General features: G+C 38.5%; 3 protein-coding genes and 1 long non-coding RNA gene across 4 annotated transcripts; 1 reads left to right on the forward strand and 3 right to left on the reverse strand.

The window, feature by feature from the left end:
* Positions 1-7,715: 7,715 nt before the first annotated feature.
* On the reverse strand, positions 7,716-9,982 carry LOC121961710 (fish-egg lectin-like). The gene is made up of 5 exons (XM_042511770.2): positions 9,791-9,982; positions 9,336-9,569; positions 8,856-9,076; positions 8,623-8,750; positions 7,716-8,485 (listed from the first exon to the last, which is right to left on the reverse strand). The coding sequence occupies exons 1-5, from the start codon at positions 9,843-9,845 to the stop codon at positions 8,341-8,343; spliced, it is 783 nt and encodes a 260-aa protein (XP_042367704.2). The 5' UTR covers positions 9,846-9,982; the 3' UTR covers positions 7,716-8,340.
* A 3,215-nt stretch (positions 9,983-13,197) lies between these two features.
* LOC148185917 (fish-egg lectin-like) lies at positions 13,198-15,952 on the reverse strand. The gene is made up of 5 exons (XM_088072775.1): positions 15,767-15,952; positions 15,245-15,478; positions 14,696-14,913; positions 14,426-14,553; positions 13,198-13,848 (listed from the first exon to the last, which is right to left on the reverse strand). The coding sequence occupies exons 1-5, from the start codon at positions 15,819-15,821 to the stop codon at positions 13,704-13,706; spliced, it is 780 nt and encodes a 259-aa protein (XP_087928901.1). The 5' UTR covers positions 15,822-15,952; the 3' UTR covers positions 13,198-13,703.
* An 11,546-nt stretch (positions 15,953-27,498) lies between these two features.
* LOC148185918 (uncharacterized) lies at positions 27,499-55,721 on the reverse strand. Its single transcript, XR_015775551.1, has 3 exons — positions 55,573-55,721; positions 52,492-52,588; positions 27,499-28,265 (listed from the first exon to the last, which is right to left on the reverse strand). It is a non-coding gene; the product is annotated as an uncharacterized LOC148185918 (long non-coding RNA).
* On the forward strand, positions 44,945-60,598 carry e2f7 (E2F transcription factor 7). The gene is made up of 13 exons (XM_042511675.2): positions 44,945-45,131; positions 45,659-45,766; positions 47,290-47,598; positions 48,135-48,294; positions 48,640-48,879; positions 49,065-49,229; positions 49,318-49,461; positions 50,392-50,568; positions 50,693-50,774; positions 52,380-52,683; positions 53,729-53,906; positions 55,593-55,990; positions 57,818-60,598. Exons 2-13 carry the CDS (start codon positions 45,668-45,670, stop codon positions 57,971-57,973), a joined length of 2,412 nt encoding a protein of 803 aa, XP_042367609.2. The 5' UTR covers positions 44,945-45,131; positions 45,659-45,667; the 3' UTR covers positions 57,974-60,598.
* The last annotated feature ends 7,304 nt before the right edge of the window (positions 60,599-67,902 follow it).

The following is a 67,902-nucleotide window of genomic DNA, read 5'->3' on the forward strand; positions in this document are numbered from 1 at the left end:
TCATAATTAAAAAAGCAGAAAACAGATTAAAAAAAGGTCAGCTCAAAAGCAAAAAGCCACAGTAAAAGAAAAGATGACAGTAAATTCAGCAGGCAGCTCCAATAGAGTTCAAAGCAAAGACCACAATCTAATGGCTTGAGTCAAATCAAACAGTCAAAGGGTTGAGAAAAAGTCCAGACAGAAACCAGAGCAAATAGTGTTATCACCACAAATGTGGTGGCTTTTAGTATATCGACCTGATACAAAGAGATTGTGTCTTTCCAAATGTTAAAAAAAAAAAAAAGGCAAGGGCTGAAGCCAGACCATAGACCAAAGCAAATTTCACTCAGTCAGTGCTAAAAGAAAATATATAAAAGGTAGAAAGAGTGGATAAAATTTTCAAAAAAAGAGTTCAGTCATCATCTGAAACTAGCAAAAACCAAATCAAGTGCAAACACATCAGCATTTTTGCTGACAGTTGGGAATACTATAAACAGTTTGGAAAAGAGGTGGATATACCCCGTATACCTGCGTATAGACTTCAATACTGCTAAGGATTCTTAATTTGCAGCCCTAAGTTTGTACCGAATAGTCCACAGTATATATAAATTCTACATTCTAAGGTAAAATGAGAAGAGAAAATGTTCAAAAAAAGACTTCAATCATCATCTGAAACTGGCAAAAATCAAATCAAGTCCAAACACATTGGCCCCAGATACTGCAGTCCTGTTCAAAGCACTAGATAAGTCTGACTTGGCAACCACACAGTCTACCTGCTGGTCTTCAGAGCAGCATTCACCAGTTAATGACTTCTCTTGGGCTAATCAAAGTGCTTACTTAGGCAGCTTCACTCACCCTGCCAGACTCTATCTACCCCCAACATGACTACAGAGGACTGGCGTGGCATCATCAAGCCTGCCTTGCTGGGCTGCTGGTGAGCGAGGCTTAGACAAATCTCTCTGGTAAGGTTATTAGTATTCCCTGGGGATGAGATCCTGAGCCCTCTCAATTCTGCAGCCTCTGGTTGAATGAATGAGAGGGTTAACACTATCAGCGGGCTCACAGCCAGCTCTGGTCTCACACTAGTCCTGTGGGACGGGACACCAGATGCCGCAGCATCTCACTTGTTACACAATCAAGGAAATAATTGGTGCGCCTGACTTGGGCGTGTAATTCAATTAGGGGCAATAAAGAAGGTGTTATTATTATCCAGAACAAACACAAAGGATAGAACATGACAAGAGCTACATCTTCTTTGGTAAAATTTAGATCTAATCTATTCCACACAAAATGAAAAATCACTATTAAGTTCCTAAGAGTTTGGCATTGCTATATCCCTGTAGAGATTTTGGGTTTGCTATATTTTTATGCAATCCATTTTAGATTTTACAATATGACTGCTATGGATTTTATGCTTTCATGACATTTGGTTGCACTGGTTTCTTATCAGACGTATCTTTACAGCCTCATACAGGCAAAAATCGATGCTGTGAGCCAGTGAATCTATTCAGCCATCTATTATTAAAAATGTTCCGGGCATTGGTGAGAGCGGGCTGTGAGGGATACTAAATAGATTAGGATGAGCCCTAATCCACATCTGTGTCTCATAAAAATAGACCTCAGACAATGGATTCCCTCCCGAAGGTAATATTTCAATAACAGAAATGGTAAAAACCCTCAGGAGCATCCTCAGCCCGGAGGCATCCTCCAGACGTTATAAAAGGAGCGGAGGGCAGAGTGATGGATAGAGCTGACCATACAGCTTCACATAAAGTTTGTTATTATCAAAGAAGGCGGAGACAAAAACTGGATACCGCCAGGGACGGAGTATACTAGCGGGTAAACTGCACCAGCTTTACTTCTCTGCATTGTAACAGTAAGGGACTATTCTTTATTCATCAGAGAAGGCGAGTGGCTGGGGTGTGACTTAGCTTTTATTTTATCTTATTGTTACCCTCTCCAAAGCTAAGAAATATTTTTTCCTTTAGTAATTTGGGTGAATTGTATGACCCTCCATCCACCCCTGACACATTTTTTATTTGCATTCATCCAGATTTTATGTACTTTTTAATTGGAAGCAAATAAATGTAATAAATAAACTAAATTTTTCGAAGCTGTGTGTCACTTCTAATGTGTTTCAAAGTTCCCACACTTTCATGAACCATTATAAAAACTATTTAAAATATTCTTATTCTACTTGCCTGCCGTTTTTCAAATAAATCAGATTCAAACTCTATTAAAACACAATTTTAGTTAGCGGCGTACATGGCAGAAGAGAAGTAGCGCAGGGAGAAAATGAAGAAACGTATGTGATGGTAAACAACACATCGCACTACCATATTTTGGCAACTTCGCAAAATAAATTTGCTGTTATGTGACATTACATGTAGTTATCCACAGATAGTAACTGTAGCAGTTTAATTTCACACATAAAAATCCAGGACTTTTTTTAGAAAGTCATTTAAAGTTGTATGCCCTTCCCCAAGACAAAATAAAAAATGTAAGTCCCTCCACAGTGCTAAAAAATTTTTTTTTTTTTTTTTTGCACCACCTCTCTCAGAAATAACGAACAGTTCCCAAGTTTTAGCTGTTTCAATGTTGACTTGTTTCAAAACACAGACATTTAAAATTGTATGCCCCTTACCTACGCCAAAATAAAAAACATAAATCTCTCCCCAGTGCTTAATTTTTTTGACACGCCTTCTAATTTTTGCATCACCTCCTATCATAGCAACCAGCAGTCCCTAAGTTTTAGTTTTTTAAATGTTAACTCATTTCAGAGGTAGGCTACGCATCTCAGTGACCAGTTTTAATCAAAGTAATATGAAAATGATTGGTCGGACGCCTTTCACAAACTTTTTAAATTTTTGTAACAGGAGCAAATTGGTTTGATGTCTTTGAAAAAAAAACATGGGGGAAAATGGCAAGAAACGCCTCACAAATCTAAAGAAATCAGTAAAAGGTGACATAAGAATGACCTCAAAATTAGTTGGAAAAAACTGAAAAGGGAGCTACAGTAATATATTTAAGAAAAAGGATGGAAAATGTCTAGAAAAAACTGTATTTAAATTACTACAATTTTATATTTAAAGTACATGTACAAATATATTTTTAAATAATTCTTAGCAGTTTTGGGGTTCATTTTCTTGTTTTTGTTTGTTTAATTTCTTCAATTTTGTTTAATTTTTTTTTTTTTGGGGGGGGGGTGTTGATTTTTGTTTGTTTTTATTTTCTTGGAACTTTTCTACCCTTTTTTTTTTTGGCTAATTTTTGGACCATGTCTTGTTAACTTGCTCATTGCCTTCCCCCCCAAGTCTTTGAAAGGAATCAAACCTAATGGCCCAGTTTCCAAAGGGTTAACTTTCTGCATAAGCTTACAGGTAGGTTATGCATCTCAGTAAGCAGTATTAATCAAAGTAATATCAAAATCATGTCCTGTTATTCGCCATATGACTCTCATCAACTTCCATTTAGTCTGTGTTCACTCACAACTACATCAGTCACTGAGAACAATATGTGAAGATGCGTTCACGCACAGCTCCAGAAATAACCAGCACTTTCCCGAGCATCACTAACACGCCTCGTTGATGTGACAGCACCTTGCAGAAGTGGTTTGTATATTTACACCCAACATCCAGACACACTCATATAGAGCAGGTGCAGTCTCATATGAAACAATCCATGTTGTGCATCATCTTTTGTTCATTCCCACGAGCCTCTCTGAGCGCTTTGTAAAACCACAACAAAACACCAAGTAGCCAAAATCGCACGTTTCTTAAAGCAAATTGATGGTAAATTGTCTTACCTGGTATCTAGCAGCTGAAGAGAGGGGAGGCTCTCTGTGTCTTCACCGCAGCTCTTTATTCACGCATGCAGACCAAGATGGGTTTTGGGGGGAGGCACCGCATCGGAAAAAGCAGTTTTGGATCTCCTTAAAGGTGTTCCCGGAGAGTGGAGGGGGACGGCTGTCAGCGCGGGGATCTGCGGGAGAACAGAGCTCTGTTCAGGCTGGAGAGAAAGCGGCAGCAGCCTGCAGACCTCGGAGCGCCAAGCCCGTCTGAGCGCTCAGCGGGGGGAGTGCAGCAACTCGGCCGGACACCAGGTGGCGGTGTCGGACACCAAATCTTCTCAAAGTGCTCACCTGTGTGGAGGGTGCTCCGTAGAGCGTCTGGGAACCAGCTTGAGACAGTCCCAGAGGTGCCCTGCCCCTGTAGAAGGATTTATGGGATTAAAAGGGGAAAATTACACTGCAGTCCCAATCAGCTCTACAAGACAAAAAATATCACGTTTTGGCTTTCACAGTGAGGTGAATTTAGTGTAAAGAACGTCATTTCAGTTCAAGGAGGCTTTACTGGCATGACTATAATCAAAAAGTGTTGCTAAAGCACATTTTAACAAGTTTTGTTTAAACTGGGAACGGCATAGAGCAAGAACAATGTCAATAGTATTAGCTAATGATAGCTGAACTTACAGCAACTGTGACACCAACAATAAAAAAAAAAACTAGAAAATAACAATAGTAGAAAAAAATGATTTTTTTCTTTGCATTTTATATTTAGGGTACTTGAGGCTATAATAACAAAAATCAAAAATCAAAAAATCGAAAGGTTTTTTTTTATTTATCTATTTTTTTAACAGACCACCACCTCATTGGGTTTTTATTAAATAAAGGCGTCTACCATTCAGTTGAGATGGTCCATTAATGGTTAGAAAGAAAAAAAGAAGAGAGAGAAGATAACAAAACAAAAGAAAACAAAAATAAAAATAAACAATAATAATTACAAATCACAATTTTGTTAAAATGCTTGTAATTTGTTAGTATAAAAACATAAATAAGTGTGTGACTTTGGAATTAGTAGCAGTAAACATCCCAGAAATGGTGGGAAAAAATCATTAATTTCTTTACTCAAATATATAATGGAATAACATTAAATATATGGTATTAACAATAGAAAGTATTCGTCCTTTTTACATTTCATAGAATTTGTAAATGTATTATTTTAGCAACACTGCCTTTACCATAAAAGGCCAAATCAACCATTTGGTCAAGCATGTTTGTCAAAGAATAAATAAAAAAAAGGATTCGTCCCTTATCAGACTTTTATTTTGTATAAAGTTACAATAATCGGTTGGGTAAGACCTCTGAAACTATAACCTGTTGAATAAATGTTTCTAACTTTGAAACCTAACCACACAGAGCCCTCATGTCCATAAACTTTTTATAATGTGTACCTCCTTTATCATTTGCTGTGTTGTTTTTTCTCCTGTTGCTGTCTGTACAGCAAGGTACTGACTTGTCTTTGTAGTGTATTCAATTGAATATAGGTTGAAAAGTATTCGCAAATCATTGTATTCTGTTTTTATTTACATTTTACACAACATCCCAACTTCATTGGAATTGTTTGCAAAACATTAGTGAAACGTGTTTTAAGAGACTTGAGTTGTAATTGTGTTTAAATGTAAAAAAAAAAATAAAACAAACATATGCTGTCTTATGCTTTAACTTTCACAGTATTACTCCAAGACTGCAGTCTTTCCTTGACCTTAACCAAGTACTGTGAGTCCCTAATCATACCCATAATAAAATCAATCTTTCTTTAGATACTTCAAGCAGAAATTGGACTGCAAAAGTGTATATTGTAAATCATCAACACATTGTCAGTGAACAAACTGATCAACAACCAAAGCCACCTTGGTATGTTAAGAAAAACATAAGTGGTTATGACAAAGTGGATGAGAATACAACACAACATATTTTAGCATCAACATTTCCTGGTTAAAATCATAACACCATGGATGGAAATTAGCACCAGCTACCAGCCAGATTTAATATAGAATATGTAAAATATGCAAGTGGCTGCTAGATTTGCATCACTCACCAGACTAAAAAAACTAAAAAACAATTGTTATCTATTGAGTGGCTGGTAGATTTCAGAGTCCAGGAAAAGTGGCAGGTGGAAAGAAAACTTAATTTCCAGCCCTACATAACACAGACAGGTACTGTTCAATTACTGATTTCTGTTATTTAGTCTTCTAAGTATTCTTTGTTCAACTTACACATTCTGATTTCTTTTCCACTTCTTGAATTTTTCTTGGGCATTTTCACCATGCTTTTCAGGGAGTTTAAGTGGGTGTCAACCAAACACTTCCTGCTTTTGTGCCCTTGCTGATGTCATCAGTGATGTCACAGGTCAGACCTGATAAAGGTATTTTGCATTAAGCTGAATATACAAATTAATGATTATAGCATTTATGCATATGCATATTGGTGAAGAATACCCAAAGCAACATCCAAAGCTTCAATGAAAAACCTCCATATAAACTTTGAATGTAAAAATAAAAACAAGTTCAGTACAATCCTACTTTTGATTTACTAGTGTAATGCAGTTGCATTGTGTGATAAATCACATTCTGCAAAATGGTTCAAAATAGTGATTTATTTTGAAAAACTCTTCTTCCTGTCCTCTTCCTTGACCCCCAGCTGTAGGTAACACACCTCAAAATTAAACTAAAATACACTGTTGATCCATGCCATCCAGGGCAATTATGTTTTTACATGACAACCTGCAGATTTTGTTTTCAAATAATCTGTTGATGTTATAATTATTTAGTTTTCGTAATGAATAGTTAGATTTACTCAGGTATAATGCGAGCTAAAAGGCATGAAGTCAATTCAAAGGTCCTGCCTCTTAAGACAGATAGAGCCAGAGCATATGGTGTTTAATTTGACATCAAAATGACAAACAAAATGACTTCAATGTCTAACTGCAGGACTCATGTTGCTGAAAAATGATCATACAATTATGTTTTGCATTTTGAGATATTTTGATAAGGTTTTCTTTTAATAAGATGCTTATCATTAAAAAGACCGTTGCATGTCCATGGGGTAGAACTCATAGTCCAACCTTTAGTCCTTTGTAAAAATGGACAAAGAGACACATGTTGATTCATAGGACAGCTTTATTTTCTTAACTTTGCTTTACTATTCGAAAAAAAAATCAGTTTGGTAAGGCATTCACTAGTATTGTTTGAGTGTGTGGTTTCCACAGAAACCTCCTTGATATATACAAAGATGTCAGATTGTGGATTTTCCCAGATCTACACCTGAGGTCACACACACATTCCACAAACACAAACACCTCCACATACTATCTCCTCTACACCTGCCAACCCGACCTGCTCAAGCCTCTTTCCAATGTTGCCCCAAATAAATCACATGACCAGAGGGAAACAAAATAATTGGTCACTAATGATTTATGCCTCTTCAAACACAGCCAATGGGTCTAACTCGAGGGTGATAATAGGTGTTAAAAGTGTGTGTGTGCATGTTGGGGTAATTAGCACATTACAGTCACCAATCGTGTGTGTGATTACGGTAGATTTTGTAACTGGAAACTTTACTGATTGCCTGGCAACCGTCTCTGTCTTCCCCTTATGTTTACCCATAAAGAAACCAATAACTGCAGTCTTTGCCTTTCTGTCAGCTAGTCAAACGAACTATGCTGAAATACAGCATATTTTTATTGTTTGCACCTTGTGAGTGAGTGTGTGTGTGTGTGTGTGTGTGTGTGTGTGTGTGTGTGTGTGTGTGTGCTATTATGGTAAAATGCTACAGTAGCTGGAACTAGTGCACAGGCTTACATTTTTAACATGTTTGGAATGACTTCACTGTGTTTTCTGGCACACATTTACAACAGTAAACATTTCATATGCAGCACAACACAAGTCAGGTGAAATGTCTTCATTTCTTCATCATTTATTAAAAAAGTGTGACAGGTCAAGTTTATACATTCATATGATTCTTAAAAATGATCAGTTTCCTCCAAGTTATATAACTACTGCATTAGGTTACTCTACAACTGTTTATTTATTGGTTTTGTTTAATATTCATGCATTACAGTCCAGTATGAATAAATCAAAATTATTTTTATTTGCCAAATGTAATTTACACAAGTAAAAGACTTTAATTCATAAAACACATTTTTAAGGTCTGGTTATTGAATTTTGTGTATTGATGCTGCATCATTTACAATATGGTAAAATTGCATCTTATGATCAAGTACTTCTCATTGGTTTTAGTTTTATTTTCACTGTTGCCAAAATTATAAAAATAATAAATAGGAGCCTAGTAGCCTGGGAGATGTATGAATAGTAATGCCATAACTTTTACACTGAGAAAAGATTAATTGCTATTGATTCATTCACATTGTATTGTACACTGAATAATATGGAGAAAGGATATAATTTTATGTGGATGGGAGTGAAAACACCACCTAAAGAGATTCCTGTCCCTGAAAAAAATTAAATCTTCCATGACAAACTGACACGGCTGTGTACTGAGTGTCTGCCATACAGGTAGAATTACCTTTTGCACTTAAGAACAAGGCCAGAATAGGTAACAACCCAAAGTGTGCCCAGGTTGTAGCTCAGGCTGCGAATTTTCATACACATTGGGATGTTGGCCCAACCTCTGCCAGAAGTTGCGCGACCATAGGTGATGCCAGTTCTGTTGAGAAAGAAGCAGCAGATCTTTAAAACCATCATGATTCAGTTTCTTTCAGACACAGCTTCTGTTCACGGATGGCCAGCTCTACCAGATAAGCTACCCAGTTCAGTAAAACTTTTAACTTAGTACAGGCTTACCTTTGGTAGACTCGGCCATCTGTGCCCAGTCCGAAAACAGCTCCATCATTCCCCACTTCAATCATTTTCAGATTTAGGCCTCTCACTTGTCTCCAGCCACTGTTACGACAGTTTGTTGGGTCTACATTCTGTTATAAAAAGCATACATGGAGTATGGTTCAGTTGTCATTAATAACACAGACACCACCAAGAGTTAAAAAATATAAGATTTTGGAAGAATTGCAGTGACTTACTGATGTATGGAAGACACTGAAAGTTGGGCTGATTCCCCAGCATCCATTTTTTTGGCTGCAGCTGATGTACCTCAAAATCCCTCCCAAGGACGTCCAGCTCAGAGAGGATGATCCACTGTAAAGAGAAACTGAGCTACTTGTCAGGCAGTAGGGCCGGGAGGCGGTATCAGCTCCCACAAGTTGACCAGAACCTCCAGCATCCACCTGAAACATAGACAGGCCTGTAGACACAGAGAGGTACAACTAATTTAGTCAACAAACAGTTACTATTGTTTAATCTTTTTAAACACTGTGTGTACTGTAAATGTGAAAAAAATGTCTGTTGCAAACAAGGTGAATCTGTCACTTGACCATGTTTCTATCTAACAGCATTGTACAGCACCATCGCAATTTTACTGTCAACATAACAGTTAGTAATGATGACCAGCTAAACTCATTCAGACTGCATTCATTGACAGAAGTAACAATAATGATAGTTACCAGAGGATTGTTCAAATTTTCCTTGAATGTACTTGTAGACCCTGTTTGAGGTGTCACTTGCCCAAATTCCTGCAGGTCCCACTGAGACATGCCCGAATTGGATTGAGCTCAGAGGGGTCCAAGATGATCCAATCAGGCAATAGGAAATATTTCTTGCAAGGACGACCACTTTCCCCAGCCCAGCATCAATCTGTTGAGCATCATAAAGCTGTGGACCCTCATCGCAGCTCCAGGCTGTGAAGACAAAATCATCATGAGGAATTGGAATAGAGGAGCAATCTGGGGCAGCGACGTCATCTTTAGAAGACAGCACATACATTATCTCTCTTTGTCTGTTACCGGTCAACAGAAAGACAAATGCCCATACAGAGACACTTTTTAGCAATGCAAAGGGGCAATATATTGAAGATAGTTCATGATATCCATCCTTACAAAATAATAAGACAGTGACTTACCATGACTGACAGCAAGATGACACAGCACCAGCAAGAAGGCTGCGATAGCTTTCATGTCGTCTCTGTGTTTGGGAGTCTGTAGTCAGCAATGAGCTTCTGGATGTACGTCTGTATCTGTGTGGTGCTGCAGACCTACAACCCATATGGTTTGCCTGGCCTTTATACGCTCGATTCACAGGTTGGACCTATGTGTCTGATGACGGCAAGAGCTGGTTCTGCAGGATGTTCAAGGAAGCAAGGAGTAAATTTTTCATTTTAACGGTTTACTGGATCCAACATTTCAAATATGAATGCAGTTTGACAGCTTTTGTCACATAGAGCCTCCCATATAGTGCTAGCCAAGAATTTTAAAGGGCGGAGACACCAAAGATCCAGAGCAGATATGAGACAGTAGGATTTGTTTTTGTGTCGATTAGAATCATGTCAGGGAAGTTAGACTGCCAACCCAAGCCAGGAGAATCACCAAAGTAATATCTATTAGTAATTAATACTAACTAATAACTAGCCTAATATCTAGTATGCTCATGTTTTTTTATGTATTCAACAGGCGTTGTTGGAAGAAGCACTGTGCCCCTTTACAAAAGTAAAAATAGCAATGCGTCGATGTAAAAATACTCCGTTACATGTCAACACTTTCATTCACAATCCTACAAATTAAATGAACAAAATGTTCAAGAGGTTCAACATAAAAATGGTCCCTTTGGCTGTTATTTTTTATGCCAATCTACATTTCTAACCTGCTGATTACTTTTACATGGTCAGGTATTTTAGTCAAGATATACCAGATCATATATTTTAAAATTCTACAATCTGATATTTTTATCTAACTGAGGCAACTAGTTTATCTCATTTAATCTGTATTTCCTTTTCATTAATGTTGAGAATAGCTAATGACTTTAAAATGTATGCATAAAAACACAAATTGGCACATAACAATTCATCAGTGCAGTAAATGAAGTGTCTGACACTCAAAAATTCTGCCAGAACAGGATCCAGCTCCTCCCATGTTAGGACTGGCACCTATTTAATTGAATCTGTCACCTCCTGAGTATTTTTTATTTGTGTCTAATATTAAATGTTATATGTGTTACAAACCTGGCTCACTGGTTTGCAACAAAGAGAGAGTCCACACAAAGTTTGCTAGGGAATAAGGAGATGTTTATTTAACTGAACATAATTAAAAGGAAAATAAGGTGCATATCCGTAGATCAGTGTGTGAGGTGGAATGAGGTGTGTGTGTGTGTGTGTGTGTGTGTGTGTGTGTGTGTGTGTGTGTGTGTGTGCGCAACAAACAGAGAACAAACCAAACTAACTAAACCATGTCGGCCATGTGGCGTCAGCTGCTCAACCACCAGAGAGAGAGCAGAGTGACTCCAGCAGCCCTATTATAGAGGTAGGCCCCACCTATAGGTGTGGGCCTACTGTGGGGCTGCAGCAAAGGAAGGAGCTGAGGAGAGAGGCACAGAATAGTGAGGCCGTCACATATGTCTTGTTAAAAAATCCCTTGTTTGGCTATTTTAGATGCATTTTTAATCAGATTTTAAAAGAGAAAAAGAGAGAGGGAACTTTAGGTCACACAGTGCCTGGAGCTTGGGAATTTTGTGCATGTCACATGAGCTGATGTGATTTTAAACTGCGGTTTGAGTTAAGATAGCCTGCCCTCAGCGACAAGGAGGAAACTGGTAAAATGCCAAAAAGACAATCACGTTTGTTAAATTTCCTCAAACCACCTGGCCAGTCAGAAGGCCAAAGTCATTTCGGCAGATAGGAAGGTAGGAAATAATCTTTATTGTTGTTCTCTGTCGTGTTGATTATTGATTTGGAGGGTGGGTATAATATAATTAATGCACTGTCTGCTGTTATGTGGCTAAATATGTTTTTAGTGTCTACATATTATTGGTGTATATTATTGCAAGCCCCACAAGCTAGTAGATATGGTGGTTATATTAAAGGTGGAGTGCTGGTGTGGAGCTGTCCATAGTGCTGAAACAGAATGGAGGTACAGATAGACAAACGTTATTAAACATGCTTGTTCTTTGTGGTTCTAAATAGCAAATTCGGCTCCAATTCCTAATTTTTCCCCATTGTAGAAACCTGGCTGAAGGGACAAGACAAAGAGGTTACAAGAGAAAGCAAGTGCTACAAACTGTTAACAGCTATTCCGTGCGTCTCATGCTGCTGATTTGGAGTGAACAGAATCCTCTGATCTATATAAACATTGCTCTGTTTATGAAGACAGTGTTGTTTAGGTTTGTTTAATTGAAATAGCTAGTGCCCACGCAGTCCAATATGTTGCATACACTGTGGATTTTGATATGCTCCGTGACTTTTTCTATCCAGTATATCCCCTTCTCTGTCACAGCACAGCCGGTAGGTATTGCTTGCATAGGAATCAGTGCCATATTGGCATCAGGTTTCTGTACCCAGCCCTAGTTACTGCAAGAAATACTCACTGAAAATAGTCCCCAATAAATGCATTACCTTCTCCTGTTTGAGTAATGTTTGCTAGAAATTACATTGCCCTTGCTCATCGAGGAAACAACTTAAGTTGTTCTTTAAATGATATTCTATGCTTGAGACTTGTAAGACTTGTGTCTGAACAAATGGGCTGATGGGATGGGCAAGTCAGAAAATGTAAACATGGTGTAACACAATGTTACTTTTTTTTCCTTTTAAGGGATTTGTTGATAGGAAAATATATAATATACTTATCTTAAATGTACCCCCCGCTAATAAGTACATATCAAACATATTTTGAAATGCAGTGATCACATGACCAATAGGCTGATGGGAATAAACACGGAAGCAGTCCTGAGCGGTCTAGTCAGGAGGCAGGTAGGAATGGTGGATTGGATCTTTGGAACTGTGTAAACTTTGGGTCATTTTAAGGTATGTTCTTACCATATCTCTTTTCCCAAACCTTACTATAATAACTTTACCTACAGAAACATAATTAACATTAATTAGGTAACTCAATTTGAAGAACATAATGTCATTCGTGGGGAACTATATGAACTCTCGTGTGTGCATTTCTAATGTGTGCATTTCATGTGTTTGCATTTTCATGGCCCATCATTCGACCCTTTCTATTAGGATACTTTGCTTTAAAATCAAATGTACTGTTGCTGAAAACACTAAACCTAACTCTTCAGTATTATTATTGACATTAAGGCAAAATTGCAAGTCTAGAAAGATGGCCTAGGAACCCATTATCCTCATTCATATGCAGCCAGTAAAAATGGTTCAACTAAATACATACAAATGGGCCCAAAATTGCAGGATTTACAGCAGTCTTACAATTCTTCCATACATTTTTATCATGTTTGGAATGACTTGACCTTGTATTTTCTTACACATATTCACAACAGTAAACATTTTGTATGCAGCACAACACAAATCAGGTGAAATTTCTTTGATTATCATTTATTAAAACAACAGAAAGTATGACAGGTTGAGGTTATACATGCATAAAATTCTTAAAAACAATCAGTTGCCCTCGAGGTATATATTTACTGAATTAGGTTACCTCTACACCGCTCATTTGTTATATTTGTTTAATATTTAACGTGCCACACATAAGACATTTATTCATAAAACACATTTTTGTTTACTGATACTGAATCATTCCAAAAAGGATCAAATCCCATCTAAGAATCAATGATTTCCCCTAGCCTTAATTTCCACAGTTTCCAAAATAAGTACAAGGAGACATGTGAATAGTAATGCCAAAATCTTTACACTGAGAAAGGATTAAATACTGATTTATTCACTCTGTAAAGTAATCTAAAAGGACAGAACTTTATATGCATGAGAGAGAAAACGCCACCTAAAGAGATTTCTGTCCCTGACAAAAAATCATCCTTCATGACAAACAGAGACAGCTGTGTACTGAGTGTCTGTGATAGGGATAGAATTAATGTGTGCACTTCAGGATAAAGCCAGCTTTGGTAACAACCCAAAGTGTGCGCAGGTCGTAGCTCAGGCTACGAATTTTCATGCACATTGGGATGAAGTTCCAACGACTGCCAGAAGATGCTGAACCATAGCTGATTCCAACTCTGTTGATAAAGAAGAAGCCAGAAACATTATCTGAATTCAGTTTCCAACAAATGAAACTCTGCACAACTTTTGTGACACTTTTGCCTATGAGTTTATTTTAGCCTTTGCAGGAAATTGCTTTTGGTTCAGATCATGTAAAACATATACATTTATGAATTCGTATGAACAAAGTGCTGTAAGCAAAGGCAATACTTTTAAACCTACATCTTATATCGTAGGTGGATGATTTGAGTTAGATCATAGAGGCATGATGCATTTTAGCATTGCACTCTAAGCAGTTTAAGCAATATACACTGAGGTGCAATAAGTAAAGGTCAGTATTTACAAATGTATCACAGCATTGCAGCACTGTCATTTTAACATCATATTGACTAATACTTTTCATTCCATGCAAGATATACCACGCTTAAAGACAATTTACGGAGTATTAAAGTATTACTGCTGTTACTGTGTTTGCTGTATGCATTTTACATACAAATATGATGCCTCAGGCTATAACCCTATTGCATGCTTTACCACAGTGGAAAAATAAATCATTCTCCAGATATTATTGCAAGAGTGTGAATAATGTCTTACCTTTGGTAGACTTGACCACGTGTGTTGATTCCAAATACACTTCCATCATCCCCCACTTCAACCATTATCATTTGTTGCCCTGTCACTTGTCTCCAGTTAGAGGCTCGGCAGGTTGTTGGGTTTACACGCTGTCAAAAGAAGCATACATGGAATCGTCATGATAAGTGAGTAAGTATGATTCAGTAGTCTTTATGATCACACCAACACCACCAAAAGTTAAAAAACAAAAAACAAAAAAAATTAGATCTGAGAAGCATTGCAGGGGCAAACCATGAAGTAGACTCGGTGACTTCTGTCGACTCCCCAGCATTCGTTTTTTGGGCTGCAGCTGATGTACCTCAAACTCCTTGACAGGGATCTCCAGGTCAGGGAGGTTGGTGTGCTGTAAAGAGAAGCTGTTCTACTCGTCACGCAGTAGGAGCTGGAGGTGGTACTAATTCCCACAAGTTGACCATCACCTCCAGCATCTACCTGCTGCATAGACAGACCTGTAGATACAGAGAGGTAGAATTTAGTCAACAAACAATTGTAACTGTTTAGTCCTTTTAAACACTGTGTGTACTGTAAATGTGAAAAAAAAAATGTCTGTTACAAACAAGGTGAATCTGTCACTTGACCATGTTTCTACCTAACAGCATTGTACAGCACCATCAATTTTACTGTCAACATAAAAAATGTGAAAAAATTGTGTTGCAAACAAAGTGAATCTACCTGGGAGCACTGTACAGCACCAGCCGTCAGCATAACAGAGTTAACATATACCTTTTCAGATTGCACTTATGGAACTAAAATAATGATAATGATAATAATGATAGTTACCAGTGGATCTTACAAAGTTGCCAGCAATGTACTTGTAGACCTTGTTTGAGCTGTCACATGCCCAAACTCCTGTACGTCCCACTGAGACATGCTTGAATCGGGTTGTGCTCATGTAGGTCCAATATGTTCTCACCAGCAAATAGGTACGATTATGGGCAAGTGCAACCACTTTCCCCAGGCCAGCGTCAATCTGTTGAGCACCAGACAGCTGTGGAGCCTCATCGCATTCCCAGGCTGTAAAGACAAAATCATGACAGGGAATTGAAATCAAGGAGCAACCTGGGGAAGCGCCACCATCTTTGGAGGATCACATTTGTGGTTACATTAACCTTCATTGACTGTTACCAGTTAAAACAAAGACAAATGCCAATATGAACAGACACTCTTGACAGAGGTAAAGGGGCATTATATTAAAGGGAGTTAATGATATTCACCCTTACATATTTGGAGATACAAACTGGTCAAATTACTTTGAAAGCTTGCCACCCATTAATGCCACAAAAAGATAAGACAATGACTTACCATGACTGATGGCCAGATGACACAGCACCAGCAAGAAGGCTGCGATAGCTTTCATGTCGTCTCTGTGTTTGGGAGTCTGTAGTCAGCAATGAGCTTCTGGATGTACGTCTGTATCTGTGTGGTGCTGCAGACCTACAACCCATCTGGTTTGCCTGGCCTTTATACTCTTGATCCATGGGACGGACCCATATGTTTAATTATAGCCAGAGCCAGTTCTGCAGGCTATTCGGGGAAACTAGGAGGAAATTTTCAATTTAAATGTTTTATCTGCAACCATTATTTCTGATTCACACCCAGTTTGACAGCTGTGCCAGGTAGAGCCTCCCATGTTGCACTGGCCAAAAAAAACCTCAAAGGTTCAGAGCAGAGATGAGGTGAGAGGATTTATTTTTGTGTTGGTTAGAACATAAAGTCATCAAAAATGGATCCAGTTTGACAGCGTTTGTCAGGTAGAGCCTCATGTTGCACTGGCCAAGAAAAATTAAACAGTGGTGGCCTCGACAATCCAGAGCAGAGTATTAACATTACCACAAATAATAAGTAATTATCTACACATTATCAAAAAAGTGGGTTTTTAAAAATGCACCCTAGCTTGGTGGCTATGAGGCAATAGCCAGAGTCTCTGGGCATTTACATGAACATGCATTGCTAAGACTGGGTGTAGTTCAGATTACTGTGGTTGGCACAACCAACATAAGGTCCACTCGTAAGAAAGGTCTTTACAGAGACAGTCTTAGGAGTTAGCATCTAGCTTAGTAATGACCAGTTGGTACAACCATCTCCAAGCATATCCCATGTCACTTTACTAAAAACGTCAGCCCTACAGTTAGCAGGGCAAGCAAAAGTATTACTTAAGTTATATCACCTCATTTCCAGTGTAACTATTGTTGATGTGAATGTCTATGATGAAACCTAGATGACACCTACATTTGTCGTAGGTTTACCAGCTACCACTGGCAAGCAAGTTGATCTAAGTTGCTGTGCTAAGATGAATCACCTGTCGTTACACTGAAGTCTGGAGTCTCCATAACAACAGAACAAAGCTTTTCCACTTTTAAAAGTGCTTTTGGAAGTTCATTAGATATACTACACTATCTTTCAAAGGGTACTTGGTTAATTCAGTGTTTCCTTGTGGTATCATTTCTCATTTTGGTCCTATCTCTTTAGCTTTAGGCTACTGTAATTTACTGAGCTTCAAGTTTCCTTTTGAACATTTGAATGCAGGAAACGAACTTGAATAATCCCCAAATCTTCTTCCGTTGAAAGTATCCATTATCATTTAATAGACTGTTACCAAACTGCTACTTTAAGCCTTAAGCTTATCTTTTCTGCTCTCTATGAGATAAGTCACAGCATCACCTTGAGTTGTGCTTTGTAGCACCTATGGAATATGTGCAGGTCACCTGAAAGCACAGTGCTAATGCAAATGGAGCCACAAGAATGTTAAAGGGTTATCTGAAGTATCGAACTCAGAGAGGAATGCAACTATAGCAGATTCTAAAGGGAAAAAAATGACCTTGTATAATTAAAACTCAATACTGATGTTTTTCTTGATTTTGACATTGTTTTGTTTTTTACACAAGTTAAAAGGTTGTTGCTTTCATGTTTTAAACCAAAAGGTGGGATAGGCGATTCTGGGACAAGATAGGTACTGTTGAGTTTCATTCCCAGGTCGTCAAATACAATGCACTGGACTGGTATTCTGACCAAACCACTAGGGTTTGGTACTTCATAACTTACAGGTATGCACTTAAATAACTCCAATGAAATGATAACTGCATTCGATTCTTTTTGCGGTGGGGATCTGATCACAGACCCTCCCATCTCTCCACTGGACTAGCAGACACCCTGTTACAGTTATCTCCAAAGCTGCTATCCTCCTGGCAAATTGTCAGGTCAATGTCTGCTCAGTAAGCGAAAGCTACACAGCTGCAGCAGCTAAAATCCAAAACCATGCCATGAAATGGCCCCAACAAACTCACACTGACACTGACACGACTCAACTGTGTCATTAAACCCCTCCATAGTAGCCATGTGATGCTACCTGTTAGCCCTGTCACTGTGTGTGTCCAGTGACTTTATCTCCTCTGGTCACCAGAATTAAACAAGATATCAATTTCTACCAAAATTTGTGGCCAGCTGGGTTTTTTGAAGAGGATAAAGAGAGGTGTTGTATTGGTACACCTGGTGCTGTAATCCTCAGATGCTGTAAAAGGAGTCTTGCAACGCCCTCTCTTTCTCTCTCTGTTTTAGTCTCTGTAGAGTCAAAGGCAAATTAAGTTTTAAGGTATAAATGCAACATTATAGGTAGCAACTGAAGTACTCTATTGGTTTCGGTATCACTTTAAGGCTTCTGGTATCAGTACTGGTGTTGTAATATTTTTGAAATGATACCCAGCCCTGCAAACAACCAACCCAAACCTGTTATGAATGACTCTGGGATGAGACTCAACAATGTTCAAGTTTCAAAGGTGGCCAAACCAAAAGTAATATGTGTGGCCCATTTTCAAAGTCAGACACATCTGCTTAACAGTACTTAGAACACAACACATTCTTTACTAAAGATGCAATAAACTGGCGACAGGTTGAATTACTTTCTGGCAACAACCTTTGCTAACTGGTGACCTTAAGAGTTGCAGATTATTACTTTCATCTTTAGAAAAAGTCAGTCAGCCAGTCATTTTCTGTAACCGCTTGTCCTCGTAAGGGTCGCGGGGGGGCTGGAGCCTATCCCAGCTGTCATCAGGCAAAAGGCGGGGTCCACCCTGGACAGGTCGCCAGACTATCGCAGGGCTGACACATATAGACAGACACCATACACGCTTCTTTAGAAAAGGTATCTGAGAGAATAAGCATGCACCACTGTGACCTCATTTTGGTTGTTCTTGCAGATGCCCAAGAGCAAGACACCTGTGATGGGCAGTGCCCACTAACAACAACACACCCACGCTGACATTGACAGACTGTCATTGTTCTCATTAATGTTCATGTTTACAGTGTAAAGAATTATTTGGCACTTCTTGACTCCAGCGGCATGTGACTTTACAAGCTGTGTATGGTTGCATATTCAGTGCCAGCAAATTCTTCCAAATGAACATACTTAGAACTAGCATTAGTTGGTGTCACGCAAATATAATTACAGTTTTTCTCGATTGTGAAGACATATTTCTTGAAATTATGCTCTGTTTCCCAAAACTCCCCCAAAAAAAAAAAAAACATAACTGTACACCCATTTTCCCAAAGGTAAAACTTGTCAGAATTAACCTCTCCAAATCAAAATATAATAATCTTGTATCCAAATCAAACTTTGTCTTCAGGCAACATACGCAAGCTATAATTTAAAAAAATCCAGCCTACATAACAGTTTGTTACACACTGGAGGAATCAATTTAAAACACTGATACCAAAATGTTTAGAACAGGTTTTCAGGTGGGAAAAGAAGGAACTTTGTACAACCACAGAACTGACTCTCCAGTCAATGCTTTCAGGAACACCCTGGTGAAAGAAACTCTAAACAATAAGGTAATATACAGTGGAGAAGGTAATGTATGTTACTGACCTCTGCAATGTCACTGACAACACATGTAGATGAACATTGATGCTTCATGTGAGTCTTCTCTCAGCAGCAAAGCAGATCTAGACAGTCAGCACAGTTTTAAGGCAGACACCCAAAATTAGTGTCACCAATTCAGTATCTAATCATCTCCCCCTTTGTTCTTGAGTAATGGCCTGTATGTTTCTTCAGAACATCATGATGCCACAGTTAAGTTGACCTTTGACCTTTTGGACATTAAATGTCAGCGACTCATCATTTTTTGCTGTAAGACATTCATGTTGAATGTTGTCACTTAGTGTATGATTTCTTGTGTTATGGCCAAAAACCTGTTTTGTAATGTCACGGTGACCTTGACTTTTGACCACCAAATTCAAAACTCAAAGTGGAGTGTATCTGTGCCAAATATGACGAAATTACCTCAAGGCCTTCTTGAGATATTGCATTCACGAGAATGAGATGGATGCACGAGAATGAGATGGATGCACGAGAATGAGATGGATACACGAGAATGAGATGGATACACGAGAATGAGATGGTTTCACGAGAATGAGATGGATGCAAGGTCACAGTGACTTAACTCCCAAAATCTAATAAGTTTGTCCTTGAGTCCTAGTAAAGGTTTTTGCCAAATTTTAAGAAATTCCACTGAGGCATTCTTGAGATATCGCATTCACGAGAACAGTATGGACCAACGTGAGACCCTAAAGAGAACCCCCGCAGACACGGGGAGAACATGCAAACTCTGCACAGAATGGCCCGTGCCCACAGACCAAACCCTGTTCCAACCCAGGTTCGAAACAGGGACTGTCTTGCTGTGAGGCAACAGTGCTAACCACAACGCCACCATGCCACCCACACTCATGTACAGTGCTGTTAAATTTGTTAAATAGTGCTATTAAATTCGTCTGTGAAATTTCTTTTTTTCCAAATCTCTGATACTCCATAATAATGTAGTTGAGAAGTTGGCCAAACCAAAAGTAATATGTGTGATCCAGTTTTCAAAGTCAGACACACCCACATAACATTAGTTAGTAAATATGCAATAAACTGGCCATTGGTTGAATTATTTTGTGGTAACAACCCGTGCAAGCTGGTGACACAAAGAGTTGCAGTTTATTACTTTTTAAATGCTATATTTTCTAAAAAGCATCCGAGAAAATGAGCAGGCACCAATGTGATCTCATTATGGTTGTTATTGTCGAGCAAGATACCTGTGAAGGGCAGTGCCCCCGAACCACAACACACCCACGCTAACACTGACAGACTATCATTGTTCCTATCATTTATCAAAAGGGAAGTGTCACTAACTGGTATTGACTCCAGCAGCAGGTGACTCCGTGCATGTTTGCAGTACCAGCAAAGTCTCTTTATCAAGCACTTGTTGCATGTGTTCAAGTTAATGAATAGACAACTGGATGGTTTCCCCTCAAGAAAGGAGATGTATTGTCTCCAACATTGTTTTGTTTGTTTTTTGTTTCTTTGTTTGATTTAGGTTCATGATTTAGCACTTTTAGCACAGATTAAAACCTCTTCCCTTGGAGTTAAAGCTGATGATCAAACTGTACGTATGCTGATGACGTAGTTTTACTTGCTGAATGTGGAAAAGATTTTCAGATTATGTTGCAAATTGTTACAGAATCATGCTGGAAATTGAGACTAGTGGTAAATCAAGATAAAACACAAATAGTATATTTTAGACAAAAATTCCAGGAGAGAAGTTAAAGCTTAATGCTGGACATTAAATTATTAATTGGACATTAAATGTCAGCACATCCTTTTATGCTATTTAATATTTGTGTGAAATGTTGTGAGTTAGGGTATGTTGTCTTAAATTATGGCCAAAAACCTATTTTGATGTCACCATGACCTTGACCTTTGACCACCAAATTGAAACAGTTCCTTCTTGAGTCGTTGACATCCGTGCCAAAACTGAGAAACCACCCTCAAGGTCCTCTTGAGATATTGTTTTCAAAAGAAGGAAACAGATTCAACGTCACACTGACCTTGACCTTTGACCAACAAAATCTTAACAGTTCATCCTTGAGTCTGAGTGAAAGTTTGTGCCATATTTGAAGAAATTCCCTTGAGGTGTTCTTGAGATATCACAATCATGAGAATGGGATGGACCAATAATCCCTGAAGACATAATGACCCCATCGAAAGCTTTTGCCAGTGCGGAGGCATAAAACTCTCAGTTTTCAGAAGCTTTAATTCCAAATGAAGAAAATGTACCGACTACTTAGCATCTGTATTTTCATCACCAAGTTTCAGGTCTGTGTCAGCCCTTAACGTCTCAACAGCCTCACATGTTGCAAGCCAACTCTGGACAGACTCTACAGATGCATCACCACAGGCGTCCACCATCGGTCGAAATACTGATGCTGTCAACTAATTGGAAGACCACCTGGCCTTGTACTATTTGGGTTTGAACCCCACGTGAATGTGCCATATGAAACACAGATGTGGGTAGGTAATTTCTTAATCACAAGGTCCCGAGGTAACACTAGTCCTGAATATAACTCAGAAATGTAGCTCATGCCTATCAGTCATGATTACAAAAAGGCTATTGTTGACAGGTCACTCATGGCTTGTGGTCGAAACTGAGAGCACAAAAAGTAAACCAGAGCAGGCAAGTGTGTGTTGAGTGTGTGTGAGTGTAAGGTGTATTGTTTGTGAATAACTGGTAAAGTGTCTTTCCATATCTCCTCTGGCTCTATTGATTGTGAGGCTGAGCACAAAAAAGAAAAAGGTGAGAGAAGAGGTTGTGAAGACATGAAGCTCAAGATTTAAATAATTGTGTCATGCTTGGGAGGTGGGATGGTGGAGGTTATAGTACAGGAAAGAGATGACGAAAAATACGTGTATGAAGTCAGATGGATGTAGGACCGGGGGAAAATGTAGAGGTCAATGAAAAAGGATGGATTTAAAGTGAAGAGGTCAGCAAAGCAGGGGAGATAAAAGGCTTTGATGTATTCACCACACCTGTTTGGTTTAACCTCACTATTTCAGCCACTCCCTAAATGCCTGAAGAAACTGTTCTCGTAAATCTCAGCCGAAAATATTAAGATTAGATTGCATAACAGTCACACCCTAATGAACTGTGCCAACAGTTCAAACAAAACACTGTTTGTTGCGTGTTTATCTGCCACACATGGTTACGTAATACCCATCGTATTATCATTAAGACAATTCACTCTTTGGATTGGTTCGAGCTTGCTTTTCATGCAACATGTTTCCATGCTGTTCTGCGAGACCCTGCTGCACCCACTTGATTTATAATTTCCAATGCAGATTCTGTAAATTCTCCACTGGGACAGAGGCAGGAAGAAAAAGCAAAAAAACCTAAATACGACCCCAAATCACAAAGATGCCGATTTGCACTTATACTATCACACGACCTTTGAGTTTGGCGAAATGTGGTTGGTCATTTGTGGTGGAACTGACTTGATATATTATATTGGGGAGTGTTAGTTACATGAGGCCTTGCCTAGATACCACCAGGGTATAAAACTATGTCCCAGAAATGAAATACAAGAAAGAAAATAATAAAAAATAAATAAGATAAGTTGTTTGTAAAATTACAGGAGCATTAAGTGAACACTAAATTTTGACAAACTTAAACAATCTACAACCCTGTTACACTGGCATCACTTTTGTCACGTGTTTCAGACCCTTCTATCACATTGTGACCAAGCATTTATTAATGTGTTTTAGTTCCAAAGAAAGTATTAGTAAAAATAAACTAAACAAAAATCATGTCTTACCACTTTCACTATCCTGTCCAATGGGTCACAAGGTCTTTACCACTCTTTTTTTAAGCTGTCTTTCTGCAAGATCCCAACTGAGTAGACATTTAAACGCTCAGGTAATAAACATTACACAAATGTGTAACAATGGATCTTACATCAGTAAACCCAATGAGCTCTATGATGATTTTTTTAGCTGCATTACAGAGCTGGTTTTAATATTCAACCTAAACCATATTTAAAGTATTGAAGTGACCACTTTTTATTTGTACTGTGCACATTGGTTTGATTTATGTTTGCAAAAGTTTGGGGTCCAATGTGCTTTTGGCTATAAAGGTCAAACCCTCATGTTGCATGGAGCTTATCTGAGAGGATAATCTTTTGTGCCTCACAGGCTGCTGAAATTGCTGCTGTCACTCAGCAAAAACGACCTGAACCTGAAATAAATATCAGAACTTCATTTTTTATTTTGTAGGGCACTTCATTTAAATTAAACATTTTAATGCTAAGGGAGTAGCTTCTAATCTGTTTAAGAGAGTCTTTTGATGATTTGGTGAAAAGTTCCGTCTCTGCAGCTGCTTCAACATCATCTGCGGTTAAACGTCTATTTCAATTTACATCAACACCACACAGGAGCTAGGATTAAAGTTCAGCCATGTTCAATAAAATCTGCCTCAGATCTTGTGTAGCATACCTGCAAAACTGATGTAGAGTCAGCACCCTGGTGACTGTCACATGTAGAGCCATGCCAACATGAAAGAGAGAGCCACTCAGTTACACCAGTTATTAACGCCTATTTTCAGTTCTCGACATCAATAGTCAGGTCGACCTTTTTTTCAATTAACCTCAGAGGAATATCTTTCACTGTAGCTGCGGTGCTCATGTACATACATGCACTTCTGCTGTAGCAACAACATGAGATGAAAGCATTAACAGTTTTGCCAGAGGTGAAGGATTGTGGATGAATATTTCTGCTCTGTATGCACAGAAAATATGGTGTTAATTTTAGTGTTTTTCCTGCACACACTAATGGCACTAAATCCACCTTGAATCAAGCTTTAAACGGATATTTTCAACCAGTTTTGAATCAAAAAAATGTACTGGATGAAGTATTTCATGTCACTCTGTTCTTTCAACTACAGCCTTTTGCATTTTCATATTTTCCCCGGCAATTTGCTCTGTACCCATGCCTCCACTGCAGACACAAAGACTATAGATATACAGATGTAGATATGTATTTTTTCAGAAACATATTTAATGCCACATTTAGCTGTAATAGCGAGAAACTGTGATCAGGAAGTGGGCACAACACTGCCTCCTGCACAGTGAAAACAAATGCTGAGAAAAGGGAGATCAAATGGTAAAACTGGGAGGTGTAGATCAATTAAAAACCTTTGCCTTTGCCTTGCCTATTTATCACCTCAAATGTTTTCAGAAATATATTTTAACTAAACATTTCTCTGTAATACCAGATTCGGCCAGTTTCACACGGACCTTTTCACATTACATCACCCACCAGCAGGAGCGTTTATTAGTCTGGTACGGTGCACTGCATTCTGGTAGTTGTAGGTTTTCTACCTCTTGTACGTAAACATCCTCTCTGTTTTCTTTGGTAATGTAGCACCAGTTTCAAAAGTATTTGTGTTTTTCTACTACAGAGATGGCCTAGTTTTATATGAGGACCGTCTTTATATTGCTGAAATACTTCTTTAGAGGAGGTAGAAAAAATGTATTCACATTTTAGACATTTTAGCAACTTAGCTGAAAGGCAACAAGGTACTAAGTCATTTCTGTGTTGTCCGATGATCGGTTACGGCCCTCAGTGCCTTTAGCATCTCTATGATATGCACAGGGCTTCATCTAACTCCATTGTAAGCTCATACATAGCCATATTAGACTCTCAGAGTAACTAATGTGGTATAAAGAGCAAGACAGTCCGTGTAAGATTGAGGAGATCAAGGTGGGTCAAACAAACACATGACATTGACCCACCGGGCTGCTGTTCATGTCCCGTGTGAAACCAAAAGTAAATATTGAGTGTTTTTACCTGCATAGTCACATCATGATACATTAAGTAACATTCGAGTGAAGTTATATACACAAGTTATCAGGGATTATTTTAACCCAAATCATGATCTTTTCTCTAAACCTAACCATGTAGTTTTGTTGCCGAAATCTAAAATAGTTTTGAAAGTTACTTTTCCTGTGAGCAAGGAATTTGTAAAACACGCTATAATATATATGTAATGAGTGGAAACTGACATGGAAACTCAAACGTCCAACACTGATGCTTGAAATGTACCTAAAGTGTCATAGTTTGAAGCATAGGGCCACTGACCAAGTTGCCGTTTTTGACAAGTTAGGGCTGAGAGCATGTTGCCCTGTTGGCATGTACTTTGGCACAGCAGGACTTTGAGCTAAATGCTTACATTAGTATGTTATGCTAACAATGACAACGCTAACATGTTATTTTGGGCTGGTATGTTTAATGGTGCGCCAAACTCAAAATCCAGCTGAGGTGAATAGAAACTGTCATTAGCTTGGCAGGTATTTAGCCAAAAAAAGTACTGGACACAATGGAAGTTTTGACCTGATGCTGGCAGTAGATGAAAAGTCAATGGATGACCAAATACAAGTAGGATTCATCCTCTGGTGACCACGAATGCCTGAACAATATTCCATTGCAGCCCATCTGTTAGTTATAGAGATTTTAGTCTTGACAAGTAATGGAAAGTCTGCTGTTAGCATGGCTTACGAGGTACCTTGACAGACTGAGATGTATTGTCACTCCATGACTTAATATTTCTTAGAAAAAACACATCTGCAGTATAAATGAATAGGAGACCTACATAATATAAAACCACCCGGGTGAGTGAAACCACACCACACCGCAACAGCTGCTGGTATTTGGGATTCAGCTTGGAGACCCTGTTGAGTAAATGTGTTGAGGAATAGGACCCCAGGCTGATGATCCATTTCACTGCAGTGTGAGTCTGGATCCACTGAGCTCAGCCTCCTGCAGCCTCCCAACTCTCCTATTCATCACCCATTCATCACACATGAACCCTAACAAGCTGCCGGCACCACGCCAATTTCCACCAAATTGTTTTCTTCTTGTATCGGTGGTGGAATCAAATCACATCACACTGCGGATGAGAATATGAAGGGATATCATTGCAACTCAAACTTAGGGGGGAATTGATATAGAACATCTCTCAGATATAAACAGGTTTATTTTCCATCCATACTATTTATCTGTAAGGATTCACATTGTGCAGTTTATCATCTTTTAGTAATCTAGCTTGTGCCCTCCTTGTGTTTTCAGTTTTACAATGAAAAATGGGTTTTGAAATGCATCCAATGCCTAGGTGGTAATAACTTCAACATTTGGGGCCTTGTATTGTGGACAAGTTTGTAGACTGTGTGATTCCGTCTATATTAAGCTCACTATAGTATCTTTCAGAAAGTAATATGGCGCAAACTAGGAGTCCACTGTTAAAGGACTGGGCCGCAATTTGCTATCTTCACTGACACAGTGCAATTTGGAGGATTAAGACTTTTAAAGGTTTCAAAATAAATTCACACAAATTTGATCATATTACTAATATCCAACATGTCAATGACTAAAATCAAATAGCATGTGTTAGTGGGCTTTTTTTTTCTTTTTTTTTTTGACAAAGCCAAGCTTCCTGTTGCTGCTTTTTTTCTGCCTCATGTTTTGATGCTAAGCTAGGCTAGCCACATGAAAACTCTCTGTACATAGCACACAGACAATTTTATTAGCTAACTCTTGTCATGCCTTGTGGGGGCCAAAACATGTTGGCTTAATTTAATCTATCCCACCATGAACTAGCCTTGAGAATAAAGCTTTCTATCATAAGAAGAGCGCCTTGGTTTAGCCCCTTTTTCCAAATATCATATTGTATTGAAGAAGACCTGAAACTAGTGATTTAGGTCATAAACACTTACAACAAAAATCCAGTGAAAGTAGTGTAATTTGCATAAATGTATATCAGTGGAGTTGCCCCCTGTTGGCCAATAGAAAGAATGCAGGTTTGACGCATCTCTGCATTGGCTTAACTCTTCAGAGAAACCTCCCTAAGCTGTATGATGCTTTTGGATCAAAATCTAAATTGAAAAAATGATTAACTATGTTAACTATGATTAACTATGAAAAAGGGCAATTGCAGACATGGGAGGATTTGCATATAATCAATTCCAACTGCCATACTTTATGTGTTGTATTGTGTAAAGTGATCACTTTAGTTACCTCAGGATTTTTTAAAATCTTATTCTTATGGGTTACTATGTCCCTACAGGGCCTTACAGTCTTGTTATAACATCTTTATGTAATTTGTCTCTGTTCAGTTTAGTACTGTGTGTAATCACTATGGATTCTTTGGTGAGATTATGCTTTGATAAATCAAAAGTGTCATCTAATATTAAAAGTTTTAAGACATTTATGAGAGCAGCCTGTGTGATATTAAGCACAGTAGCGTGAGTCTCATAAAGACAGACCTTGGACTGTTTTCCCCAAGGTAATATCTTAATATAAACAGTAAAACCTTGGCTCCTCCTGGGCCTACAGGCATCCTTAAGGTTAAAAATAATAACTTGGAGATTATAAAAGGAGCAGAGGGCAGTGTGATGAATGGAGCTGGCAATGCTCAGTGGAAGGAGTGCATGTCTCCTGCAGTTTATGTCATTATCAAGGGATGCAAAAACTTAAAGATCCATCTTACGTATTATAGCAGTGACGCAGTCGTGTGGAGGATAAAATCCCCTTTGGCTCAGTTTGCCAAAATGTCATTTTGCCCTTTTGATAAAAACTGTAATTAAGCCACAACTGATGCTGATATCAATGAAATCAGCCTCACAGCTGGGAACAGTGCTTTGAAGGCTGCACACCCAACAGCTGACATATGATGATGGAGATATATGGATATGAAAGTGCCTGACCTGGTTTGTACAAGCACTTAATTCAGAACAGCAGACCATGGTGGCTTTCAGGAAAGGCTGAGTGTTGGGTACATGCGGGAGAAAAAAGCTCCTCTCAGGTCGAGAGGGAAGAGCAGAACTTGCAGCAGTGAGGTGCAAGTATTCAGCTGGACACCAGGTGGCAGTTTTGCTTCCCCAAATCCCTCATAGTGGAGGCCTTGGGAGAGGATTCTCTGAGATCCTTGAAAGGTGAGTTGCCCTGCAATAAAAAAAAGAAAGAAAAAAGAAAATCAGGTTATAAAACAGCTTGTTTTTTCAAAGGGACATGGTAAAAGTTGTTTTTCTAACCCTGTTATGAAATAAAAATATAACTAGAGACCATCTTGCAGTGCTGCGATACAGTGAACAGCAAGGGGCATAAATGTAGGGACCATACATAGTCTCTTCCCTATGTCCTAACCCCATATTTCAGAGCCCCTTTCTCCTACCACATCCATCTTCAAACTCTGCTTTCATTTGATATCAGCAACACACCTGTAAAGTCTCATGACTCCATCTTGCACAGTTGCAACAGTCTTTCGTTGACAAAAATACCCCAAACCAGTTCTGTGTAGTTCCCGCAATAACAGGTACCACCAGGAACACATTCCACTCTGGTAATACAAACATATGAATGACCTCTTACTGATTTTCCTTTTGAAACACCTGATTACAAAGAAAATAAGAAGCATAGTCACAAGAAAGTAAATAAGTTGCAGAAAGATTTTTAACTTAGCAGTAGTATCAATGTCATACTAAAGGCAATATCTGTAAAATAAAAAGTGTAAATGATCATTTGTGGCTAACTGTGGCCTAAGATGTGTAGTTCGTTTTTTTTTTTTAACCTGTAGGGCTTGTGGCCAATGACTGCAAATGCACAACACAAACGAGAACGAGTAGTTAGTCCTATGTGAAGAACAACAAAAAAGTAATGGTGTAAGTGACTGAAATAGGGGTCAAAAAGTGTTTCTATCCATCCCAAGGAAACTTACTCCAATGTGTTTTATCATGTCACAGACACTCCAGCACAGGTGCACCACCCTACAGATAGCCAAGAAGATCATCCAAGGATATATGGCAAAGCATGCTTTAAAGTGAGAATCTTTGATCAAAATAGTCGTTTATTCTCAGCGTTATCTAAAAATGACAATAGGGTGTGTGTGTGTGTGTGTGTGTGTGTGTGTGTGAGTGTGTGTGTTTGGTGGGGTAGGGTTAAGTCTCATGACTGCACTTTGCACTGCAGCATTCACAGGCTGCCAAAAAATCTGCACACAGACAGACAAAACTGGTTCTGTGGTGGTTCCCGGTACAGGAAGTGAAACTAGGGGCACATTTTGCCAATACACACACACAAACACGCACACACACAATTCACTTTTGAATAAAAACAATGAAAAAATAGTCACAGAAAGGTCAAAGAAGTTGCAGAAAGACGTTTTACCGTTGTATGAAGATATCTTGAATACCTGTAGGATTTATTTGCAGATTACATGCAGAACTATAACTAAAATGGAAATCTATTCATTGTGAGGCTTTAAATAGTAAATGTAACGACTCCTGTCCTCATGTTTAAGGCAGTAAATCAGCCAGTCTGCTCCCAGCCAGGTGGAAATATGTTTTCAAGGTTTTTACCGTCATCTGCATCAGTTAACCCATACAGCAATCAGAATGACTGCACACACTGAACAGATGCCCTCCACTTTGGAGGCTACAGATTGATTTCCAATATGTCTACATTACCAGTAAGACCATTGACTCCAATTAAAGCCATGGTGCTAATTGGTAAGCTCATTAAGCCTGATCTCCACTATCCCTTTACATCTGTGACATTCATTCATGCCAAATACAGAATCTGTGTGCTCCCTCCTTTATATTCTGTATGTAGATACATTTAAATAATATTTACTTTTAGTATGCTTGTTAAATTATGGTTATTGTTAGTGTAGTACTTGTAGTGGCAGTAGTAGCACTTCATTCTCCTACATATAATGAATTAAAAGATTGTGGATCATGTCACTGGTTCCCTAAAAGCTGCTTCATCATGGTGCTTTCAGTGGGTGTTGATTTGTTGTGGGCGACACGTTAGTCTGATCTCCATGATACCTTGTGTGTATTATGGATATGATTACTGGTTGATTCCTTCACTCAACCAGATTCTGCAAGATTTGGCAAATGAGGCAACAGGTGTCTTTACTTAACCTTGAGTCACTGGGAAATAAACAGAGGCGGTACTGAGTCATTGTTTTGCCAGTCAAAACTGTCTAATGTCTTTCCTCTTGAGTCCCAAGTCTAGGCCCAAATCAAGACTGAAAAGTCCCAAGGCCAAAATTTAGAGTCTCAAGTCTTAGAGGAGTCACAATGAACTCTTTTTTATTAAATTTAAATTATTTGTCAAAACAAATTTGTTAAAGGTTTTCACATCTTGTTTATTGTTGATTACTGCATAGTTTTTGTACACAAACAAAATGATCTTATTAGCTCTGTAAAATAACATTAGTTACTCGTGGTTTTCTCCTGTAACCTGACCTGATGCTGTTGGATTGGTTTTAATAAAATATATTTGGGGAATAAAGTGCTGATTCACTGCCAATGAATAGCGTTGATATTCAATTGGATCAGGAAACTAGGGAGAAATGATTGATTTGTGGCATACACTTTTTCTCCGTTGCTATGGGAAACTTAAGTATTTTTTAAAATTTATAAAGGGCTAAGTCCAAGTGAAAGTCTTTTCTGATTTTGTCAAGTCCAAATCACAGGACTTGTGTCCACATCTCTGGAAATAAATGATGTGGAAACCCAACTTGCACACGTTAAATGAGATAATGCAATCATGTCTCTGATACTACTGAGGGAAAGAAAGGTGACATAAAGAAGTGATCTTGGATACTAAGTCATTAACTTGGATTTGTCTTCTTTTGGATGTCAATGAAATTTGCGAAATTGCAGTCAGGGAAAATCTTTCTTCCTTTTCACTTTTTATTTGACATGCTCTTGCCTCACATTTCGTTTAGCTTAATTATTAGTTTAGCCACAAACAGTACAACTTGTCCGTTAACTCCTTAACACAGGAATACTCAGCTTGTTTTTCTTGGGAACCATTTTTGCTAATTGACAGGAGGCCAATCTCAGTAGACATTTTCTGGAATTTCTATGGTTTTAAGAAGGGGGGGGGTCTTCTATTGGCACTTTTATGTTTTTTAAACAATAAAAGATGCTGTTATATGCACTCTAGCGCCTTATGTATAAGTGTGTGTCATTGTGAATCAATTTATTTTTAATGTGAATTACAGAAATGGTTGGGGGGGGCACCCAGTACCCAATCTGGGGCCAAATTTGGACCCCAGGACAGAAGTTGAGTATCACTGCCCTTACATTTTACCTAACGCTTGGATAACTTAATTCCTAATCTAAGGACAGGTCATAAGTATGATCACATTATGTTTCTCTCTACACTTGCACTGTTAAATTAAAGCAACAACGCCAAACATTTTGCTGTTTAACCTTCAGTTAATGACCATCACAGGCACACAGGAATGCTTTCTCACTTTAATCATTCATTTATTTGGTCTATTTTATGATGTTAAATTGGGACTTTTATTTAATATGTTCTGCTGCTGCCTTGCAGTCAGTGTAGATTTTATCCATGTTAGAAGTTATAATGTTACTGCAGTTCTACATTGTTATGTAAAAATTACTTTTTAAAGAAGGTGGTATTTATGAGTGGAACATTTGAAATAGACTAACCAGGCTGAATGTTGTCTTTTTTATATAAGGAAACATGACCAGTTTATCTTCCAGAAATGTAAATTAGGTGCATGTTATGGACCCTGAAACAATGGTAACAGTAACTCTTTTCGTTTTCCACAATGTTCTCCCTGTCTTCAGAATAAATATATCTTCTCCACAAATGCACAGCACAAATGTGCAGAGCTGCCATCAGGCTGACAGGGGTCATATTTACACATTTAACATGTTAAAAACAACAATATAACACAATGACCTTATCCGTCATAGCTGAGCTGCTGCACCATCTGCCAACCATAAAGCATCACAGGAAGGTACTGAAGGTCAGGGTAATGGACTGTAACAAATCCACTATACATAAAATGAATAAAAACAAGCAGGAAGGAAATCACGCACAGAGCACTCACACACAGTTAGTGTGTCACATTCATTTGAAACACAGCCAGGGAAGAAGAGGGAATGAAGAATAATGTGTTTAGATGTTAAATAGTAGATTGATTTGTGACTCAATTTGTTCATTGTGTGGCTGACCTTGATTGCTAATATCACAAACCTATTATTATGCAATATTAACGTGAAAACTATTCTTTATATTGTCACTTTTCGGCACACAGATATTTATCACAAAACAAGTAAACAAGTTAAACCATTGTACACTAAACGGTGATTCGTTTTTTGTGCCGCTCTGTGAGGCATGAGGCTCAGAACCATTCCTTTGTTCAAGATAGTTTTTTAAAGATAGACGAAATCCATTTCCAACTAAAACACATGCCATTTTTAATTACTATAAAGTTGTGAATGTTCAAATCTGTCCTGTCTGTCTTCTGTGTTTCCCTTTTTAAATACAAAACAGACAACCACAGACTGCTAATATGGCAACATGTTCTCATCCCATGACAGCATCTACATATTACGCTATGGTGGAATGACGCTGCACAAGGTTACATTTAGACAACGAAAGCACATGGCAACCAATGCCAAGACGCCAACAAACACACGGTGAAACAGATGGTTAGGATTAGGGGAAGGAGGCACATGGTACAGTGTAGAAAAAAAAAAACATCACAACTGAAAGTCCAGGGTTTGTTGGACCCATCCACTTTCCCTCCCACCCGCCATATAGGCACCCTTGTGCCTCTTATAATATGTCATTGCTGACAGCATTTCAACCTGATGCCATTCTGTGGCGTATCATGAGGACGTGACAGGTTGCATCTGGCCAAGTTCTCAAGTGACGCTGCCCATAATTGTATCATGCCGCCGCGGTTCTGTGTGATTGCTGATGATCAGCGGCGTATCATGTGGACATAAAAGGTGGTTTTTGGCGTCAGGATCGTATGCTAAAAGAACTGATAAAGCTGCAGTATTTTACAACTTCAGAATGAGAACAGGCTCTGATGCTGTGCAACATACGGCCTTCATCACCACCAGTTCTATCATATTTGGTGTGTCTGGACCTTAAAATCCATAGCAACTCCTCTGTGGTTTAGCAAAGGAAAAGGTTTGATTTTCATTTAAGAACAGGAATAGGCATACAGTCGGGGAACAGTCTCCGACACAACACCAGTACTCTAGGTGCTACAAAACACTTGCCGGAGTATCATTAACAGTCAAAAGTGTGGAGATGTTCACGTTGACGTTTATTAATCGCAAACTTGTTCGCTCTGTTCAGCAAAAACGTAAGCAACTTCAATGAATGCGCCCTTCTCACACAATTGTGCACTGCACAAGCCATAGCTTTAGCTTAGGGGGGATCACTAGGAAACAGTTGATGCTTTTAGGGAAGTTTTATGTATATTGTGTCACCTACTGATTTATTACCCTTCCACTTTCTCCCCTCCCCGTCCTTTGTCTCTATAACTGAGTGCTCTGTTTACCTCCTGTCTTTCTACCATGACCCCAAATAGTGAGAGGCTGCGTTACATCCTGTTTATAGCCAAACAGCCTCACTTTTTACAGACTGCTGAGCAGGTATGAGGCATCAGGTGTAAACTCATAAATCCTCTAAGATGTGGCCTGCATTTTAATAAGATCATATGTTATTAGAAAGTTTGCTGGAGCTTCAATGCAGAAGTATACAAGCTTCCCAAACACCTATATCAGCTAAATCTCCCCATGAAGCTAGTAGTTAAATCATACCTCTGTGACAGCCCAGCCCAAGACTGATAGTCGAAGGTCACAAACACCTCCGGCACCATCTAGCTCCAGTGGATGTTACTGTCCTCGGGGACTAGAAGCTGATGGAGGTGCCTACATGACTTGTGGCTCCACAGAGACTTTGGGACCAGCATATACCTGTATATGCACCAGAGGATTTTCAGCTGTAAGCCATGAGACTGATGACTCCACCTGCCCTCTGATGTCAGAGGACATCCATCACAGGAGCAGAGGTCTTTCTGTGCTAAGTACGTAAGTATGCCACACACAAACTCACTGCACTGTGTGGTCCTTATTGCTACAGATTTATCAACTCACTGTATACACACAACTGCACTATATTTTTATGTTAACAGTCAATAAATTAACCATGTGTAATATCAACACCTTCCCATCCCAAGTCGTCACATATCAGTGGTTTGTCGGTGGACATCCGCGTCAACATATCACACTCTAGGTATCCCCTCTGCATCTGCTGTTTACAATCCGGGATGCTGCAACCAGCGGAAGGATGTCAACAGAAGCACATGGTTAGGCTAAGGCAACAAAAGCATGCGGTTAGGTTTGGCAACAGAAACATATGGTTAGGATTATGCAACAGAAACAGGTGGTTCAGTTTAGGAAAAAGCATCATGGCTTGGCTCTACATTCAGATGTGAAGTGAACACTGGGCTCCCAGGTGAAAGTCTGGGGTTTGTTGGACCCATCCAACACCCCTCCCTCCAGCCTGCCTCAAGCTCCTTGCAGCCAGCAGCAATTCAACCTGATGCCTTCCAGCAGTGTATGATATGACTACAACAGGCTCATCAACCACATGAATAACTGACGCTGCCTGTCCACATATCAAAACAGTAGCCTGTTGGCTTTATATTTCGACCTTCTGGACAGCCACCAGCTGTTTATCTGTCCTGAACAACACAGATCACATCTGCCTTCCACAGTTAAATGTATCAATGAATTTTCCTTCATGTTCAAAGTTTCCTTATGTATTAAAATGCAGGAGACAAACTGGAATAATCCTTATAGGGTCCCACATCGACTTCCCCTGATAGTACCTATTATCAGTTAATAGACTGTTCCCAAAACTGCTTCCCCATGCCCTTAGTTTATCTCCTCTGCTTTCTCAGAGATAAATCAGTCACTCTGAGTTCAGCTTTGGAGCACTTTTGGAATACAGACAGGTCACCTAAAAACACAGTCCTATGTAAATGGAGTCTATCAAATATTTGGACGTCACAGGACAAATAGTGCTAAGTCTAAGTCCCGATACAGTTTTAATGCTATTAATAATGTAAACATGACCAGAAATATTATTCTTTGCTATGCGTGATTGCGCTCAAAGATCACACTGTAGGTTCGTAGAGGGGACATTTCCTCCCTCTACTGCTCCTCTCTGCATCTGATTTCATTTTCAGGTTATTTTTCCTCATCTCATCTCTGTGCCACCACCTCCCCACCAGCACACCCACACATCATAGCAGCCCGTTCTTCTCCATTGAAATTCGGAGCATCATTTCATCGCAACCTCTCATCTCACCCGAGTTCTTCATGGCTGTGCTCGACTTTCCGATCAATACAGCCAGAGGAGATGGGATAAGCCCTGCTACCTTTCTTCACTCCGTTCCCCACTCTCCCTATCCCATAAACACACACGCACACACACACACACACACACACACACACACACACACACACACACACACACACACACACAGTAAGAGTTTTTTGCCCTCAGGTTATGAAAGAATGCCATGTGCAACACCAGCCAAAAGCAATGACGTGCACAACAATAGTCAGTGTGGTATGATGATGAGTCATTGGTGTCATTGTCATCTCAATGACACACTAATTTCCTGAAATAATACTGCTGGGAAAACAAACACAAAATCCTGCTATTAATGCTCAAAAGAAAACAAGTGTGGTGACTTCTTGACATCACATCTATGTGGACACCTTTGCAGATGAGACACAACAGTGAAAAGACAGACAAACACGTCCATACAAACAGTCTCACGCACGATCAAGTAGCGTTCCTGGGCCCGTGCATCCATTTCAATTCTGTTCATGCGGAGCAGATTCACACATGCATCTTGAGGCCCGCTGAGGGGTACTCGTAGGAGAATATGTTTTATATTGTAATGTTTTTGTGAAAATGCATGTGTTTGGGAAGTTCTGAATATAAGGCTTAAAAAGAAAGATTTGGATTATTCTGCATGAGTTGCGTGAGCGTTTGTATACAAATGCTCTGATATAGTTTTGCTGTTGATAAATTTGGTCCCCTATGACTTCAGAATGTTCGCCTCTTTTAGGATTCTTCATTTACCTCGGAAGCATTTGAGAAAAACATCCATATACACATGCTATATTATATAAGCACAAGATACAAATGCTTGGAGATGTGTTTTGGGTTTTTTTCATTTGTAGTACTTTGTGCTGTAGCGCAACTTATTATAGATGTACTTTTTGTACTTTGTTTTACACCTTTAAGTGAAAAGCTTAAGCCCTCACTCTGTTGTTAGAAGCTGTGTTACTAAATTGCTAATAAATATCTAAAGTTAATTTCATTTTATGGGGCATGTCATTTAAATGATCTCTTTAAATGGTAAAGGAGTATCTGTCTAATCAGCCAGAGAGTCTTTTGATGATTTGGTGAAAAGTTCCGTCTCTGCAGCTGCTTCAACATCAGCTTTGGTTAAATGTCTGCTTCAATTTACATCAACACCACACAGGAGCTAGGATTAAAGTTCAGCCATCTTTAATTAAATCTGCCTCAGATGTTGTGCATGATGCCTGCAAAGCTGATGTAGAGTCAGCACCCTGGTGACTGTCACACGTAGCCATGCCAACATGAAAGAGAGAGCCACTCAGTTACACCAGTTATTAACGCCTATTTTCAGTTCTCGACATCAAAAGTCAGGTCGGCCTTTTTTTCAATTAACCTCAGAGGAATATCTTTCACTGTAGCTGCGGTGCTCATGTACATACATGCACTTGTACTGTAACAACAACATGAGATGAAAGCATTAAGAGTTTTGCCAGGGGTGAAGGATTCTTGATGAATATTTCTGCTCTGTGTTGCACAGAAAATTATTTTACCTGTCTGTGCTAAATCTGACTTGAACAGAGAGTGCAGAAAAATTATAAAAGACTACATTTTATATTTACACTCTATGTCTGCAGGTAATGGTGTTTTTCAACAACTTTCATGGACAGCAATAACACACTTTTGTTTATGCCCATTTTTACAGTTTCATGGCAAGACTGTTTTTTTGCACACACAGGACTTATTTGTCTGGAAGCCTTGAATGGCCACGCCAAAAGAATAAAAACTGATCAGGTAATAACATGAAAAAGGTATTATATCAAAATGTTTTTCATGTGATATTTTTAAATTATAACAAGAAACTTCTCTTTTTATAACAAGACAATTTCATGTTATAACAAGAAATGTTTGGAACTTATATTACAAACCCAATATTGCTGAAATTTATATTATTTTGAGATTTTATTTTTTTTTTTTTTTTGCAATCCCATAAAAAAATAACAATTGTTGTGGGCAACAATGGCAGAGAAATGGCAAAACTTGGCTGATTTTTAGGTCAGCAGTTTGACTCTGATAATACCACTTTGTTGACAGTCATAAGATATCTGATATTTGGGCCCACTTTCTTTGACCAAGTGATTGTGAATAGGAACCAACAATAAAACCGTTTATTACTGCAAATTCCATTTGGAAACTGTGTTACATAATCAGAATACTCTTTTCACTCTTAATAAAATGTTGTACCCTCATTCAAATTATTTCTAGTTATGTAGCCATTTCACTTAACCAGTTCTCCAACAGACTGCATTACAGTATATGGTTGGTAATATAAACCTCTGTTTTACTGGCTGATATATGAAAATGTCAGTGCCCTTGGAACATTTGAATTCATTTCATAGCATTTCAGTTTTTGTCCGAAATAGATGCATACAATATTTAAAATTCCATAGTGGCACAAAAATAACTAAATATATTTGGATATTTTACTTTTCTGAGGAAGAAAAGGATGAAGATGAGAGAGCTGCTCTGCTTCTGCAAAGATAAGACATCATGAGGTGATATTCACCAAGTATCCATCTTCATGTAATCTAAATAAGAAGACATCAAAACACCATCAGACTTCTAAGTGCTATTGATCTTCTGTCTGCATTATATGAGAAAACGCTTTGGAGAGGAAGAAACAGCAGAGAGAGGGAGGGGGGCAGGAGAGGCTGCTGTTAAGTGTGCTATTAATCAAGTGAAGGAAGTATTCAAAGACTCACTGTTATTGACTCACTTCTCTAACCTCCTGTTGGATGAATACTAATTCCACTGAAATAAAGCAGAGAAATGTAATATTAGGAAAATAAAATAAGCACAACCCCTGAGATAACTGAACAACCTTGGAGCTACAGTCATAACGATGTATTATAATGAGCTTTGCTGCGTAAAAAAAAAAAAAAATTAAAAAATTAAAAATGCAGTTACTTGCCTTCACCTTTGGGGGGCAGTGTTGTGTTTTGTTGTATTCTAAAACAGGAATAATAAAGTCAGCAACAATCGGTGACCTTAAAACACAATTCGTTAACAATGTTTCTGGGAAGTTAAAGTTATTGTTGCATTCATAATAAGCTGTTACGGATGGATGCATAACGTCACATGAAAGGGGTGAATATACAAGGACAAGGACATTTGGAGAGATTGGGGGCTTAGCCCAGACCCAGAGTTTTTTTTTTTTAATTGCACTCTGGCACCTTATTTACCCTAAAGACTGTTGTTGCTTTTGTTTTTTACTTTCTAGATTAATTATGAATTGTGATGACAAAACTTTAAGTAGTTGTAAGTAAACAATACTAGAGGAAAACAGAGGAACTCTCTCATTGAAAAATTATAGACTGGAGTATGAAAAATAGTAAAATAGTATATATGCTAACAGTGGTGGCATGTAACTAAGGACAGTTATTAAACAAATATGAACCAAATGATAAATTGTTAAAACTGTTGTGGGGGGTAGTCGATATAGTTATATCTGGAGCTAACAGTGTAAAAAGATACTATTTCTGTTAACTTTGAAAAGCGATGTAATAACATCATATTATTATCATATCATATTATATCTTAAACCTGTAATAACACATTTTTCTTAAATATTTATGATGATTTGTATCATTAACCACAACCTGCTAAGTATAGCTAAAGTTATCAAATAAATGTAGAGCAATTAAAAGTACAATATATACCTCTGAAATAGAGTAGAAGAAGAAAGTAGCAAAAAAAAGAAAAAAGTAAAATGCTGAAGTAAAGAATAAGTAATTACAATTGTACTTGGATATACTGCTTGAAAAATGTACTACTTATCTGTACTGCTTGTTTTGGTTCGACCAACATGAAAACACAAATATATCAATGTTTGCTGTCAGAAAATGAAGAAAGTCTGCATTTTTTATTCGGTGCATACCTGATTAATCCATCTTGTTATTATTATTATTATTATTGTTGTTGCTGTTGTTGTTGTTGTTGTTGTTGTTGTTGTTGTTGTTGTTGTTGTTGTTAGCAGGACACTCTGTAGGAGACACACTGATTATATTCTCATCAAAACACATTGATACTGTTGATAAGTACCTCTGCCCTGGTTAAGGCTGAATGTTGTTCAAACCAATCTGTCAGACCTCTTGATAGATTGGTATCTTAGGACTCACAAAGCCTTCAGCAGCCAATCACAGCTGAGTATTGTGTTGTGATATGATTCGAAGGTTAGAGACCGGTGAAAGTCAGAGGGAGGGGGGACTTTTGGCTGTTGGGGCCCAAACAGCTTCAGCTAACTCCCTGACAACATGATAAGGGCAAGTCCCGACCTGCCCGGCTCTGAGAACACAGCACAGGCTCAGGAGAGAGACCAACAAATTACTTGGTAAGTCAGTCAACAATAAAAAAAATTGCCACAGTTTTGATGATTTTTTTATGAGCAAACATGGCAAAAATTAATTGGTTTGAGCTTTCCAAATGTGAATATTTGCTGTTTTTTTATTATTATTATTTGAGGTTTCGGCCATTGGGCTCAAGTTCTATATATATTTCATCTATCACATTTTCTCAAAAATAATGAGATTATTCACTAGTTAAAAGAAACATACACACACAGATTTATATACACAAACTGAGAAATTAAAGATTCAAGTTTCCTGCATACACTTTAAAATTCACAAAATCAGTTGTACCACATGCCCCCAACCCCCAATACACACACACACACACACACAAAACACAACTGTCTATAGCAGCTGCAAAAAAAAAAGTCTCAGCTCTAGAAAAAAACATTATTCTAACTACACGCAGATGTATCTATAGATCATATTTAACAGAAAGAATTTTCAAACTCATATCAAGATTCAAATGAAGGAGGTGATAATCAAGTGCTAATGAGTTTCAGTGTGTCTGATGTCGGTGGTACATTTCCATATGTTAACACTTAGTGGTTGATTTTCTTTCCCAATGTTTGTCTCCACTCTAAGATTTCAGTCATATCTGTGTGTTACACTGTCTTTAAAAAGAAATGATGCCTTGATGACTTTGGGAATGCCGCAAATGTCTCATTGTGTGTTGTAAATCAATTGACACATAATGGGTTTGTTATTCAATTCTATTCTATTCTTTGTTATAAAAGTTTTGTAATGCAGTCTGGCACTATTCGTGGTGTCTATTATTAACTCTTTGAAACCTGAGTGAATTGGCTTGATTTCTTTAAAAAACATGATGAAAAGGCATTAAGCAACTTAAGAAGAAATTACCCAAAACTAGAGAAAAAAATACATTTATATATATATATATATATATATATATATATATATATATATATATATATATATATATATAAATGCAAACAAAAAAAGGTTTAAGTAAAAATACCTATAAATTATTAAAATGTTCCCTATCTTTTTAAAAAGTAATTTTCCAAAGCTACTAATCTTGCAATTTGCAGAACAGTTCAAGTTGCTCATTGCTCATTTTGTATTACAAATTCATCAATTATACCTCATTCATGAATTTTGAAGCTTTACATGTCTTGGTCAAGCTGCAGTAACTTGTGCTTTTCCTGCCTAATTCTGTCCACTTGTCTCTCTCTCACTGCCCTTTTCACTTTCTCCTAACTTTTATTACTCTGACATAGATGTAGTTTTTCCTGCTCAGTATTGCACACTAACCTTTTCTCAAACTGCTCCCCTGGCAAATTGTTACGATTCAAACTGAGCTCAGCGCAGACGTTTTACAACATCTGAAATGTCTTGTATCTGACACTGGCATTTACTTGTAGTAAAGGCTTCAGACACAGTCTGAAATCAGCTTCCCTAGTGTGACTCGCCCTCTATCATAGTGCTGCACTTTCCTGTCTTGTTGGAAAGACTCATTTAACGGCTTTTCTGCAGTACAATCCTTTGAAAAGTCACATTAATATATGATATTTTACTTGGTTGGCCCGCTGTGACTTTTACAGTGTTTGCAACAGTTTTAAAAGCTGCTATGGACTTTTAACTGTCTGGTGTTGGCTCAGGCTGGAGAAAGGACGTCTGCAATAAAAGTATATTTTTCATGTCAAAGCAAAAAGACAAAAAATCCAGTGATGAATGCAGGGTAAAATAACTGCATACAGTGAGAAAGCTCACCAAATTTTCTTGTAAGAACTATAAAACCGCTCACTTAGTACCCCATGAACTAAAGGAGGGTGGGATCAACCTCCATCATCATTAACTTTTCCTAACTTATGGTGCCTTCTGGGTTTATCACTGTCCAGATGGTGCCAAAACTTTTATGAGGGGCTTTGTCAAAGTAGAAAAAGTGTGTGCGTGTCTGCTGAGGACCAGGATGAAGACACAAACAACACATCTGTCATCATTATCTAATAAGTAACAAGTAGGGTGGATGGTATGTTGATAGTGAAGAAGAAATTAACCCTGTGAGACATGGAGTAGCAACACTTTTCTTGTGCTGCTTTTAAACACCTTTCACAAGTATTGGTGCAGCTCCTTTCAAAATATGGCAAAAAATGTTTTACAAACTGCAAGAAATGTCTTGATTAAGAATTTAAAAAATAAATTGATAAAATAAAAATATATATATATATATATATATATATATATATATATATATATTTAAACACTTGAAATGTCCAGGAAAAAAAGAAAAAAATACATACTAAATATTTCATATATATTCATTATTATATTTATCATAATTATTTCTTTAAAATTATGTTACAGAATTATTAATTTTTTTAAAGCACCTTTTCCAGGTCTTCATTGCCTTATTTGTTTGCCTGTCTGTTTGTCTGGTTGGTTGGTTTCTGTTTGTTTGTTTGTTTGTTTGTTTGTTTGTTTGTTTGTTTGTTTGTTTGTTTGTTTGTTTTTACTATTCCAGGTAATGTTCTTGTACTACTTATTTCTTGCTGTTTTGGGGGTCATTTCTTCTTTTGTTGCTCTTTGCCTTCTTCCCAAGTTTTTGAAAGAAAACAAGCCTGGTCTCAAAGGGTTAAAGCTGCTCTATGTGCATGACAGTTTTTTTCATATGCCTACAATAGGTGTAGTAGTACATATTTCTAAGGTTTTTAAAGGTTTAATTTAAGAACAGAAAAACATCCGTTAGTTCAATTTCCCCACCGATTCTTTAAGACATACTCCACATTTATGTGAACATATGACACATTTAGATGTCGATCGGATCGACGCAGAAAAACATCCTAAAAAAAACTTGTTCAGCAGAGGAGTCCTGATGAACAAAACTGACCCATCTGATGAGTCTTCATGACAGCCATGTTGGCTAAAAGCCCAGCAGCCTTTCAAAAGAAATAAATCAATTCTAACTGAAGGGGAAGATGCATTAGTGCAACGTTAAATGTTCCTTTTGGGCATTCAGCTAATGTTCTTGGACAGCTCAATTTAGTAAGGACAGAGGTACACTTCCAAGAGGGTCTTGAGTCTTGAGTACCGATCACGTGTATTGGTGCATGGGCATAGTTCCCCTTTAACTTTCAAAACTGGATGTTTGAACTTCATTCAATAATAAAACAACCGAAAAAAAAATAGTTTTCCGCGTCAGATTGTTTCTTTTTTATGACTATACACAGGCACAAAGTGGTGAAAGTAAAGAAAAAGCTACAAAGTTGAGAAATGTCAATAGAAAAATAACTTTTTCTTTTTTTTTCCTTTTTTTTTGCTTATCCCTTTAAACATATTGTGTCCCCTTAAATTTGTCTTGGGACCCTTCGATGGATCCCATCCCCCAGGTTGGAAACCACTGTCATAAGAAAAATAGATATGATTTTTTTATATAACTTGCAGTAGAAAGTAAGGGACCCATTTAAACATTCTTGTAGACTTTTATGTGTAATAATAGTTTTAGACTAAATAATGCATTGTAAAAAGTAGAACATTCACTGTATTTGAAATAATGTTTCCCTCCTTTTCACTGGCCCAGATTTGAATAGCGTTTGGCGGCAGATTTTGTGTATTGAGGTCTATTATTATGTAAGAACTGGGGGGTTGTCCACAGACAGCTTCTTTGCATGCAGGGCGGGACCCTGGCTGCTAAAAAGTGAGCCGTCTCCCTGCGCTAACTTTTCGCGCTGTGTCTCAGGTAATATTAGCGCCACTCGGTTCGTCCCCGGCCTCCCTCCCCTCCTCCCATCTGTCTGTTTCAACCGCACAGCTCATTAGAGCCAACCCAGAGACAAAAGCCGCGGTGATTAGGTTAAAGGTATTAATAGTGGGTTTCTAGGTGCGGGGCTTTAGTACTTAAAGCTGGTGTCACTGTGGGATAAGGAGGAGGGAGGAAGAGGGGGGCCAAGCTGCTCAGCTGGAAGTCAAAGATCGTTTATTAAGACAACGAGCTACTCGTTCGCAAAAAATAAAAATAAAAAATCGATGTGCAAAGAAAAATAAACTTATTAGCTCTATGACCACTGTACGGCAGTCAAAAATGTTTGTTCCCTTTGTTTTTGAATTTTGAGTACATTTCAGTCGTCTAAAATGAAAATGATTAGCAGTCAATAGCAGTTAAACCGAATTAAAATGGCTGAATTAAGGGGCTGTTCATTATTTATGTGAGGGACTAGTGAAAAACCAGGGAGGCACTTTAGATAATTTTTTTAAGCACTGGGAAAGGAGTTATGTTTTTTTAACTTGACTTTGGGGAGGGGCATTCTATTATATTATATTATTAACAATTATTTTATTATGTATGTAGCTATCCTCAGACACCCTAAACCTGCAAGTGGGTTTGAAAGGCATGTCCTCTTTAAAACTCTCCAAAATGACCCTATTAATCATAACTGGCAACTGTGAAATATGGTTATTTAAGGTGAAGGGAGGATCATGCATCTTCCCCGCTTTACTTGAGAGGTACCCGGGCTTTGAAGTCAATTTTGGTAGTTGCCACGTCTCTTAATTCATCATTTTTCTGAGGTTATTAAGGGAAGAAACTCTGTACATGTTGTACTGGAAAGGTAATTAGTAAAGCTTTTAAAAGACAAAATTGCACCAATCTCTATTTCTACCTGATATGGTCATCTATAATGCATACAATATTGTACATTATTCCTCCTGGCATACATTTTAGCGTCTGGTTCTACCAGCTCTCCTTGTTATGTGTCAGTTATACGAAAATTAACTATCTTTAGTGCTGACCCAGCTTTCATCGCCAAGGTTTCTGATGCTGTGCTGGGAAATTGATACAGAGTGAGACCTCTCTTTGTTTTACATTCTTTCAGCCTTGGATAGAGCGCGCCGGTTGCCCCGCCAACACAACTGTGGGAGGCGTGGCCATTATCTATGCCCATTGGTAGAAGCACGGGCGCGTACCCGAGTACGACAACGCCGATTGGCTGAAGATGAGTGACCGAACCCGTTCACCTGAGCGCTGATTGGCTGGAGCCGGCCAGATGCCTGAGAGCGCCAGAAAACAAGCTTTAGCGGGTGATGCTGGAGTCTCCCCGGGACAGTGCAGAGTTTTCCGCTAACCGGACAGAAGGCTAAGCGGACTGGAGGTACAGGACTGCCCGCTTATTCTGAAGAGGGAAACAGGCTGCTATGTTAGTCTGAAGAAACGCACTGACAAGTCTCTTAAAGCGGACACATTGGAGTTACGTTATTTCATTCATTCAGCAGCTGAAAGGTAAGTGACGATTTCCCTCCAGCGGTTTCATGCACTATGGTTATGCTGGTCAGCTGAACTAGTAGCTTACCAGCTAATAAAAGCTAAATTAGCCTTTCCGACTATAAATAAGTCACGGTAACGAAGTAATTCATTTTCACAGGCTCTGCCAAACCTAAATATACGGACCAATTTGAGTGTATTGGCCATTTAGTAAGTTAAATAAGTGTTATGGCGACATGTAGTACTTTTACGTGGATTTAAATAACTTATTAATGTTATTAAGTAATACCTCTAGCTCCAAACTTGCTACATTAGTTGTAGTTTAGTAGGTCACGTTAGCTTTAAAGCAAAGTTAATGTATGGTACTAGTTATGTGATAGCTGTTAGCTTGCTAAGGGCTAATTAGCTGATGTTCTTTGCGCCAAATTCAGCTGACCTCACGTCTGAGTCTTCTGTACCTGCTTAAACTTACTTATCTGAGCTGTAGGACATTTTTCATGCTTCTCTTTTCTTGTTTTATATAGTATACATATTAACTGTTTTAGGACTCCCAGATGGATGTTGAATGTCTAGCACTGAAAGACCTCACAAGTCCCAGGAAAAGTCTCAGGGTGGAGCAGGAGGAGGAGGATGGGGGCCAAAGTGAACAAAAGGTAAGGTGGCCCTAACTTATTGCTTGAGCTCTTAGGTGTGGTCAAAGCAGTGTGGCAGGTTTGATTATGTTTGCATCATAATGAAGGAGAGCTGCAGGATCAGGCTAATCAGAGGCAGATGTTTTGGGTAATGTGGTGGCATGGCATCTTAAGTCTGATAAGAGTATGAGATATGGGCTTGGCTAGGAGGGAGTTAGAATTTAAATAGCAAAGTTTCAATGAAAGAAAAGGGGTAAAGTCTTGATTTAGAGAAAAAAAATAACTGTGAAGTGTTTACAAGTCACCAGATTTGCTTCAGAGTTCCTGATTTCTTATTTAAATGCTGCACTCAAGGTTCATGTGAATGCCACAGGTCACTCTGTCCTCCTGTCACAAGGCCTTTTCATACAGAGATCGTGGTATAGAGCAACTACGAAGTCCCCTCTCTACGCCTGCTTTGCATTTTGGCACAGAGCCAAACAATGGTGGCAACATCCCACTCCTGTGCAACATATACTCATAATACAGCTCGTATGATATCCTGTGACAATGCACCCACAACGGTTTGTGTGATATTCTACAAATTAGTGTCGCACTGATTATGTCACGTCCTAAACTTACAGTTATGTAATTAATTACAAGTGCAGGGGTTAGGTTTAGGAAATGAAAGTTATTGTGGTTAGGTTTAGAAAAAGAAACATGGTGAGGCAGTACCTTAAAATGATTTGAAATTCACATGATTCAGGACACGTGTCTCAAGAGGAAAGTTCGCGTTATATACCATCCACCACCTCAACTTACTTCAACACCACTCTACAAGACTGCTCAGGACTCCGTCCTTGTTTACTCTCATCAGCGCATAAGTCACTTAATTGCAGCCTTTCAAAAGATTGGGGATTTGCAGAAATCTGGGTGCATTACTTTTTGTCGAGAAATGTGTAAACAGTTAATGAGAATTACCTGTCCAGTGAGTGATCATAGGCACCGGCATCGCAGAAACAAAAGTGGCCGGGGTGTTTAACACAACAGCGCCTGACTCTGGTGTGACAAAACATATGTGTCGGCAAATGCTCTGTAAACAACAGCAATGACACAACATGTCAATAACAATCATTTACCATCGCCGTTATTGGAGGTAAGGTACTTGGAGGTTAAGGAACTCTGTAATCTCGTAGTTTTCGCAGTTTTAGGACACTGCTCTTCTCCTTTGACTTAGCTGCTAACTGCAGTTAGCTGCTTTTTAAATCTTTCGCAGTGGATCGCACACATAACACGCAGTCAAAATGCCACACCAGTCCTGTTAGCTGTCCCTTTTATACAGACATGTTTCGACGCTGGCGGCACAAAGGTGAGATAGATCTGTTCCCCCATGGCGAGCTGGCACAGGCAGCAATAAGATGCTTATATTTGACCTTCTTAATAAAACCCCTGGATAGAGATGTGGATCTATAAAGGAATCGAATTACTTGTCATATGCTCCAAAATTGCAGATGTTATGACACCTCAACTAATCATTTGCAACAACACAACTGTCTCCATCACAGGAAAACATCTGCACAGAGCGCAGAAGATCCACACCGGCGAAATCTGCCGATTCTGCCTTCCCTGTTTTTATGATAGCCAGGAAAGGCGCCACCCCCGACCTGGCTCACATCACCCCCATCAAACACACGACCCTGGCCGAGCCCTGGACGCCCACGGCCAACCTGAAGATGCTGATCAGCGCAGCGAGCCCAGACATCCGGGACAGAGAGATGAAAAAGGTCCTGTTTAGACCCATAGAGAATGAGAAAGAAAAGCCAGCAAGTCCGGACACTGTGGCCGAGGAGACAGAGGTGGATGACTCGTGTCAGGTATGTGGAATAGGAGATTTTGAAAAACAGATGGTTTCAAGCCGTCTTAATAAATTATTTTTAAAAGGCAGGTTTTATTTGTCTAAAATTATTCTCTTTGTGCAATGGGGAGAAATGAGACTGCAGTTATTATTTATTAGTTTAGAGAAAAACTCCCAAAGGAACCAGAATTTTCAGTCCAGGGAGCAAACAAATTTCCCCTTTCTTTTCTCACATTAGCAGCTGAACTCTCAAGATACCAGATTTTCAAAGGCACAAATACAATCAATCAGTTATGCCTAATAGATAAAGTCATATTGTATTTAGTGCGGCAGCTGGAGCCTAAAGTTGCTGCTTTTGTGATACGATTATTTCTTTAATCTGACGTGTGATGGTTTGCCAGCCTTATCAGGATTGCAGGGTTTAATTCTTTTCTAAAATATGTGCCCTTGTAGACTTTACAGAAAAGCAGTTGTGTGTGCTACATAACCCAAATGTCGATTTAAGTTCTTTAGCAGTTAAACAAAACTAAGAACTGTTTATGTATTTCTGTGCAGTTTGAAGCTGCGGAGGAAGAGGACGACGCTGACAAAAAGCCGAGCAGGAAGCAGAAGAGCCTGGGTCTGCTGTGCCAGAAGTTCCTGGCTCTCTACCCTGATTACCCGCCGCAGCACAGCCACATCTGTATCTCCCTGGATGAGGTGGCGACCAATCTCGGTAAGCACCAGTATAAGAGAGTTTGGACTTGTCCCAGCCGTTGTTTTTGTAAACGCCTCATGGGAGGGAGGCGATAATAGAAGCAGCTAATGTCCATTTAATGAGCATTATAAAGTTTTTATGTTATTGGATTTAAGGGGGTTGCTATGGAGACTTGTTTTTCACATAAACAGTATTTTGCTCAGTGTGTAATGGGGATCGGTGCTGAGCTGCAATTTGGAGCTCTTTAGTTTTATGATTCATTTTAATCACAACAATGCTCACTGGCAAGTTTTAATTCAGATAGGAGCATACATTTTCCAAAAAAAAGTGAGTTAATACTCTACCTTGCTCTGAAATTGTCAGGAGTGGAGCGGCGGCGGATCTACGACATCGTCAATGTGCTGGAGTCTCTCATGATTGTGGGTCGGATAGCCAAGAACAGCTACACCTGGTACGGCCGTCTGCGGCTGGAGGCCACACTGGAGGAGCTGCAGCGCAGGGGCCGGCAGCAGGGTTACCATCTCCAGGTGGATCTGGCTGCTGAGGAGAGGGGGGCCGGACCGGGGCGCGAGGACGACGGAGCGGAAGGAGACACCGGCAACGGTAATAAACAGAGAGAAATCTTATGATGGAAAACAAGAAAAAGAGCATCTACCTCTTCTACTCGCTTGAATGTCTTAATTTCTTTCGTCAAACCTTTTGCATGCTGTAATAGCATTAATAAAGGAGCAATGACCCAGTGTTTGTGCTGGTGATAAATAAAGGTCATCTCATCTCTTATCATGTAGAGTCCTGGGCAACAGGCAACAGGAAAGACAAATCTCTGCGCATCATGAGCCAGAAGTTCGTCATGCTCTTCCTGGTGTCCAAAACTCTGACGGTGACTCTGGACGCGGCAGCAAAGATCCTCATCGAGGAGAGTCAGGACTCATCCAGCCACAGCAAGTACAAAAGTAAGAAAGTACCAAAGGATATGTCCTGCAATACAAGTCCTGTTTTCTTCTATTTTATCAAAACTAAACATCAATCTTGTATCTTTAGCTAAGGTACGGCGATTGTATGACATCGCGAATGTGCTGACCAGCCTGGGCCTCATAAAGAAGGTCCATGTCCGGGAGGAAAGAGGCAGGAAGCCGGCCTTCAAGTGGCTCGGCCCTGTTGAATTCAAGAACTCTGGAAATGCTGGTAAGAACTGAAAAAAGGTTGTTACCTCAACTAAAGTAGTTCTGAAACTGTGAAGAACCTGTTCAAAGACTTCTAGTGAACATAATTAAAGTTGCAGTTACAAAAATAAGTTCATCATATTTGCTGAAACTGTCAGTATACAGACAGTAGTACATGAGACAGATAATCTTGAAAAAAAAAGGATCAGCCTCACCGCAACCAAAAATCCGTCGAGGAGTCTCTGAAGCAGCCTCACTCACTGCTCATGAACTGTAGTCACACGAAGCAGCACTGATCATATATGAATCCAGATTCTGTTCTGCATTGTCTCTATCTCACCCCATATGTTTTCAGAAACATATTTAAGTGTACTGTTTAGCTGTAACCTAACCAAATATTTTAGTGCACTGTTAAGAAGAAATCCAGCCACAGTGTACTGTACTGTAGTGAACTGTTAAACCGTTATCCAGCTGTTGGGCGGTGCTTTATTTTAGCTCAACTGTTTCCAATATGGCCACCGGGTCACAAACTCTCATTTTACAGCTAAACAGTACACAAATTATCTTTCTGAAAACATTTGAGGAGAGAAAAAGGCAATGCAGCAACAGAATCCTTATTCATACTTGATCAGCACTGCCTAGTTCGACCACAGAAAGCAGTGATTGACAGCTGCGTTGGAAACTCCTCGGCTCTCAATGGTTGTTGTTCAGGCGCTTTGAATTCTTGCAAATGCCGTAAGAAACACTAAGAGGAAGCCGGGGAACATGCCTTATGTACTACTATGTGGATTTAGTGTCAGTGTCAGCAAATATGACAAATTTATTTTTATGGAAAGCTACCAACTGCACTGTGCCTGTAATGTGTTCTGGATAAAAGATTTATTGCTAATAACTGCATTTTTTGTTATTTCCGTCATGCTAACTCTATCATTATCTATGCCACTCTTGTCAGCTGTAGGAAATACTGTGAACGTGACAGCTGCCGCTCTGCCTGAGGCCTCACGGCCAGTAGCAGGTCAGATGAGAGCCAAGATGGCTCGCCACGCCTCTTTCAACATCACGCCGACCTCTGTTGCTGTGCAACGACTGGTCAACTCTGCACCCAGCAGTCCAAGACGAGACCTGACAGGTAAGAGATGCTTGTTTTTCATCGTTCATGCCACCTTTTATAGAATGGTTTATTACAGTTGAGCGTTTTTACATTCATATCTGATCAATATCTGATCTGAAAAAAATCTTCCTTCACACTGCAGGTCTGCCAAACCAGCCTGTGGATTATTCCAAAAAGGCAAGCAACAATGCAGTGTGTCGACTGCAGTTTGGAAGCAGCACTGAGTGAGTTAATACTAACACACACACACGTACACACAGTCAACCCGCTCTGTACTCACACTTGCATTCTAGATTTATCTGCAGTCATCCACCACCGATTTACTGCCAAACAATTTACTGCTCACTGTTGCTCTTTTTGCTAACCTTTCCCGCGATGCTGTATCAGTATCACTGTAGAAAATCCACATCAGCTGCCTCTAACATTTGGCAATGGGTGCTGTGGCTGTTAGAAGATAGTCATTATATTATAAACGCTTCATCAAAATTCAGTCCACTTTCAAGGCTGAAGCCACACAATTACATTTAGATGCATAAACTGAGTTTTTACTGTCACATTAGGTATTAAAAGCTGTTTACAGTGACCTAGTTATAAGATGCAAAGGCTCCCCATTCACTGACGGGCTTTATAATCTCACTCTCCCATACATAATATTTCACACTCCCTGCCAGTGTTTGCATTGGCCGATGTGTTTGTAGCTCTAGGCTACACGCAAGCTGTGGATATGAATAGTTTTTGTCTCCTGTGCATGCACGCGCTGGCTCCACAGATACAGCACACAGTAGCTTATGTTATTTCTATGGTTGGCCAAACCGCAGCTGCCCCAGGACTGTGGCTGTTAAGTGTTTTTGGAGGGAGGGGGATAATAGGTTTCAGAAGTGTGTGTTGAAAGGGAATATTTTGAAGCTGGGTAAAAATGAACCAGAGGCAGTGGTAGCCCGCAGAATAAGAGCCGGAGGTTCATAGCTGAGAGGTGGTCAGTTAAGGGGGAGAACTGGAGCCTGAAGGTTCAAAGCTTTATTCAAAGGATTAATCATGTCTTAATTATAGAGCCCGACCAATATATCAGTTAGCCGATATTATCAGCCGATACTGGCCTCTCACAGATGTATCTGTAATGTATGTATATGTTGTCCAATATGCACCAATATGAAGGTGTTAAAAAGGAAAAAATCCAGAAAAAGATGCTTGGAGAAACTGATTAAATCCCCAAACATGTTTACTGTCTCAGTGCTTTTATGTCATTTTGACAAGAAAGTTTATTGTTGAACTGTATAATATCCTGCCTCTATTTCATGTCTTTATCACATGTTTGATAACAATTTTGAGGGATAATTGCATTGTAAAAATATAGATGTAATAGAAATAGATTTACATGTAGATGAAGAGAATATCGCACAATATCGGCACTATTCTGTATCGGCCAATATTGGCTTTAAAATTAAATATTGGAATCAGCCAACATGCTCATTTCTGTAGATATTACATTTTTTGTTGGTTTTTTTTCAAAGTGTGCATGTATTGAAACATTAAGCGTAAGCTGAAGTATTTTTCTTATTTTTCACTTTGAGTGAATATTACAAATGCTGAAAATCATTGTATTTTTGTCTCCATCTGCTGGTGGGCCATCACAATGTATAATATGATAATTCCACCACAGAAAAGACTCGATGACTAAAATTAGGTAAAAATGGATATATTGATGCCATTGTTGGCAAATTAATTGTTACATATTGGCATATCAGATATCAGCAAAGAATTCAACATTGTGCATCCCTATAATTTTTTTTTTTTTGTAAACTTAATTTTCTTTTCTTGTTTCCCTGCAGTAACCGTCCCGCCAGCAGCAGCCCGCTCGCTCCGTCCTCCACCCTGCTGGCACCCTCCATCCACCCAGAACACCTCTTCGCACCCTCCACCTCTCCCCAGTGCTTGGCCTACCTGCCCAGCCTCTCCCAGCCCTCGGTGGTTATGCTGTACAGGGCGCCAGACAAACCCGACCAGACGCATGAAGGCCAAAGATCACCTCGGCTGGAGTCTGAGGAGGGGAGGAAGAGGAGGAGGGAAGATGGGGAAGAGGAGGGGGCAGTGGTGAAAAAGAAAGCAGCGCCTGGGTTAGAAGAACGTGACAAGGTGAGGTGCTTTTGTTTGATGTGATTTGTGAGCAGATATGTTGTTATATAGAGAAAAATGATTCTCATTTTTTGTTAAGCTTAACAGTATAAGCATTTGGATCAGGGCAGTGGTATGGATTCTTCTTTCTGTGCAGGTTTGTGCCCACAGTCACACAATGCCATTAGTATTTCTGAATAGCGGACCATTAGAACTGAAAGAGTGAAATACTACACGCTCACTGATGAGGATAACCCCTGCCTGATGTAATTAAAGACCTCTCATATTAGTAATGTATGGGATATTTGACAATTAGAAACCCCAGGCATTAATCAGGCCACACAATCCTAGTAATTGGAAATGTCCAATTTTTCATAATAAGATGGTCTTTTAGAATGGTAGATGAAGAGAGTAGACTTTAACCCTTTGAAACCCGAGCAATAAGAAACTAAGAAATGGCCCAAAAATCAGTAAGATATTAAAAAGTAAAAAGTATATGAAAATAAAAAAAGGAGAACAGAGATTTAAAAAAAAAAAAAGCTATCATGAAAATAAACACAAAGGTTTTAAAAACTAAAATCAAATGAAATAATGTGTATTTTTTTGTAGCATGATTTTAAATACAAAATTATCGATATAGTTTTCTCAACATTCCCTCCTTTTAAGCAACATTTTCAGATAATTTTCTCGTCACATTTTACCTATTTCTTGCAATTTTTGCATATTCCTTGCCAATTTGCCGACTGCCTTTTTCCACAGGATTAAATGCTTTTAATAGACGCCTGCATGTAGCAAAAAAAAAAAAAAAAACAGGTTTCAAAGGGTTAAGCACTGCACTTTTGAAGCACTAAAATTACTCAGCAGAAGTTGACTATGTTATTAGAAGCAGAAAGTGTTAATCAGTGCAGTGATTTTTACTCACTGAGCCGGTATGACTGACGTGTTTGAGAAATAGTGCAATGCATCTGGGTCACATAGATACAATAATACACTGGTGGCTCCTCTATTATAATTGTCCTTCGGTTGGTCCAGATTAATTTATCCCCGATTTTTGTTCTCCTTCCAGATGGCAGCTGAAGCTCAAAGGGAAGCAGCAGAGTTTTCACAAACTTGTAACAGCGGGACTTCCCCCAATCGCCCAGCAGGCCTCTCCAGAGAGCAGGCGCCCGATGAGAGTCAAGGTGGCAACAGCAGCAGTGAGCCCGTCCAGCCATCACACTATCTCTATGTGCCCAACAATGCAGGTATATTCACAACTTTACAAAATTTTCTGCATGCCATGATGTGGCTGAACTGGTAGCTTGACTCCAGAAGTGTGTTTTTGTGCCACCTCATTTAGCAGTACAATTAATTTTAGTCACTATACAATACACGAAACAATATATATGTCCATCAAACGGTGGCTACTGATGAATTAGACTGGCTCTAGAAGTGCAAGCAAAATGAGAGGTTCTCAGGTATTTATATTTTTTCTTCCTACAATACATAAGATTTAGCATGTTATTGAGATTGTAAGTTTGAAAAACACACACACACACATACAAACATATCTAAACTAACAAATCTGTTTTACAAAGCTCTGAGCACACTTTCTAATCCATTAAACACTTTGTCTCCATCAGGAAAAGTACTGGTTGGCTCTTTTTCAGGTACAAGGATGAGTTACTCAGCAAATAACAGGGTTAGTCTTGTGGTAGATAGAAATCACATCTTTAAACTGACACAATATTACAGGAGACTGCTTGCACTAATGGCTTCCTACAGGCATGAAAATCCCAGAGGGACTGGAGTTTATGTGGAGATTGTAAAAGCTATTAATATTAGTTGTCGTGGGGAAAATTCTGAAAAAAACTACCAAATTCATACATTTTACCTCTTAAAACCTTTATAAGCACAAGTGAAAAAGTAAATCAGATATAATTTCATAAGCAAAAATACATTTCTAGTCATGAGTTAAACCATCAATGTTTTATGTGTAGGATTTAGGGCTGTGCGATCTGGCCTCTAAATTATACTGTAGTATTTTTAGGCTTTATCGTGAAACACGATAAATACATTCATATTTTAAAATCTCCTCCAAACAACTGCAGTCTACTAGACAACTAAATAAAGTACAATTATAAAAGAGTGAAACTGTTATAATTAAGCTGAATAAAGTACTGTTATAATAAAGTTAAAGTACAGATAAAATAAAGTAAAATAAAGTACTGTTACTATAAAGTTAAATAAATCACTGTGATAAAGTTCTACTACTGTTACCATAAAGATAAATAAAGTACTGTCAAATTAAAGTTCTACTACTGTTACAATAAAGTTAAATAAAATACTGTCATATTAAAGTTCTTCTACTGTAACAATAAAGTTAAATAAAGTACTGTCATAATAAAGTTCTACTTGTGTTACAATAAAGTTAACAAAAGTAAACTAAAAAATAAATTATTTATTATATAAATTGTAAAAAATAAATTGTAATTAAGTATTGTACAATAAAGTTAAATAGAGTATTGTCATGATAACGTTATTCTACTGTTACAATAAAGTTAAATAAAGTATTGTTATAATCAAGTTAAGCTACTGACACAACTAAGATGAATAAAGTACTGTCACAATAAAGTAAAATAAAGTACCGTTATAAGAATGTTAAACTATTAAAGTTAAATAAAGTACTATTAAAATAAACTAAAAGTACCGTCATAATAAAGTTAAACTACTGCTACAATAAAGTTAAATAAAGTACTGTTATGATAAAGTTAAATGAAGTAGGAGTCAAAGAATGGCGTGACACTTATTTGTCACAATAAAGTGTAACAGGCTTGATTTTTGTGTCCTCGTCTCAGTGGAGGTCAGCTGACTCTTATTTGGTAACATGTTTGTGATCACTGTCAGCACGGACCATAAAGAAGCTCTTACCGTGCTTTTCTAATCCCCAGGTCTGAACAGCCTCAACTTCCTCCTCTCTGCCGGCCAGCCACCGGCGGGTTTAGCACTTCCTCCCAGCAGCGTCTCCACTCTGGCGCTGCCGTACGTCCTGGTGCCCTCTACAGCCCTCTCCCACTACCCCCTGGTGGCCAGCGGTCTACCACAGCAGGGCTCCGACGCGCATAACAAGCTGAGCTTCAGCCTGCCTGCTGTGATGTCGCCTGCTCACTTCATGGTGGGGGCGGCGCCGTACGGCCTGGCAGCGGCGGCAGCATCGGAGGTCAGCAGGTCACCTGTTCCATCGCCCTCCACTCCAGAACAGAGCAGGGTTTACGGGTCAGCGGCGGGCACTCCACATTCTCCCTCAGGACCACGTCACACTGTCAGCATCAACACACAAGAACCGCTGGTGAGTACAACTGTCACCCTCCTCACACACACACACACACACACACACAATCCCCGAATTATTCCCTAAAAACGCATTAACTCCGACATCATTTGCCTTCATAATGACACACGACCTTTCTGGTACCGAGCACTTGCAAAATGCCACCACACAGCTTGATATGAGTGCTGCATCTGTTTTGTTGAAGGTTTCCTCTCATTTACTCATTTGGACACTCATTCATTTAGCAGTTCAAGCTGATTAATCTCCAAGTTGTTGAACAGGGATTAATGTGCTTGTCTGCAAAGCCTAACACAGGCTGCCAGCACTGCTCTTCTCAAACAGTCGTTTTTAGGCGACCCGAGGTGCTGGATGGATGGCTAATTAATGCAGCATTAGGAACAATGTGACGAGTCAATGGCTACGTTGTAATGGGGCATAAATCAGGGCGTCCTCTCTTTTCCTCCACTTTCACTTTTAATATGAGCAGAGTGGTACCTTTATTAAAGATTCTATGTGTTAGTTACAAGAATGTTTGTTCAGTTTATTTGTTTATTTGTAAAACTGCACACCAAAACCTGCAGGAGCTGGAATAATTTTGATAGAAAATGGATTTGCAACAACTTCAGTTTCATCAATTAATCATTCATGTTATTTTTTAAGACAAAAAATGCTACACAAATAACTGGTTCCAGTTCTCATTTGTTAATATATTTAAGAACATTTTTAATAATGTTCTTAGTTTTCTATCATAGGAAATCAAATATCTTTATGGTCTGGACTCCTAATTCAACAGATGCTAACTTTTGGCTGGATTGAAAATCATGCTGGATGATATTTTAAATGTCTAATAATGTTAAAATGTGTGTTATTATGACAGACATCATGACAGATTGCAAACTTTGGGTTTTTGCTCAGTCATGACTAAACGTCATCATTCTACATCAAGATGAGAGCGTGAGACATTTCGAAAAACATTGGATTTTGCTTACTTAGCCTTGTCACTGTGTGACTATCAGCAGCAGCAGTCTCATGAGGAGTGAGTGAATCAATACGCTGCACGCGGCTTTACAGTTAAATTAGAGTTTACTTCTTTTAAATTGCCAAATTTGCGGTACAGTTGCTGTGATTGGACAAAATTGCAAGGTAACGCAGAAGTCACAAGGATTGGTTGAATTTGCATCAGTTGTTGCGATCGCAATGATCGTAATGTAAATTCAACCAAATATCAATGTCTAATGACTTTGGTGGCCAGCTGGGTAGGTCAGCCATCACAAGCCGTTTAAATAAGTCAGCTTGGCAGCTTTGGAATATTTGAAAAACTATTTTATGATATTTAATAGTCTAAATGATTAATCGATGATGAAAATAATATTAGTTGTATTCCTTTATTGTGGCAGTTTGCTGAAAAAAAATCATGAAAAAAGGCTTACAAATTACTTGTGCCAAATAAGCATCAAATATTTTTTGTAAAAAGACAAATGTAGTAGTTTGTTTGGAGAAGATTAAGAAAATATCTGGTTAGTGTGTGTGTTGAGATTATACAATCGTAAATGATATTAGGGCTTTTAAATGCAAACATTATTTTCTAATTAATTTACTGCTGCTGTTGTACTGCTTTAACTTACAGTACTGTGATTGTTGTCTTCCTTACTTTTTTCATCCCTTGTCTGTCTATAGCTGATCTGTATAACGCTTTTTGTCATATCTTAGAGTCCTTGAATGCACCTCCAAAGAAACTTATAGAAATGCCCCCTGCTCCCCACAGTATTTGGCAATAACATAACTATCTATAGCAGGATGTGTTTTTAATGTTATTCCATCTAACATCCCTCTCTATCCTCACAGACTCCACATACTCCAAAGGAAACTACACCGTCTGCCTCTAAGGCTTTCTTCCAGACCCCAGGCACGCTGGGAAATGTAGTCAGTGCTGCACCAGCTGCCCGAAAAAGAGGCTCTGCGCAGAGGAGACTGGACGTCGGCCACCCACCGACCAGTTAGACATGTGAGCAGACGGATCGGTGGCTAACATGCTGTAAGGATGAGTTTCATCCTTGAAGAGAAAAATGTGGTTTCAAACCACTGGTGCTTTGTTTTATTAATTAAATTTGGTGCTTTTTAAATGCAAGAATATCAATTCTAGAATGCTGAGACTTCAAATTAACTCTTCCCTAAAATGCTTGTGTGAAAATTAGAGATCTGAAGATTGCTAATGACCGTCAACATTTTTTTACCAAATGTTTGGTATCTCATTCCTGAGCGAAACACTTGTTTCTCTCTCCCACTTGTTTGCTGGTGATGTTGATAGTTCAGATGTGCCTCCTGGTTCAATTATGGGATGCCAGATTTCAGAGTGAATGAGTGAAGCTGTATTGCCAATGTAACAGTGCCCTCCTGTGGTGGGAGTTGGCCACTGCTGTTTTTTGTATTTCAGTCTTTATTTTCCCTCCCAGATGTGATCACGCTAACCAATGCCCTATCACTTGTGTATTATAGCCCAATTGCTATTTATATTTTAGCTAATATATGTTGATTACAGGGACTGTAATGAAACATTAACATTTTTTAAGCACTAAGTATCTGACAGAAAGTCTGTCTAATTTTCAACTGATTGTTGTTAGTTGGCCCCTTCAGGTTTTTGTTACATTTTCAAGGTATAATCCATTAGCTGATGATTATCAGTTTACACGGATGGTAGCGGACAATCCTCTTTTGGCTCATTTCAGACATTACTGTGAGGAGAAAAATCACTAAAGCCTTAAATGTTTACAGCCAGCCGAGAATCTGGAGGAACAATTCTCGGACTTCTTGATGCACAGTAAATACATTTATTTACTCATCAGGACGACTAATGTTACTGGGGCAGTGTATGTTTTTGCTTAGTATCTGCAACAATAGTGTTTAACCAAACCCTTTAGCTCTGTTCGTGACAACTGAAGGGCAATGTGACAACGCTCTCAGGTACTTGAATACTTTGCTAGAAGTGGATTTTGAAGATATCAGAGTACTGTAAAAGATTTTTTTATATCCTTAATTTATCCAGGGAAAGTAGACTGAGCTTATCATACAGTCTGATGCATTAGGGAGACTCACAGTATAACCACAACCTGCTGTCTGCTGGTGCAGTTGGGGGTCAAAGGGTAACTTTGGTATTTTTTCAAAATGAACCATATTTTCTGACATTTTTTGTGTCTAAGTGACAAATCGGAGCAATTGGTCCACTATTGAAAGAGAGTGCTGCAGCTGAGAGCTGCAAAAAAAGCTGCAATGTAATCACTTGGGGCATTTGTGCATCATCAGTTTACGTGCACCCAGGTGCTTGTTTTTGCCACTGACAGGCTCAAATTGTTATTCTAAGTGTCTAAAAACCTCATGTTAATGATCCCAACAGAGACAGACATTTTGTTAAAGAGCAAGATCCTTTTTGTTTAACCAAATACAGCTCAGATAATGTTAATGCTAACCACTCAGGACATTTGTGCATCATCAACGTACGTCCACTAACGGTGCTTGTTTTTGTCACTGACAGGCTCAGATTATTACTCTATGTGTCGGACAACCTTATGGAAAGGATCCCTACAGAGATAGACATTTTGTTAAAGATAAGGAGTGTTTTGGTTTAACCAGGAAGATCCCCAAAATTGCCATCACCAAACCAACCAGACTCCATTTAAAACTGTTTTTATTTGTCTTTCCATTATTCCAATTATCACCAACTTGGTTGAAAAAAACTTAATTTCCCAGTTAGATGTCAAAAAACAAGCTGGGCTTTTACACTAAAATTACTGTTAAGTGTAATTGTGTTGTGATCATGTGATGTTTCTGGTTTAAAAAAAAGAATGATTTTGCTCTTTTTCAGAAAGCCTCTCTTTGTGGGGATCCTTTCCATAATGTTGTCTGACACTTAGAATAACACCCTGAGCCTGTCAGTGACAAAAACAAGCACTTTAGTGGATGTAAATGATGATGCACAAATGCCCCAAGTGGTTACACTGCAGCTTGTTTCGTGACTGCCAGCTGCAGCACTCTCACTAAATACTGGACCAGTTTTGGAAACTGTTGTTCTGCTTATGCACTGCTTATACTCAAAAACATGTGAAAATAGCGTCTGGGTTGAAAACTACCAAAGTTAGCCCTTAAGTGCCTTACTTCAAAGGCATGTTGCAGTAAGAAAAGCTGTTGCCTTTGCGCAGATTTTCTCAAATTATCTAGAGATTTGTATCAACAGCCCTCTAGTCATAAGCCCCGTTAACTTGCCTCCAGACAGCCCCAGCCAAAATACTGGTGCTTTGTACAGGAATCGTTCAGGAGAGTTTAGCTATGTCACACCAAAGGGTGCACAAAGAATCCACTCAGACTGACCGGTGGATGTGTCTTCATCAATGTACAGTTTTATGTCAGTAAGTATTTTTGTATTCATAGTGTCATTCATATTTTCACGTGCAGAATGTTAAATGCTGCTTTACTGTGTTTCAAATGTTTATTGCACTGCTAGTTTTAGTAGTTGTCTGTACAAAACCTGGAGCTGTTCTTTCACCGTAGCTCTGCTCCCTTTGTAGTTATGAGCCAAACTGGCTCTCCTCTATATGACTTTCACAAACTTTCATTAAAAATGTATGAAGCTGAGCAGCTTTGTCCAGCGTGTGGTTTATTTTGAGGAATTTGTGACTAATTTTACATATTTTTTCACCATTTTTTGGGAATATAATCCTGTTTTTTTAAAGTTAAGACAGCTTTCCTATTTTATCCTCAGCTGAAAAAAATGGAAAAGAATGTAATTTTCAAGATTAATAGTTGTATTATGTTTTACTCTACAATAAAAAAAATCCACAAAAATGGCAATCCAAATGTTGACAAATTTACAGATGGCCTCAGTTTACCAATTTGCAAATTTACAGATGCTACCAATAATTCAGAGTCCAATTCAGAATGGCTCAGCAGATGGAAGCAAGCCATGCTAATGTGGTCAGATGACACTCTTCATCTGTACCAATTCCTGTCGCTGCAAATTCAGTGCGGTGTTGTACGAATTAAACACTAAAATGGAACTGATGGTCTGGGTGAAGTCATTACAAAGAATTATTAACTGCTAAAATGTTAGTAAAAAAGCACAGAGGTGGTTAAAATTCAAATTACACATGCAGGAAGCATCAGAACGATAAGGTTACATTCTTATTCACAATGAATGAATTTCCATTGGGAAGAAGCACAATCAACACATCAAGTGTGATCTCAGGGTCAGATCAGGCTGATTGAGTCACACTTAAAAACACACACACCATCTGTGTGCAGACATAAACATCTAATCTGAGCTTTTATATCAGCACTAAAGCTGTGCTGAGGGAGCTGCCAATAGATGTGTTTGGCCCCTGCGAGGCATTTGTGACACTAAACCTCAGCAGATGGGACAATTAACTTTATATAGACAGATACTTTAGCCAACTATCCGCCGCGGCCAAAAACCTCTTCAATGAAAACACACTGTTCCTGAGGCAAACCAGAACAATTCACTTTCAAATATACATCACTCCCGCTGGTATTCCAACCACAGTGATACTCGGACTGTGTTTTACTGCTATAACAAGTAAACTATTGCTACTGCTACTGCTGCTACTATTGCTACTATATAATGCAAACTTACTACACTAGTTCTACTACTACCAGGTTTTATAATTAGCAACAGCCAAATGCAAGTGTCTGCAAGATTTGCTTCAATCAGCCATAAAAGAAAAAATGTCTTCTCTTTTCAGTGGCTGGTACATTTTTAGAATCCATTAGCCACACTGTTACCATCACTACTGCCACTAACTGTTGATGGTTCTACCACTACACCACTATTGCAAGTTCCATTACTACATCACCAAACACTGCAAGTTATATTGCACCATTATCCATTGCAAGCCCTACTACTTAACAACTAATGTTTGCAAGTTCTGTTACTGCAACACTATTATAAGTTCTACAACTACACCACTATCTAATGCAAGTTCTACTCCTGTACCACTAATTATTGCAAGTTCTACTACTGTACCACTAATTATTGCAAGTTCTATTACCGTACCACTTACTATTGCAAGTTCTACTACTGTACCACTATTTTTTGTATGTTCTGCTACTGTACCACTAAGTCTTGCAAGCTGTACTACTGCAACACTATTACAAGTTTTACAACTACACCACTATTTATTGCAAGTTCTACTACTGTACCACTAACTATTACAAGTTCTACAACAATACCACTAACTGTTGCAAGTTCTACTACTGGACCACTGACTATTGCTAGGTCAACTACACCACTATTACAAGTTCTCCTGCAACTACTACTGCAGCACCAATTGTTGCAAGCTTTACTACTAAACAACAAATAATGTTCTGCTTCTCCCACACCATTATTACAAGTTCTTCTACAAAACCACTAATTATTGCAAGTTCTTTCACTACTGCTACTATTACTTCTGCTACTCCACTAACTATTGCAAATTCTACTACTGCAGCACCAAATGTTGCAAGCTGTACTTCTAAAAAAAACTACCTATTGTAAGTTCTCCTCCTATTACTAAACCACCACTTCTACAGTTACCACTGCTTATGATAGTAAGCTTACTATTAAAATTAACTTAAGTACCACTTAAGGCTGCTACCACTAATACAATTACTAAATTAAGTACTAATACATTGGCAGAGCTACCCAGTAACTGACTAATGGATTTGGTCTTTAAGTCAAAGATATCTAACATCTCAGTAAATTCTTAGACTAAATCTGAAATATATTTGGCTAAAAGGTGAAAGCTTTTTAACATTTAGCTCATAATCATTGCGGCAACATTATTTAATTACTATACAATATACTTCAGAGTCACCCTGAATTATAGTTATTTAAGGAACAGTTTAACATTATGGAAAATGCATTTATTGACTTTCTTACAGAGAGTTAGATGAACTTAAATTATACCAATACATCTACTGTATATATTATATCAACAATTAAGTGTCTTCTGAGTATGCCACTAATCCAGTAAGCAAAAATTGTCTTGTGAGCATTTAAGTGTTGAATCTCCCAAAATCAATGCATTTATCCATTTTACACACTGACTTACTACTGAAACACTATAAATCTCATAATGTGTCAGAGGATGATTCTTACAGACCCAGAGTGATTTAGAGCAATGGTTCCCAAACTGGTGGGTCGCAGATTCATTCTGAATGGATGTACAGTGAATTTCCAACAGGGAGCTTTTATTTTGAAGTAATGTTTCTGTTTATTCTGGAAATAAGATGTATTTCTTTGTGTTCTGAGCCAATATGTTTACATTTTGTGAAATAAAATTTAATATGTGGTAATTTATGATGTGCTGACCTTGAACTGATGGCTTAGGAGAAATCCTGGCCCCGTGACTCAACCAGTAGGGAACCACTGATTTGTGATATTTTCTTTCTCTGAGAAGGCAAGAGAGCCTGTCAGAATATCTCTAATTACAGCTCACATCAAATAACTTGAAAATACTTGTCCAGTTTGAGTGATTTGTCTCAAAGACATGTGTATTAATGGCAGAAATGTATTATTGGAATCTCTCACTTTTCTTTACAGAGGGGCTATTTGTCCATTCAGGAGAGAAAACAAGCATGAAGTTCTTATAAAACGTACACATGATCACATTTGAAAAACATGGAATTTTGTGTACCCACTATCTATTAAGTACCATAATCCATCCTGTTATTATTTCATAAGAGCAACCATCTTTGTTTTTCCTGGAAATGCTCAACATTTCATTTCCATTCATTTGGCCGTGGCTTTACTTTGGGATTTCCTCACCTCAAGCATTTGTGTCCATATAAGGACGAGAGAAACTGCAGTTACACCTGCCTCGAGCAGTTTTATTTTATTACTGCTTAGTCTCTGCTCCCAGAAAGTCTTTCTGAATTATATCATTGGGCCCAAGTGCATTTCTACATCTGTAAAATGTTGCCTTTAAGACAGAAAACCCTTATTTTGCCTGCATTCCTTAATATCAGCCATTAACATGACATGACATCTCTCTGTATATACACAACACATAATCAGGGATAAGATAATTGGGACTTTGCTATAAAAACATTATATCGAATCAAATTTAAATAATAGCGTAGAACTACCCTATTCTTAATGATTGAGATGCAAGTATTAATTATAAACAATTATATTTTGTATAATCACAAAACATTTTTGAAGGTGTGAGTTCACCTCTGTTTCTGAGACTCAGTCATCTAGCATCCGTTTAAGTGAGAGACTTTTGTATAGATAGCTTTAATTCTAAAATTGCACCTATGTCCTATTTGCATAACCCTAGACATACTGTGTTAATTAGTTAACCCTTTGAAACTTCATTTGCCGTCACTTTTCTTGTGCTGCATTCAGCTGCTCTTCACAGATATTTCAACCTTTAAACCCTGAGAAAATTGGTTTGATTTCTTTCGAAACATGGAGAAAACTCGTCAAGAAATTGTCCACAAACTGCAAGAAATTAGTAGATTTAATAATATTTATTTTTAAAAAGCTAGGGAAAAGGTCTTGATAATTATATCTGTAATGATCAATTATACATTAAAATGTATTATTTTAAGTATTTTTTCTCCATTCATTTCTTGTATCCTTTTTTTTAACTTTGTCATTTTTGTTTTTAAGTTCCACTCAATTTTTCATTGACCATAATCCCAAAAGTCATAGGGCTTTTTGGAAATACATCATAGGCCTATAGAGTTACCTTTGGTTTCCACCCTCCTGTACTCCCACAATTAACATTTTTTCCCAGTCTCTCTCTCACTGTGGTGTCATGAACACTAACCTTAAAACTGAAGCTTTAGAGGCTTGCACTTCTTTAAATGTTCTGCTGAGACTTCTTTCAGTCGTCACTGCATCCTTTGAGAAATCCAGGGGAAGATTCACCATCCTGAGATTTCAGCTTTTGCTCATAAGATCTCTCACTGTGATTCTCTGCAGTCTCTTGCCTTTGTTTCCCTTTCTAAACCAATCTATAATAATTATTGTCTCACTTTCTTTCTCTTTTATTTTGACAAAGGCATGATTTGATTATAGAGCACTCTGTGGGGACTGTTTGTGGGGTAGATGTTCGATAAGACTGAGCAGGGCTGGCTGCAATCAAGCCTGGCTGTGTTCAATCAGCTGAATGTAATTAGCCATCAGTTAGGGCAATTAACTGATGGAGAAAGGGGCAGGACTGTGTTCATGAGCAATGCGGGTCTCGGGTATTTGGTTTCTTAACCCTTGGGGACTGTTTCATATTTTTGGCTCATTCTACACGCTTTGCATTCTTCATTTTTTGGTCTCATGGCTTTGTTCATGCATGTGGCATACATTTTTGTAGGATTGTGTATTTTTTGGGGAGGAATTTTCAGCTCAGCTTCGACAATAAATCTAAAATACACTGTTACATTCATACTGTTACGTGCGGGAAAAAAATGCACCATTGAAACTCATTCAAATTACATCTTTTTTTTTTTTTTTTTTTACATAGCATTGTGTAATTTCTGTCATTCTGGGCTTTTGCATTGAAATTGGTAATTGGTAGTTTTTACTGTTTTCCACCTGATGGCGCCATTTTTACCATATTTACCATATTCTGCACATATAGCTTCATTTTTTGTCTACAAAAATATCCATCTCGTATGTATTTTCCAGCTTTTCATTCAGATCATGGTCGTATCTTTCATCCCAACAACTGGCCTTGTCACCATCCATTTGGAATATTTTAAAGCTGAAATGAACAGTCATCAGTCTGAAGAAGAGATGTCAGAGAACATGAAGCATATTCAATATTCCTCTATCAAGCGCTCTATTGTTATGGACCTTTCAAAGCGAAAAGCATCATTGAAAAATAATGAAGTTGAGGTTTGTTGGTGACAGCACAGTCTGTTTTCCCTGACTGCACATGATTTTCTAACAGTGGAAGACTTGGATCAATTACAAGTTGCTTTAACTGAAAACCAGATTTACTGCATCTCTGTGCACATTAAAGTCTTTAATGAGACGTTAATTAAGCCCGTCTTAAAAGGGGTTCATTTTATGGTTTAACCTTTTAATTGAATTTAATTAATCACGCCAGTCTGCCCCCAGTGTCGTCATGTAGTTGCACTGTGGTGAGACTCCTAGTGATGCCAAGAGAAAGGTAATGAAACTTGAAGTCACAGGTCTCATAAACAGCAGATTTTAATGTGATGTGCCTAATCCATGTTCGCCATCTCATCATTTGGCTCCATAACAGTGCTGGCTTTAAGCTTTAAAATATTTTTTTTGAAATCTTACACTTATAATAAACACTAATTTGATGTCAAAGTTTTTATAATCTCTAATTTAAGGTGCTACTCGGGCAGATGGGTCCAATTTGGCATCAAAAACAGGAGAAAATTGCAAAAAAAAAAAAAACAGCCACACAACGAAAACAAAACTAAACACAACTAAAGGGACAATGTTGTGTTCTGCACACATCATATATGTTCTGCAAGTTAGCTTGTGACAATTATGCAGCAGAACTGATTTTTTCTTATATGTAATTTCCACAATAAAACACTGTGTTGTCTGTCTTTCTCGTCTGGAACACAGATGGCAGCCATATTAAAAGTTATTATCAGGATGTGGTTTGCGGTGGCTTTGAACAGTCTGGTCAGTGCTGTCTCTATGCAACAGATTTTATTGTTGCATTGACACAATGACCTCTGTTGTTGGCTTTGTTTTGTGCTATAAACATTTCTCACTGCATGCAAAACAAACATGAATAAGCCATCTTGTATTATAACATGTGTCCAGCAGGGAGCAGGATAGCTGCAAGTGTGGAGAGACTGACTCAGCAGAGATGCTTAAGGATTTTACAGTATACAAATATACATAAACACATAGATACCAACATGTTTTTAAAAGCAATCTGGCAGGGAGGAAGAATTCCTTTTCCTGCAAAGTTGACACATTAAGCACAAGAAAGCAGCACTCACTGCACGCTACACAATGTGATCCTTTATTCACCAGCAGCTCCTGCAGAGACAGATCCAATCATAAAAGACACCCAAAGGTGTGTCCTCCAGTGTCCTTGAGTTTGGAGCAGAGTCATTTCGGCTGGCCTGCCAGAATTCTTAAGTGCTCTAAAAGCAGTTTTCTTAAAAACATTCATTACATTTGAAGTCAGAGCCACTGGCTCCAAAAACAAAGTCAATCCCCATAGACACCCATGTTAAAAAAAACAACTTTACAGCAGAAATAAGCATGTTTACAGCCTGGTACATGAAATGGTTTTTGGTCTCTATAATTTCAACATTCATGAGATCTGTAGGGGGATGATTTTTTTTATGTAACTCAACCATTTACATTTTAATGAGGTTTAAAGTTAGATATATTTAGAGCGGGTCCACTAGTTACTGATAACGTCCTCGATCTCTACTCAGATCCACCCCTCACTGCTCCACAGTGTCAGCCTCTCACCCAAATATGGTCACCTCTGGCTACCTAAAACCCCCAAATACTAAACTCAAGACTTCAAAACATGCTCCACACACATCAGAAAAATTTATATTTTTAACTGCATTGTAAGAAATCGCAGTATATTGGTATGCAGTTCCATAATACTAAATATTGATATAGTTTGCCTATATACACAACAGCAAAATAAAATTCCTGAAATTCAGCTGTTCCTTTACTGTAGGTCTTGGTGTGCCACCTCCAAAAATTTCTTAGTACACCACTAGTAGACAGAGGAGTAATTCAACAGTCCCCACATGCTCTGCCCCTATGAAAATTATGTTATGATTATTTATTATTATATATTCATTTAGTTATTTTTATTTCATTTCCCCCCTTTATTTTGTGTATGTGTCTACATTTGTTTGTGTGTGTGTGTATGTATTATGTCATTTTAGTATTATCATCATTGATTAATTTAATTCAT

The sequence above is a fragment of the Plectropomus leopardus genome, chromosome 22, assembly GCF_026936395.1.
Source record: "Plectropomus leopardus strain MGB_pleo_1.0 chromosome 22, ASM2693639v1, whole genome shotgun sequence".
In the NCBI taxonomy this organism is placed as follows: Eukaryota; Metazoa; Chordata; class Actinopteri; order Perciformes; family Serranidae; genus Plectropomus; species Plectropomus leopardus.

Bases quoted from the DNA above. Each gene is read 5' to 3' on its own strand.
- LOC121961710 (XM_042511770.2), bottom strand. From the start codon at position 9,845: ATGAAAGCTATCGCAGCCTTCTTGCTGGTGCTGTGTCATCTTGCTGTC. The intron at 9,570-9,790 runs GTAAGTCACTGT...TTGTCTTCACAG, and splicing joins TCATCTTGCTGTCAGTCATG to CCTGGAGCTGCGATGAGGGT. The intron at 8,486-8,622 runs GTAAGCCTGTAC...CTTTCTCAACAG, and splicing joins GATGGCCGAGTCTACCAAAG to AACTGGCATCACCTATGGTC.
- e2f7 (XM_042511675.2), top strand. From the start codon at position 45,668: ATGGATGTTGAATGTCTAGCACTGAAAGACCTCACAAGTCCCAGGAAA. The intron at 45,767-47,289 runs GTAAGGTGGCCC...TCTCCATCACAG, and splicing joins GGGGCCAAAGTGAACAAAAG to GAAAACATCTGCACAGAGCG. The intron at 53,907-55,592 runs GTATATTCACAA...TCTAATCCCCAG, and splicing joins CTATGTGCCCAACAATGCAG to GTCTGAACAGCCTCAACTTC.
- LOC148185917 (XM_088072775.1), bottom strand. From the start codon at position 15,821: ATGAAAGCTATCGCAGCCTTCTTGCTGGTGCTGTGTCATCTGGCCATC. The intron at 15,479-15,766 runs GTAAGTCATTGT...TTGTCTTTACAG, and splicing joins TCATCTGGCCATCAGTCATG to CCTGGGAATGCGATGAGGCT. The intron at 13,849-14,425 runs GTAAGACATTAT...CTTTATCAACAG, and splicing joins CGTGGTCAAGTCTACCAAAG to AGTTGGAATCAGCTATGGTT.